Consider the following 67,895-nt stretch of genomic DNA (forward strand, 5'->3'; position numbering starts at 1 on the left):
ATGGTAAAGCCAGGATGCATTACATATTGTATTACATCTCACACAGTGCTGTATAGAATTGATACACCAGCATTACAGTAGGTATCGATTTCACTGCCTGGCGTCCAGCTATGTGCGGTTACGTAGCCTACTGATAAATTTGACTTTTTAATAAGATCTCAGAATTTCTGTATTCACCTTGACATTCTGTCTGCACTGTGTGCCTGATTTACTAAATGTTGAAGCTGAGCAACTAACCGGGTGCGGGGCAATTCATTTTGTATCATTCTATGTGGAAAGCGCAATATAGTTGGAAAAGTGGTGTGATTTATTCAACTTGAAACACCTGTTTTGCATCTTTAAATACTGCCTCTAAAAGGCCACGTGTGAACAGGCGCAACTGTGCATGATGATGACTGCGCTTATTGTGGCGAGGAGAGGTGACAAGGGAAAAATTGTAAATTTGAAATTCCAAAAATAAAATATGCATGTTGTATATTCACTAACGGAATTTAAGAGCTTCTTGGCTGACAGTCACAAGAAGGAGTCATGTAACATAACTTCCCTCATTGAAGGATTTTCAGGTGTGCCGTCCTAACTTTGAAATGTAAAGTTACTAGCAATTTTAAAGATGCCAAAAATATATTTTTTGCTAGGAAAAGTGGTTGGAACAAAATTTGAATTTATGCTAGCCATGTGTAAACCAAGTGAAGCAGTATTCTATTTCTTAACACCTCAACTATGGAATAAACTTCCAGAACACCTGACATCTGCTCCTACTCAAACTGTTGGTACATTTAAATCTGACCAAAAATAATCTTTATTGTTCACTGCGGCTTTGTCATAAAGTCAAACATCCATCACATTTCTCACCATATTGATTTTTATTTGATAATCTATGTTATCATTTTAGTGTTCTTTTTTTTCTTTTGTTTTACTTTTATGTTGGAAATTCATCTTTGTTTTTATCTGATACTTCAACCTTGTTTTAATCATTATTTCTTTGCCTCAGTAAAGCGCTATGGGTTTGCTTTGTATATGAATAGTGCTACAAAAATGAACTTGGTGAAAAACAAGCCGTGGCTATGAAAATCTATCATTCGCCAGACAGACAAATTGCCTTCAGATCAACTTCAGAGGATCACTTGGAGCGGATGACAACAATTTTACGCAGAATAATATAACTGGGACCTTCAATGTAAAGTTATATTTTTCTCTGACAGCATTATGGTCACCACTCAACCATATCTGCTGTTCATCCAAAGTACTTGATGACAAGCAAGATTTGTTTTCACTTATTTGAAACCAAGTTATAACTTTCAAAGCTGCTGCTACTTTGCAGGCATTTCCCTCCCTGCTACGAGGACGTCATCCAAGCTAGGAACGACCGCCACTGGCTATCATATTCAATATTGATCATATCAATATTATAGGCTCAGTTCTATTTGATATTATCCTACTTGAGGCTACTAAATGAGACAAATCATTCAGTCACTTGTTTCAAAAAGTTTTACGTTTTTTCCTCCAGGTAAATGAGTGACCTTCAGCCTCAATTATCCGACTGCAGGACGACGACTGCCGCTTTTTAGTTACAGATTTCATTTCGTTGGACTCCCAGCATCTTCCCTGCTTTCATGTTCTTCATTTGGAAAAAGGAAGCTGACCATTTGGACCAGCTGGCAAGTGTTTGCAATTCACAGGCGGTTCACTCACCAACACCAACACAGGTGCAAACTGGATCCAACTTTTGTGTTTTCTCAGAAAAATGTTCTAGTTACAAAAATAAAGTATAAAACAGAAACTGACTGTACACTCCTTGGCGCACACTTCAACTATGCCTATCTTACCTTGAGCTGTCAGTTTAATGTGTCAAGTATTCTTTAACTACAGCTTCTTTTTAAATTCCACAAGCCTTTTATGCGGAACTGTGTCAACATGCCTGTTTTATCAGGCTCTCCAGCTTTGAATGCTCTCTGACTGAACCATGGTCATGATCCGTGGCCCTGCCGCTCTCAGCGTAACCTATTGAAATGGAAGGGAAGATAGAGATAATAATAAAAATCCATCAATCCATTTTCTGTACCGCTGATTCTCAGAAGTGTCACGAGTGAGCTGGAGTCTGTCTCAGCTGACTTTTGTGCGAGAGGCAATCACAGCCAGCGCAGGGCAATGATCACACAAGCTAGCCCACTTGTTTCCAATGTGAAGCATGGTGCTGTTTAAACTGTTTTTGAATACAGTACATGTCTGTTTGTTTTTACTTTAAGTATGGTACATTGTTTTAAATATATTCAGAATTTGTATCTAATTTATGTGCAATTCATATATATTTTTTCAGTATTTAGGTACACTTTTTCTTGGCATGTGTTAGTATTTTGCATTATCACATATAGTATACAGTAGTCAAAACTGAAGACCAGTAGCCAGTAATTGATACACACTGTGATGTCCTCAATGCTCCCACTCTCACGGAGAACATAACAGTCGCAGGACACACAGACACAGATGCACAGTTCCAACAGCAAATCAATAAAGCCGTCCTGTGATGATCAACAGCACCTACAAAGTACATTTTTCTGCCTGATTGGCTATTTTTGTTGTCGCTATGTTCACACTGACCTCAAGTCCTTTCAACATGTCACGCATTGTTAGGATGACAGATGTAGGAGTATTATGTTGAGGACCTCATCTCAGGAGACGTATAAGCTGTCCGATGTATTGAATTGGGGGATTTGTTTCTGTCTTCTGGTTAGAAGTGATACATTTGAATGGGCTTCAATTCGGTTTGTATTTTTAGATTTGCAATGAAGAGGTGAAGAAGGTAACACTTCCATTTTCTGAGCAGTCTAATGGTTGGTGGCTGTGCAATTCACAGCAAAGGAACAGGATAATGTTTCTTTGCTAATCTCCCATTATTATGATGCCACAACACTGAACATAAGATGAAGCAATAGCGCACGTTTCTTTCCTTCACTTCGGTTTAGTGACTAAATCTTAGAGTTTATCTTGGCTTCTCATTTCATGGAATCTGATGGTTTATGCCAAGTCTGGTACAAATTAAAATTAGCTTTAAGGCTGAGAAGTCGTTTTTAATAAACGGTACATCTTCAACTGCACAAAATCACAGTCGTCCTGTCTAGGAAATATGTACAAAGGTTTTCTTAAGTGATGCTGGTAAAGAAGGAATGTGGTCGCTCTGATCAAGATAGCCAAAGGAAATAAAAAGGCTGATGTTGATCATATACCTATACTGCCAAGCGCACCTTTCACAAGCTCAAAATCTGTGAACAAAAAACAATAATTCATGCATCACATTTGAGCTAAAAGCTGCCTCTTCGGTGAACATATTTCAAAATAATTTAAAAACATGTTAGGGAGTCTTCACTGTGAAAAGTGCTATGAAGTGGATCTTCGCTACTGGCATGGGTTAGGGACGAAAAGAGAAAAAATCTGTGTATAATTGACATGCTACCCCCCAAAAAATGTTCAATAAAAACTCAAAATATTTGGGGGGGGGCAGTTCTGACTTAGAATTTCTTATGAGAAACGCGTCTTGCTAGCCACGTAGCAATGTTATAACGTTTTCTGACAACAATTTTAAAAACACAAGAAATTCAACAAACAAGACATGAAGAGAAAAAAATGTTATTGGTGTTTTTTGTTTTTTTTGACATTGTGACAGTAAATTTAAAATGACTTGGGTAATCATGCTATTAGAATTTGCAAACTTGGAAATGACATAGCACGTGATACTCAATATATCCTTAATAGTCCAGTAAACATAAACTCCAGTAGCTTCAAAGATTAGCAGACTAATTTGCGACTCGTTTACAACGTCCGTGATTCCTTTGCGGATGGGAAATAGCACGGAAGCTATCCAAACAATTATCTATGACAGTGAGAGTTGTTTCAATTCCTTCTCAGGTGAAACGCTTGGCCAACAGGGACTCACACATTCTTTCAGAAATCCACTAAATGCTAAGAAAAAGCACTCTGCAGTTCCCACCAGAAGCCTGAAAGCCATTAAATGTTCTGAATTTACGACACTTGGGGCTTTGAGCGATTCCCCTCCCATCCTATTGTAGGCGATAATGTACGTTATCATACTTTTTATATTTAATGAGTGATATTGTTTTCAACATGTGAGAAAACTGTATATTCGAAGAACAGAATATAATCTGTAGTCATGAGTGAGAAGGTTAATGAACATTTTACTCCAAATCACTCTAATTATGCTCTGGTGTTTATTTATCAAAATATTTGAGATTTTCCTTCACCAAATTCACTTAACACCAAACAATAGTTTCTGAAAGATTTTATTGATATTGTTTATATTAATTAATATGTACATGTAAACTCCCATTCGAAGTTTACTGTCAAACTAAACACGTGTAAACACACACACACACATAACTTTACCTTTAAAGTCCGTCAACATAATGCTAATACATAGTAACGGAAAAACTAATGAATAGCATCTACGTGGCGGTGCCACAACAATTTAAGGAACGCTCATTTCGTTTTAACACAAATGGGGAACTAACGCATGTAGACAGACAACATATCAAAACTCACGTGCATATACTCTTTATCCTCTGTGTGAAAAGACTAATATTACTGTAGATTACTGACTCAGTGAGTGAAACTTTTTTGTTTGTCGACATGGCCACATTCTACTGCCACTCGGTGGCCAGATTGCGTGCATCAGATGGTGCAGCAATTAATTACATTTTATGTACCTACGTTATTACTATACTGTATTTTTTTATATATATAATACAATATTGGAAAGTGCTATTTCCCTTATCAAAAGATTTGACCTGGAATCAAATTTCAGGCACCACTATATGTTTTGGTTGCACACTTCCCCTTTGTGGGATGAATACAGGTTATCTTCTCTTAATTTGGATAAAATTGCTACCTAACTTATTTGGATTTATTGATACTTGTGCTCTTTTATCACTTTTTGTATGTACTTTTGCTTGACAGTGATGACAAATGTGAAGCATTGCTTGTTGAAAGAAGTCAAGGCACCTTCATGACAGACATGGCTTTTGGATAGCATAGAACACGAGCAAGACCCATAAGGAATGTGTGTGGGTGTGCACGCGTGTGTGTATGTGAATTCATCTGCAGACAGAAAGACAAAGAGGGGGAGTTTAATGGGGTATCCTAGGGCAAGTCTCAGTTGTTCCCCCTCATCAAACACGCTGGTAGTGCTTTAGCCCCATAATGGCTACCGTGTTGGCCTGAGCCACCGCACGCTTCACAGCTTCCTCTCCCTCATTGCTCATTCTTACAGGCCTGATCCAGCCACATTCTATAATGGTGATAAGAGGCAGGGAAGATGCACAACCGGAAGAGACAAGAGGCTGATGGGGGGCCCTGATTTGGAATTTTTAAAAAGATGCAAGGACCAGGAGAAAGAGAGAGAGGAGGAAGAGGAGGCGGAGGAGCAGAGGTGACTGGCAAGGGCGGGAGGGGTTTATGAGGTGATTATGGTAGGAGGCACAATCTAATCACAGAAACAAATGGCCCTCTAAGGGCAATGCTAACTTACCAAAATACAAGTGTCCAGACAAGATCTATCATAACTAACCCACTCTGGTGTACAAAAGTTCAAACCTTCCTTTATTCATCATTGGCAGAAACCATTATTTAAACACAGCATTAATGGCTTTAATGCATATTCAAAAGACATAAACCCAGTGAGTTCATACACGCACATAAAAGTAAGCTAAAGTGATTAAATCTGTTGCTTTTTCAAGTGTCTGTTGAAAGAAACGTTGTTCTAAAATGGCACGCTGACGATACCGTATTGTATTTCCTATTCTCTACTGCCTCCTAATGTTAGGAAGATACAATGCACTGTTCCCTTAACTGTTTCTCTACCTTTATTGACCCAATCAGCCAAAGCATGTATTTTATTTAATTAATTAATAAATACAATCACATAGTACACGATCAATTCACAGATTAATTATGTCACTCAATCAAAACATTTTTTAACAAGAAAATAAAACCGCTTTGAGAACAAGGTCTCCTTTTCAAGAGTGATCTGGCCAAGAGTCGGTGAAGCATAATTCACATTATAACAATAACAATACAATATATACATAAAAGAACACAATGTACACAAAGGCAAACATAATAATATACATTTTTAAAAAATACTGTTGATAGATATGCACCCGGAATGGAGAGCAGTAAATACTGACCTAACAAAACAACAGCAGTCTAGCATAACACAACACCATGAGGTAGATTTACAAGGTCAATGTACAAATAAAAGTGCTACATGTCACAGCAGGAGCAACTTTTTATCAACAAATTCAGCAACTTCTAGATGAAAAAAGAGACTTGAATCTGCTTTGACTCTGAAGGTCATTTCAAGACCAATAGTCAAACTATAATGGGCTTCTCTTTCTGGCCTCAGTTGACATGAATTTTAAAACATACCTAGTCTGGTGTTAGATCAAAGATTTGTGGAGTTTGGAATCATCATGAACTTGGAGCAGATATATAACGTAAGCTTATAAAGAAAACCCTTTTATATAAATGTGTACTAGTGCTAGAGCCAGCTAAGGGGTGAAGAGTACACTGATGTGTCCTACATGTTGAGTTTGTCATAGATATGAAATTGGCTAATGTTCGCATGGCAGACAAATGTTGGTAATCACTGCGCTAGGAAGATCTTCAGACTTTACAGTTTACAGTGGCTATAAAAAGTCAACATAGCCCTGTTCAAATGCCAGGATTTTGGGATGGAAAAAAAAGGTTAAACCTTTCCACCATTAATGTAAGCCTATTATAACATCCGAAGTTCATTTGGGGTTCATCAGTAGCATTTTAAATGATAGTACCTCCCATTTAACATATTTGATTAATTATGACTCATAATTTATGAGCACAGCCACATCAAGGCTATGAGAGTGTGCACACTTATGCAACCACATTATGTCGTTTTTTTTTTTACTTGCAGTCCCAAAAATATTTTTTGATTTGTACATGTAATGGTGGAAAAATGTTTAAATAATTTGTCTTGGGACTCTTGAAAAAAGGGTGTGTATACTTTTGATATCCATTGGAAATAAAGTCAGAAGGGTTAGAGTTACCGTTAAAATTTGGGTTGTGAAAAATAGTAGGAAGTTTACACACTATGCAAAAAGTAAGTATCACGATGATAAATGCAGTTCTGCCTTCTTCTTTTTTTGACCCAGTATTTAAAGTAAAAGGCCCAGAAACAAAGCCTTCTTATATCGTTCACTGTTAGAGGTAATGATCTGACCAAGCTTGTCGTTTTCAGGTTCTCAGTGCCACTAATGATGGGCTGTCATAAAAATAGGTGTAAGGGATTTTACACCCACTGTGGCTTTCACTATACATGGTGGTAAAGTTTAATGTCGTTACCTTTGAATTCCTTACTCCTAAATCTCTTCGCCTCTCAAAGAACAATGACTCTTCTTTTTTTAACAGGTTGGAAATACTCTCCTTTAATTCTCCAATTCATTGACCTGTTCCCTTTATTTGGAACGGCCATCTTTGCTGGCTTCATTGTCTCCTCTGCTCTGATAAGAAGTCAATTATGAGCTTCCTTTAACATTTACAAGAGCTGCTGTATGAGCACCATTAAAGTCAAGGTCTTTTACAGTGTTATGGCTCGACAGAGTCACTCTTTCCCACCTGAATGCTCATACAATCTCAAAAGGTGATGAGTCTGAGAGTGATCATTCCATTGCTTCTCTGATTGGGAACATGTTATCTGATTGTTCAGATTAATGATCAGCCAAAGCACAAAAACACACATAAGCATTTGAAAGCATCCGCTTAAAAAAAAATATATATATATATATGTAGGCCTATGTATACTTTTATTTTCTTTGTTTCAGATCTAATTTGCCTTGGTTGTAGTTTGAAATATTATGACTGATTTCTTCCATGGTCCCATTAAATCTGTGTGTTTGGATAGTGTAAAGTTTACATTTTTAATCTTAATTGTAAAATAATCTTACTGTTCATCAACACCTATACTGTATGTTATGTACTGTACTGTATGTGCATGTTGGTGTGGAGATGCCGCTGTGTGCTAAATGAACATGATTTTAATTGCAATTATATTCATTAAATGACATTATAGTACATCATCTGTAGACTACTGCAGTAGGAAAGCCATTTGACATGTTGCAAGTCAGTAGTGACCTCTTCTGGATAATATGTGATATCACACTAAATTTCATCTGCATTATGCAGCTTATGAAGACATTTTTACTTGTGATTTTTAGAGCAAATTAATTTATGAAACTAATGATTTTTGTCATTTGTAACTGAAGCAGAAGGTTTGAGTATTAAATTTTTTATTGAATAATGAGCATATTTGTGACAGACACAATCATTAAGCTTTGTTCCCCCAGGAAAAGTAATAATAGTGATGTAAAATGAAATATAACAATACCATGACATCATATGTATTTTCTATTGCAATTGATGCAGTGGTAATAATGAAAAGAAATGCAATCATAAGTTGCAATCCTAAACAAAAGCTTTTTCAACTTGAAAAAAAAAAAGCTGACTCTTTCAAAGAGGTTTGAAAATGCTCCTTTCTAAAGACCATATTTCAATGTGCCATTATCACTGCAGTCAAAATTGTAGTGTAATCTATAGTGTTCTATTACAAAATAGATGTGTGATGTTACCTGTAGAATACATCTGATATCCAACCATCTGTACAGCATTTTGATAATCATACTCATTATTGTCAGCTAATGAGTAATTAATTTCATGTTATGATGACCTTATGTTGTCATTATGTAGATAATTGAATTTGACACACATTGTATGGAGGGTCTCACTGATGGTGTAGTGGTACCCTTGCTTGGCTTCAGTGCTGACGAGAGTGATGGTGTGAATATGATTGTGAATGGTTGTCCGTCTCCATACAGTATCCTGAGATTGACTGGCGACCAGTCCAGGATGTAATCGGCCTTTTGCCCTAAATCAGATATGCCCCATCTCATCCACAATCCAAAATTAGAGCATGGAAAAATGGATATACAGTATTGTATTCGAAATGGCTGGACTATTTGAAAGTATATGTATAGGAATCAAACTAAATTGAGTTAGTAAATGTTGAAGGAAAACCTCAAACGTGAGTTGCTTTCATCACAGAAGTTAACCATTAATATAACACAATGAAGGAAAAACTATAAACTGCTTTATTTTTGGTATTTTAGATTCACGCATGATTTACAAATCCAACAAGCCAGGGCGTGTGGCCAAAAAGCAAAACTGTTTTCTCATCCACAAACATACAGCTGTAGACACAAAGTCGTATCACAGCGAACAACAGTGGCAGTGAAACATCACAGTAAATGTGAGAGATTTAGCAGTGAGCCTAAGAGCTGTGAAAGGCTAAAAATAAAAATAAAGTGTGTGTGTGGGGGGGGGGGGGGGGGGGGCTGGTACAGGTGTGTAATATAGGAGGTGAAAACGACTAAATGTTGTTGTTTTTTTTGACAATTTAGGCATTTTCACTGCAGGGTTTACTCACATGTGTTGCTAAAAGTTTAGATATCATTTGTGGTGTGTTGAGTTGTTTTGAGGTGACCGTACATTTACATATTTATTAAAAATGTAAAGAAAATACTCACTTTGCTCACTGTATCTATGTTATTCATCTACTTTACATTTATAGTACATATGATTACATATCATAGTTCTAGTCGAATAAGAGTGGGCTCTCTTTTTCACATCAGACTCATCCAACCACAACTACTCCAAGATGAAAAGAGAGAGCATAGAGGGAGGAAGAAAAATTCATGATGGTGTCAAAGAGAGAGACAACAGTCTGATGATAGCCGTCATCAATCTTCTGTATCCCTGCAGGCACAGAGGTCTTTAAGAGATTGTGCACCATTGCAATGTGTGCAAGACAGATTCAGGAGCGCCAGGAGAGTGAGCGTGAACAAAATGAGATTTAAGGTGCAAGGTTATGTAAAAAAAGAAAGAAAAAAAAGCCAAAGTCAAATATGAAAGATGGTATTACCCAGGTCACATGTTTACAGTAAGAACAAGCAAAATAACTGAAAAGCACAAATAAATCAGTGTTGATTATGAATTTCTGAAGTTAAGCATGGGAATGGTAAATTAGGTTGGTCTATGATGTCACTTTCCCAATCCTTTGGCAAAAATGTATTCCCCAGTTTGGGTCACAAGTGAATCATTAAAAAAAAAATTACTGCATCAGCATATCACTCTTTGACATTTAAAGTTCAGTCTTCCTTTTACAGGCCAAATAAGACGGTCATTTACTTTTAAGAAAACCCTCTTTTATCTTTTAAGAACTGTATAATGACCATGTGTCATGACTACATATAACAAACAATAGCTGAAGGTGTCTGATCAAGTAAGACGGCAGTTCTAGCTTAAAAATATCAATATGTTTATGGAAAAAACTGTTTCAGTTAGAACACAATCAGCTTCGTGAGGGGAGAACAAAGATGAAGACTGCGACACAGATTGTGGGTCAAGCACAAGACCGGAGGCGTGCGAGTCACATCTGTTCATGAATCAGGTGAATGGTTCAACACTTGCCTCCTCTCCAATCTTCCTCCATTATTCTCACTTCACTTTATTATCTCTCACAAGTGGGTGGATGCTCGTTAACATACACTGTGTTGTTTTGGTTTCATTCTTATTTAGCACTTTAACCATTTTATTGTGTAACGCATTAGACCTTTTTGTGCTTTATTTATTGATGCCTATAAAAAAAAAAAAGGTTTCCTGCTACTTTACAGTAAGTCATCCTTTCTCACCCTCTCAACATAGAGAGATTTTAAAGAAGTACCACTGGCCTAATGTGTTTATTTTATTGTATTTATTTATTTCAGTTTTATACTTTTTGGGGGGTGAGGGGTCTTTTAGTGCTAAATATTAATTGTTTATTCTCCAACTTCCCCTAAATCTGATAAAAGATGTACAGTCACATTCACATTGGAACAATGAGGGTTAATTTAAGCATCCACTTATTTATTTATTCAACTACACGTCCAAGTTCCATTACGCCTTTACCATTACGCGTAGAATGTCGTGCACCTCAGGGTAACACTTGTGCAGCCTCCAGCTAGCAGCCATCCATGAAATGAGAAAATCTATAATGCATTTAATTTTGTTCTCTTTAGATGGCAAAGGCTTGTCTAGCAAACATCAGCCACCCTCCAACAATGTATAGACATATACTTGCTATTTGTTATTCACAGCGTCTACCAGCTGTGCTTCACTCTGTAACACAAACTAACAAAATGTGTTTTACATTCTTTAATCACAGGTCAGCTATGATGTCGCAACTTGAAATAATCCTTGCTTCATTCGAAATGATGAACAGAATAGCTTTGGCATGAAGAAAATTAGAGCCTGCTCAGCAAATATGACACCTTGGCTGATGAAATGTGTAAGGCTGTTACATAAAAATTCACTATATGGTATTACTTCACATTTTAAGCGTGTTGTTGACAAAGGGTTTGATAGCATAACATGAAAACGTTTCCCTTCCTCACCAGCACTTATAACAAGTATTTTTCTTCCAATACACAAAATCGCTGTATTGTGATATTTTTGGTATGCAGATAGGCAAACGATAAAATATCCCACACAGTTACTGACACTGTTCATGTCATGTATTCTCTAGGCCACTGCCTCGTTACCATTTTCCAGCCTGCCGTCCTGTGTGTCATGTTTGCTAGCAGGCAGGCAGGCTCCTGATGATGATGTCACAGTTGATAACTAATTACGCCACTGCTTTGACGGCTGTCTTTTTACATACAGTACATCGGTGTGAATACTTTCATTACTGACAAGATTATGTGGTAAGACATTAGAGGAATACAGGAAGAAAACAGTAACATGTGACTTGCTTCATGAAATCTCGTCAGTGTGAGACGAGTAATCATAGATAATAGAGCGATAACAGACAATAGGCATTGAACTTTAGCCAGGTCGGTCTCACTCATTTGTTGAGATCAAACTTCACAACAAAAAGGTGGATCGTGCATCTCATCCAAAGTCAGTAGGAATTGACTCCATGACACCTGCAACTCAAACAAATCAAACTTTTGGTGACAATTACATAAGCAATTCATTTTTTAATATAATATAATATAATATAATATAATAGAATAGAATAGAATAGAATAGAATAGAAAGCCTTTATTTTCTTATAAGGGCAGATGTGATGAAATTGAGGCACAGCTCCAATTTCTAAGATACAATAAACAATAAAATGGCAGACAGACACATACAGTAGGAGTTGAGTAAAGGATGTTGAATGTACAACGTAAACAATACCAAATTATTTATGAATGGCAATGGCAGTAAGGCAGAGTGAGATGTACATAGTAAAGCTTTGCTACTGAAGTGAGTACAGTGAAGCGAGGGAGAGGACTGAATGGGAAAATACGATTTTAACCATTCCTACTGTAGCCTATGTGTGTTACTTACCAAAGGACGAACTAACGGATGTAATTAAAGGCAATACAAGTAGATTTATTCTTTCAAAAATGGACATTAAACTGGTATCTGTTTGCATTGTACAGCAAGTAGCTATCAGTTTCAAAAAGGTTGGTGACACCGGATGAAGATTGTACAGGCACAACTCCAGGATTTTTTTCCTCTCCCAGGAAGTGGGCTAAAGCGCGGATGATTGATACATTGGGGGCTCAGAAAATAATTTTGAAATATCTTTTAGAATATCAAATAAAATGCTGAGAAGCATATGTATTAATTCATTTATTTCATTATCTTTTTTTTTATGTAGCTTCTAATTGAATTATTTGATCATATGTACAGCACTTTTCGTTGTTTTGTTTTACAATTTAGTTGCCAAAAATAAAACATTTGTGCTTGATAAAGAACAAATTAAATTAATAATTTGGTCGTGAGCACTATAGCACTGATAAAAAATATATATTTTTTGTCCTTGTAAAGATTACCATGAGTTCATATTTATATTTACTTAAAACATTAGGTATACTTCAAAGTGCTACTTGGTTTTTACTTGCTACTAATGTTTTTTACAGCATATGTTGAAGTAAATTTTAAATGAAATTATTGCGTAAGATTTCTCAGTTAATATGTTTAATTTTATTACTGTTTAACTTTACTAGGAAATTTACAGGATTACAGTATATTTCATGCATTAACTTTTTTTTAAACTATATATATAAATTAATAAGTTCTATTTTTCTTGCTCGATGCCATCCAGGAAACCATCACCACCATTATAATTTATTACGGTCATTATCATCATAGTAATGTACAGTCATGGTCTAGGAAGTGATCGGGACAGCCCTCATTCATGAATAAGTAAATAAATTAATTAATTTAAAAACATTCATAAAGGCAAATGTCTTATATTGTTCAAATGATTCCGTTATATAACTCCGTTGAAAAAACGTGAATATTAATGAAGTAGTTGTCAGAGTCTTTGTGATCTAGGTGCTGTGGTTCTATGAGCAGCCAGCCCAGTCGTGCCTAGGCAACGGCGTGAACGCGCATGTCAGCCTGGCTCGCTGCAGAGCCTCAGCTGCCTCTCTTGCCTCGGCTTTGACGATTAATCGTGAGGATGGTGTTGACAGCGAGAGGCAACGGATGGCCGCTTTTACTCGCGTAAATGGATGACACGGTCATGTGAAATTACATTTTTACGGCTGGAAAACAAATCCCCCCCCCCTCCAAGCACGACGTCTGTGGAGCAAGAAGACGCTGGGCCGTGGACAATTCGAACGTTAACTGATGGAATCCCCAGTTGCTGCTAGATGGAGAAATCGACAGGGTGGACTAGTTATAAATAATTAAAAACGGCATCTGCTGCTGCTAAAAAAAGGGGGGGAAAGAAACATGCATCTACATCAAGTGCTGACGGGAGCGGTGAACCCGGGGGATTGCTGCTATTCGGTGGGGAGCGTGAATGACGTTCCGTTCACGGTGAGTTTCTATCTGCATATTATTTGACTTCAGGTGATGCTAACTAGTGACGAGCTAAGTGAGTGGTTAGCTAGCTAGCTAGCCTCATACCAGATGGACGGGGGCGAACTAGCTCGCTAAAGCTATCAGCTAACCGGGTAGGAAGCTAGCAAACTGTCGCACTGTAAGAATCCCAAACACTCGACACTTCTCCTGCCACCCTCGTGGATTATTTACAATTACAGTCCTTTCCACGTCAATATCGGCACCTGTCAATTACCGCTGTTATTTATGCACCGGGTTTAACGCCAGCCACTCAATGACCTTTAGCAGCATCTTGTCACGTTACAATTACTGTAAGGGAATCCCTTTGCGCATCCATTATCGTATCTGGCAAATGCTGTGCTGTATGGTGATCTAAATGTTACCGTGCTCATATCGAGGAAGGGGGCTGTGTTTTGAGAGGTGAGAGGCATTCTAGTATTTGGTTGTAGTAGTGGCTTAGCTCGCAACCATTTGGTGTTAAATCCTCCTCACGGATCATTAGCTCGCTGTCATCCCAGCATCAGCCATGACGTAGACAGCCTTATATGGACACACGTGCTGGAGGCCTCTGTGACTCTTGGGAAAAAATGCCAAATTCATGCGATGCTTATGAAACAGCATACATGCTCGCTTTGCCACGTAAAGGCAGGGGCCCCAGGCGAGGACCACATTGCAGCTCCTACCAAAAAGCAAGTCTACTTGTAGAGTCCCGTAAAAGGGAGATTCTGAATCTTTGGTCATTGCGGTGTCTACAGGGGTTTTCAGTTGTGTCGTTGCTATGCAGTAATATCAGCCACATCTCTGGTGACGGCCCCATACTAACCACCATCAACAGCTAGTAAGGGGTCCTTGATAGATTTTTGACTTTAACAGCTTCCCAACATTTTTCTCTGCCTCTGCAGACGAGTCCAAGACAACCGGTCAATATTGCATTTTGTCGAGCAAGACACAAATAGAATAGTATTACAGTGGCTATTGTGATGGCAAATAATGTGGAATAGTCCACTTGAATTACTTTTCACATTTACTTCAAATGGACCATTTGGAATGAACCAATAAGAGACTATTGGTAAGCAAAATGTTTTTTGTTCAGCACATTTGTAAAGTAAATGATAATGGTGATGACAATATTGACTTATTTTATTTTTTATGATACGAGACAGTATTTAATTATGTTCCATGAGACATTGCCCTCTAAATGTCAGGTTTTTCTTGGCAGCCCTTTGTGGAACTGTGTCGATCTATACCTGATTTATAGGCTTTGTTCATTCTGTGGGACAAGTGGCATTGCAAAGATTTTAGTAAACATTTTAGGAGTTCTTTGTATAATGACTGTTTGCTTCAAAAGTGTTTCTGTCTTAATAAAATTTAAGGCCAGTGCAATGGCTGCCAAATTCATGCTTTGTCTGTTTGTATGCGTTTTCTTCCCGACATTGGCTACTTCCTGAAGTGTATTAGAGTATTTTGGTGGAGCCTGACTCATTTCTTTTTGAACTGCAATATATAGAGGACTTGTCCTCTTCTACCCTTATGTTAACCTCAGATGGAGAATGGGAATACATGCAAGCTTTGCTCTGAGGCTAAAATTTGCAGAGTAGCTAGCTCTGAAGCAAAAATTGTGTGCGCTACCTTGAGGCCTAAGTTTCTGTACTTGGTGCTTGCCCCCTCTGTCCAAGAGGACATTTGAAGAACACTGGACAATCTGTCCAGTACATTTTCACTCACACTGACACCATGGGCTCTTTCGTACTAAAAAAGATAAATGTTATTTCACAAACCTACAATCATGACCAAAATAACTTGAACTGATAAGACTGTAATTTGCTGAAATGCATATTGACAAGCCACAATTCTTTAGGACTGTATTTGAAATCATCCCATATGAGGGGCAGCAGGCACTGTGGGCAGATGGATGCCATCTCTAAATTCAAAAAGAGCCCTGAGCATCCGACAGTTCCTGGCCGACAAGAACATAACTGCTGGAGCAACCTCACTACTAGCCCGAACTGAACCCATCCGTGTGAGCTTCAAAGAGACCAGTTTTGAAGCTGTGGACAACAGCTAGATGGCCATGGCGACAGAGCTGTGGAGGATCTCGAAGAACCCGTCTAGGGCATGGCAGGAAATGCATTAGACTCCAGGGGGATTGCAGTTTGTAGTCTGGATTTCAAATGTAGCTTATATGAGACCTGTCGTAGAACATTCCTGACAAACGTCAACTGTGTGTTTTTGGTTAGCGAGCACAGAGGTTAGTTTCATTGCTCGGGCGATGTGCTTTCCATGGGAAGGATGAGATATTGTCAAGGAAGGCGTGCATTTGCTGATGTTGCACTTTGAATACTATTTCATTCCCAGAGTTAGTTAATTATAAACTACAGAAGTCGACTTTGCTGGCAAAGGTTACATTATAAACTTTTGAACAAAATTGGTATAGGTTAGAAAACAGTCTGCCAAAGTGGTGTCATTTGGTTCTGAAAATGCACGGTAGTCTGTCATGACGCTCACAGAAGCCATACTACAAAACATAAGAAGGCTTATATGGCTTGAGCCGTGAGTCTAGGTTGGAGGGGGTCAAAGTACATTTCTGGGATGTTGGCTGTTTAAATATTAAAGAGCTCTCTCGTAACTTCTTCTTTTTCTTTTCCCTTGAACGTGTTTAATTTGGGATTCAAAATATTGTCAGCTCAGGCTTTTGACTGCGGCGGCCAAGCTCTCGTGCAGGCAAGTGTCGGGAGCAGCTGCAGCAGCAGAACATGTCTGCATGATTGAGTTAGGCTCTGGGAATAAGAGGCAATGGATGGAAGAAAGACAGAAGTGACCTCTCATTCTCATCCTCTTTTCTACTTTCATTGCCACAGTCAGTGCATGACAACGTTCACACTTTTCTATAAAAAAAAACACTTTGGTCTAAAAAGAAGAAGAAAGACAGAAACCGCTGCATTCGTCTCCTTAGAGGTTTGAGTTTATTCAAAATTGCCATTAAAAGATGCTCCTTGCAAACAAAGATGTCTGCACTGCTCATCAGTTTAATAAAAAAAAAAAATTCAATGACAAAGCTGTCCTCCAAGAAATGAGAATTAACTCTTGTGTAAAGTCACAATTGATTCTCCCAAAATTTACCAAGGCCAAATATTTTAACTGGAAACCATTAGAAATCTCTCATATTGAGACATTTTCTGTTTTGTGATTTCTCATAATTGCAATATTCTGTCTGCAGTAGTGTGCTACAATAAGGTAATATTTATCCAGGCTCGGCGACATTTTAATTAGTGTAAAGACTGACAAGGTGGAATATTGCATTGAGCTGTTTAGCAAATCTAAAACTACAACTCTATGTGCCATTTTCGATGAGGTCAGCCTAATGAACATTTCAAGCGATTTACAGTAAGCAAGCTCCCTTTGCAACACATTTGGTATTTGGTATAATCCCATTAGTAGTTGTGCAGTCCAAGTCCAGAAGAATGCAAACAGAAATCATAACCTTCCAAAAGTGCATCTAACGTGTAAAAGTCGTAAACCACCATTATTCATTACAGTGCACAGCCTTTTATTGTATAAGGGGAGTCATATTTGTCTATGTCTATCTGTTCATTAGTTTGCAGGCGGCTTCCTGCTTTATGAAAGATGAAGACGGTTGATGGATGGTATTGTGATTCTGCAGGGTGAACAGTTCAATTGATTATAATAATGTTGTAGATGACATATATTGCATCTTGCAATGCAGATGCTCACTAAAATGTAATATGTTAATCCTTGGCCCATGCACAGCCCCCAGAAAACTCATTTGCTCCCAATAACGTATAAAAATGTTCTATTTCAAATATTGTCATGGTCCCAAAAACGTATTTATATGTGTTTATGCTACAGCATACAGAAGGCTTTGATACAGCCTCTGACCTGAAAAGGTTGCTTAAAGCAATGGTAGTTATTACAAAAAAATGACCAGAAGGTGGCACCAGAAGTTGACAGCAGAGTAGAAGAGACTTGCTACGTGCTGAAAAACGGAAACACTTACAAATATACTTTTTTTCCCGAATGAACGAAGAGACTCTTATCTTTCTTTTGGCAGGTTCCATGTTTTTATAGCAATGGAACACAGTATTTTGCGTGCCTTGCAAAATCAGTCAAAATCCAATAAAACAGCCGGGAGCGAGGGGAGTTGCTTCAGTGAAAATGGCTGCATGTAAATGAGTTAATATCCGTTTTGTACATTTTGTTTGCGCAAGCCGTCTGATTTATTGGTCCCATTTCCTGTTGTTTAAATTATAGTGCCAATGTTGAAATGGCTGCTGTGAAAAAGTTATTCAAACCAACTCGGTGACAGTGTGCATGTGAGTGTAAACGGCTGATGGTGCCCTGTACGGTATGCGCCCTGTGAACTAACTGGTGACCAGTTCAGGGTGTAATCCGCCTTTTGTCCGAAGTTAGCTGGGGTGGGTTCCATCACCCCACGGCCCTGAACAAGAGCAGTGTTGAAAATAGACGGATGCAGTGATGCTGATCGTCTCAGCATACAGTCAGCATTAGATTTGATACCAGAGATGAGAGCTAAGTGGTCTATTTTTACACTGCTGGTGCTGATGTGCTAAATGTTACAAAACCACAAAATTGTATTTGTCAATGAGATTTATAATAAAATTGTATTTTAATTTTGGCTTATTTTTTGGGGGGGGGGGGGTGTTGAACCTTTCATTGACAGGGCAGCTGAAGAGTTGTTAACCATACTACCTCATATCAGTATTATGCTCTTAAAACTAACAAACAGTCCCTGTTTGTACACCTTTTCCTCAGCACCTTGTTTGCTATGCGGGGGAGACTGTAGCGCATGTAGATGATGAAAGAGAAACAGGACACACAAACCGAACGAACAAAGAGGTGATCAGAGACTCCAGTTCGTGACGGGTGTACTCGTGTTTACTTGTCTGGCTCAGGGCCCCACTAGGTGGAAATTACTTGCACTCATAGTGCGTTAAAGGGAATCTCCATCGCATACACAGCAGCCTCAGACAGTGCGTGACGGTGACCGCGTTTTAATTCCAAGTCGTAATGTTCTGCAGCAGATGCAGCAGGGGACTAGTAATGCACAGACTGCAGATTTCTTTTTACTTGCCTCTCGCATACAGCGTGCAAAGAGTCATTTTGCTTCAACCACCAGGGCCATAACCGCTAGTTTGTTTTTGAGTGGTGACTGTAAAGCGTCCCTTTTGTGTGACTCAGTGGTTCCCAGCCTCTCCTCCTGTTCTCCTGAATAATGAAAGACACAGGCTGATATTCAGGCACTGCTGTTGCTGTGAGGCTAATTTACCTTGCTGTTCCTAATTTCAATTTGAACATAGATCTGATTACTAAGCATTAAAAAGAGCAGGTTTCTCCCATGATATAGATTAGTTTAAGCTAGCATTATGCTCCCCCCCTGATATATTATCATCATTGTATTTTAGTATATTGAATAATAATAGGTGTGGTTGGATGATGGATCCTGTTTTTTTGGCGATCATTGAATGTCCTTTGTGCACAAAGTTAAAAGGGAAAATGAAAGTATGTCACTTATTCTCTCCCAAAGTTGCTACTCATAGGCTGTGTAGTCAACATCACACTCACAATTTCCCTGTATTCTCCCCAAAAAATGTCTGTGTGTATATGCCAAATAGTGAGTTTACGATTTAATACCGTTTGTGTTCCCATGTGGGATGTCACGTTAGTTTGCTCTAACATGTTATTTAGGCTAGTATGCTAACTAAAACAATTGAAAAGCATCATGTGAAGGTGGTGAATAATGCAACTCCTGACTAAAGTCAATTATGTAACTTTGGTTCATGAATATGTACATTCTAGAAGCATTGTGTTGATGCTTTATTATCTTCTCCATTTTAAGAGCTTTACTTTTGTGTTATATATTTGATGTAGAGACCAAAGAATTGTCTGCACCTCAAGTTATTTACTACTTGTTGGTGCATGTTTTTTTTTTTTAATGCATTCATTAAAAGCTCATTTTGATCATAGACCTTTTTATTTTCAGGCCTATGGCTCAGGTTGTGATGTCGTGATCTTGGCTAGTGACTTCGAGTGTGTGCAGATAATCCCAGGAGCTCAGAATGGAAACATTCAGGTGTGCTGTGTGGAATGCTCCCATCAACTTGGCAGGGTAAGTTGTTGGCCTCACACTCAATGTATTCCCTCCTGCAATATGTTTGGGTTTTTGTTGTTGTTGACTTTTTTTCCGATTTTTTGACTTTGTCTGCAGTCTTTGAGTTGTGAAACCACAACACCCTTGTGAAATGTTAACGTAGTTAGTTTTGTGCATGTTTAACTCTGTTGGCCACAGCTCCTAAAGTGTGGCCAGCTCTTAAAAGGCAGCAGAAGGAAGAGGACAGAGAACAAGAAAAAGGACTGAACGTTACTGTAGCTGTTCTCTTTTGTTATGATGATGATGATGATTAGGGGTGTTAAAAAAATCGATTTGGCAATATATCGCCATATTACAGCGCACAATTTTCTAATCGATTCGATATGCGGCCAATCGATGTTTAAACATAATTTTTTTATGGAAATATTCAACAAAACATCTTACTTAGGGTTAGGGTTCACATGTTAAGCATTTAAGATTGTTATGGAACATTAAGCCTTAATATTTTATTTCAATGCTGTTCAAGTGTTCAAACATGAAACAGATAGCAACAGATTGTTAAATACAGTGGCTCAGTTATAAGCCTGAAGTTTCAGATAAAAACATTTTCATACAAATATTACAGTGTGCATGTACAAGTTTACTGCTTAGTATTTTCTAAATTTGAGTTTAAAAAATCGCATTAATCAATTTATGGATTCGTATCGGGATTAATCGGTATAGAATTGAATCGTGATATATGAATCGTGATACGGATAGAATCGCCAGGTACGAGGCAATTCACACCCCTAATGACGATGATGTGGATTATCAGCATTATTAACATCTTTTTAAACTTAGTAACATAATGTCAAGCATAGTATTTATTGCAATTATTTTACTTATTTTCAATAATTCTTCCAGTCTATTTAATGAGGTGTTTTTTTTCTTCAAATGTGACTTTTTGAAAATTGATTGATTGTATTTCCTAATGGTTTTGAATGATGCTTAGATTGCTGCCTCTTACGGGAACACAGTCTGCATCTTTGAACCTCTTGTTACCAACCCAAACAAACGCCACAAGGTAGCGTATAGACAATTGTTTAATAAAAATGGTTGTTTACAGAAAAATGTCATATGATGAAGTGGGCGGGAGAGCCAATAACATTGCATGGTGTTTGTGTTTGTGTGTGTGTGTGTGTCGCTCTCCTGTCACTAACAGCAGCTTAACTATCAGTGGCAAAAGACAGGGCAGTTCTTCCTTGATGCCATCACCTACAACCTGGCGTGGGACCCACAGGGTATGCATATGCTTTCTGTGTGATTAAACCAAACCCAGAAAGAAAAATAGACTAAATGAGTCCTCTCCATACACTGCTTGTATTCTCTTACCTTCTTTGTTGCCCTGAAGAACATGTGCAATTGTGTATTATGTATCCCCCATAACACACATGATGCCCAGTGTTCTTTAGTAACCAACTTGTCTGCGAGATGTGTCACCGAGTGCCACTTTGTCCTCAGGGAATCGTATCCTAGCAGCAACCGAGCGGCTCCAGCTGTGGGCTCCACCGCTGGCAGATGCCCTAATCGAGGAGGAGGATGGCCAGGCATCGGAGGACAAGCTCCATCCCATTCTTAATGACTGGAACTGTGTCTGGCAGTGCAAGTGCGTCTTGTTTATGCATATCAAGTGTAACCGACAAGGGAAACGGTGTCCTTTTTTCGTCACGATTTGCAGGGAGCCTTAAATCTACTTAGTCTTTTTAAAAAGGAAAAAATACTGAAAAGGTCTTGTTTTCTGATGACACATTTATAAATAAAAACATGGTTAAATGCTTCAAATTGACCATGTGCTGCTGAGTCATGTGATTTAACTTAAGTTTGTATCCATGTTGTCTGGCATCTTATGACAAACATGCACGATCAGTAAAACCACCAAAACAGGGAAGTGAAAGCTATTCAAGCACAAAAAAACCCCACCATTGCAAATTGGCAGTTTATGTGCTTGCCATGAGTGAGCTGTCTTTCCGTTGCATAAAGCCAATGTGACTGTGCGTCCCACAGGACTGCTGCATCTGTGCACGTTGCCAAGTGGTCCCCTGATGGAGAGTACTTTGCAACAATTGGGAAGGTGTGCCAATAATGTGACTTTGCAATATAAAAGGACACAGTATTAAATAGCCAAAAATGATGTTTGTATCCGTATGTACATTTTAATGTCTGTGTATGCAGGATGACTGTTTACTCAAAGTGTGGTATCCCACCACGGGCTGGCGTTCTGCAGTGGTGGTCCAGGACCCCTCAGATAAGAAACCGCCCGCTGTTCACTTCTCTTTTGTTTACCTGGCCCACCCCCGCTCCATCACTGGTATGTCCTGGAGGAAGACTAGCAAGTACATGCCAAAGTAAGAAGTCACATTAACAAAATGAAGTACTGTAATTCCTCATTGTGTAGGTCAAGTGCATCTTTCATGTGTCTTTTAGGGGTTCAGTGTGCAATGTTTTGCTGACATCTTGTGAGGATGGCGTGTGCAGGCTGTGGTCTGAGACCCTGCTTCCAGAAGACAGCTTGCTTGGGGGTCAAATATCTGAAAACACGCATTCTTTTACCTCCAGCCTGCCAGGCTTGGCAGGCAATAAGGACAAGATTCAGCACGCTTTGGAGGTATCTATAAGACTGAGCAGAAATAATTTATAGCCAAAATGTCGTTGTTTTTTTCTTTCGTTGAAATCTTTGCCATTTGTTAATGTTTTGCTTTATTTGAACAGTCTATTCATCACCTGAAGCATCTGCGTCGGGGAAGGCGACGATCATCTGCTTTGGTAGCTCACAGTGAGCTGCTCCCCTCTCAGCTTGGCACACAGGATGCACACACTCACCGCCACATTGCGCATCATGCCAACGCATTGTGTCACTTCCACATCTCAGCCAGTATTAATCCCAGCACAGGTAGGCGTTTCCTCCAAAGCAGCCTGTCTTTACCTTAAATCAATTTGAAGTCCTATCAGTTACCAGCATATGCCGTTCTTATTTGTATTGATTTACTGTGTTTCAATGATCGACCTATCTCTGCTTCCTCTTAATTCCTTGTTTTCACTCTCAGACATCCCATCGATGCTGGCAGACTCTGCACTCTTCAACACAGATGATGGCAGCGGGACAGGAGGATTTGTGGTTCATTGGCTCAACAATAAAGACCTAAGCTTCACCTGCTCGATGGATCTTTTTATGCTGCAGCTGCGCAAGTTCTCTGAACAGCAGCTAGACCATGCAACAGAAGACCCCCTGGACCCCGAAGGATCCCCTTTGAAGTTTGACTTTGGTATGACTACAGTCCAGTGGGCATCCCTTCATGACACAAATTTGATGAATATGTAGCGCAAGCACATGATTATTAAGCACATTTTCTTTGGGCTTGTAGACCTGGATGAGATGTCTGACAAAGCCTCATCTGAGCTTGGAGAGGAGGGTGAGCCAGGGGAGCAGGGAAGCACAAAAGCATCCTCCCCAGGATCCAGCTCCAGCTTGCCTTTGCCCTCAATGCTGCTGGAGAGGAGGATGGAGATTCTAACCACAGAGTGGAATAAGAGTCCTGACATGCTGTTCACCATCCACCCAACTGACGGCTCGTTTCTTGTTTGGCATGTCAAGTACTTGGATGAATTTAACCAAGGCATCTTCAGGCAGGTTCAGGTAAGCACAGCTTTGATGATAGGAAAACATTGCAGTGTCCTGCTTGCAATGTCGCACAAGTGTAATTGTGAAGTATTTTCCCTAAATATTAGCTTGGCTGCTTTTAATCAGTGATTACTGTGCCACATGCTTATTTAGGCATATACTCACTAGTGATTATAGTGTAGGAGCATTTGCCTCTCTCGTGTAGCCAAATAAGGCAACCAACTGTTGCTGTAATTTCTCAGTATCATGTAGTACAGCTCTTTGTAAAGGCAGACCATTTGATACAGCTCGTACCTTGACTCTCATTAACGATTAGCAAATATATTCAGTATAATGTTAAAGTGGAAGTCAACCTTAAACATTACTTGACAATAATATGTTATATGTAACCCCACTAATCTAAACATGACATTATGATTAATGTTGCATTTTTTGGAATATGAGTCATGAAGCAAAATCTAGCCGTTTCTATCCATCTCAGGGGTCGGCCATTTTGCCACTTGCTGTCGACTGAAGATGACATCACAGTCGCTCAGGGCTCAAGCAACGACCAATCACAGCTCACCTGTTTTCTGAAGCTGAGCTGTGATTGGTTGGTACCTGAGACCTGAGCAACATTGATGTCATCTTCAGTTGACAGCAAAATGGCCGCCTCCTGTGATAGATAAAAACGGCTGGATTTTGCTGCTTAACTCATATTCTATTAACGCAATATTAACCAGAATACCATATTTAGACTAGTGGGGCTGCATAGAACATATTATTGTCAAAAAACAAATCGGGGTAAGCAATTATTCTAAATCTTCGAAATCTGCCTACAGGTGTCCTTTTCCTCCCGTATCCCAGTGGCATTTCCTACAGGCGATGCCAATTCGCTGAGTAAAAACATCCTGATGTATGCCTGTACTTTGACTGAGAGGGAGAGTTTCAGGGCAGGGGAGCAGGGAATGATGGTTCAACATGTCGCTCACTCCGCCTCAGCCTCGACTGGCCTCGGTGCACCTGCTTTAGCCTCTTCTTCTATTCCCAATCCTGGCACCAGTCCTGCTGTCATGATGGTCTCCAAGCATGTTGATGGATCTCTTAACCAGGTGTGTGTGTGTTTGGGCAGGGAGCCAGTATTTTGTATGATTGCAGAATCATTAAAAAAAAAATGTTGTTTGCAGTGGGCTGTGACATTTGCCGAGCGCTCTGCATTCTCCAATGTATTGACCGTATCCCACAAATTTCGCTATTGTGGCCACCGTTTCCATCTGAATGACCAAGCCTGCCATACAGTGCTGCCACTGCTGCTCACATCCTCACACCATAATGCACTGCTTACACCTCCCTCGGCTCCCGGTAGCATGGATGGCGAACAACCTCCCACCTTTCCACTTCCAAAGGGACTTCCAAGGTAAGGAGCAAAGAAAAAGGCATCATGCCAGGAGAGGTAGTAACAATAAAAATCACAAGTACCTGTCTTTGTTTGTTTATTAGGAAGCAGCTTCGCAATGCAGCAACAAGAACCTTCCACGACCCCAATGCCATCTACAGTGAACTCATCTTGTGGAGAGTGGATCACATTGGACCCCTCTCATGCACTGGAGGAGTCTCTGAACTGGCTCGGATCAACTCTCTGCACACCTCTGCTTTCAGCAATGTTGCTTGGCTACCTTCACTTGTCCCCAGCTCTGTGCTTGGTAAACATGTTTGCAATATTTCATGGTAACGTCCGTGTTTAAAAAAAGAAAGGACAGTGTAGCAACATTTCATTTAGTTCTGAGAAGCTGTCTTGCATTTGGTATTTACAAGTGCATTATATCTAGCATTCAGATCATCAAAGTACCTTCAATGCCATGAACTACTCGGCTACAATTTGCAAAGGAAATCAACATCCTGTCCCCATATATTCTACAGCCTTATAAATCCATTTTAATTTGCCCTCCAACTCTTTTTTTTATTTTTATTTTTATTTATTTATTTTTTGTTCTCTTAAGGAACATACTGTAATAGTGCCAGTGCCTGCTTTGTGGCATCAGATGGTAAGAACCTTCGTCTGTATCAAGCTGTCGTCGATGCCAGAAAGCTACTAGACGAACTGTCAGATCCGGAAACATCTGTGAGTGCACTAACAGACACACACACACACAGTCACACACACAAATGACACTTGTGATGTTATAATCATATGTCCCCTTCCTGTGTTGAACTGGGAAAAAAATGGTGAACTAACTTGGAGGGAGTGGTGTGTCGAGTTTGAAGCAGAACTAACCAAAACATAATACTGTACATATAATTCACACACATTGTGTCATGGCTCAGAAACTAGTTGGTGAAGTTTTCAACATCGTCAGTCAGCAGTCCACCGCCAGACCTGGCTGTATCATAGAGCTCGATGTCATTACAAACCAGGTGAGATATTACTCTTGCTCTACATTTCACATCGGCCTTCTAAGAAAAAAAGTCCAAAGCTTGAAATGCTAAAATTGCATACAAAGACCATATGATTGTGTTTTCTATTTCCATGTATAATTCAGTGTGGTGCCAACACCCAGCTGCTGCATGTCTTCCAAGAGGACTTCATTTTAGGTTATAAACCTCAAAAAGAACCAGACGCACACACTGCTGCTTTTCCATCTGGTGAAGGTGCGCTACACTATATGATTAATACTGCATATCATAATAATTTCTGCAAATTTGCCAATCTGATTCGAAGATTGTATTAATCAAACATTTCTGAACCCAGAGTACCACCCTCCCCCTTTTTCGGAGAAGTTTTTCCTGGTGGTGATAGAAAAGGATCTCAACAGGAACTCAGTGCTGCAAATGTGGCACCTGCACCTCCAGTCTGTCCAGGCCTGTGTCGGTAAGAGGGGGGCATCATATACAGTAATTATTTGAATAAAAGCATGATGATGTTTTTTATTTATTTCATTTTGTAGTCTTTATATAAATCATTATTTATTATTACTGCACCTAACAGTCCTATCTAAAGTAGAGATTGATGGCTGCTTTAGTTTTAATTTCTCTGTGTCCAGATGATCTGAACCAAGATTCTAGCTTCCAGAGCCAGCTGATGGTTCCCAATCAAGTGGTGAACCCTGACTCATCTCCAGAGACCTCCCCTATCAGGCCTCTTCCCCGCTCAGCCTCCACGGTCAACTTGCAGTCGGCCAGCAAACTCATCCTTAGTTCCAAATTGGTGTATAGCAAGCGAATGGACTTGCCCCATGGGGTCGAGGTTACCCGAGCCACGCCGTCTGCTGGTCAGTCCTCACTTTTGTTATTCTCAGAGTTGGACTACAAATCTGAATGTGACTAGTAGGGATTGATTAATATGAATATCTAGCACCACATGTACCAGATTATTTCCATTTTTCTCATCTTTGTTCTTCTTTCAGGCCATCTCAGTTCCTCTTCCATCTACCCTGTGTGCCTGGCTCCTTATCTGATCGTGACTACCTGCTCTGACTCTCGGGTGCGGTTCTGGCGTTGTGCCGTAGAGGGTGATCATGTAGATAGTGACGATGACCAGGACAAGCGGATGTACCGCTGGGAGCCGTGGGCTCTAATGAACGAGGAGGAAGACAACAACAGCGCTGTGTTTGTGTCGGGGCGGCCTGTTGCCGTGTCATGCTCCTACATTGGGAGACTGGCCGTGGCCTTTAAACAGCCACGTCAAGGACAGGTAAGGTTTGAAGGATCTACTGCTCCTATATTACATTATACACTTTTAAATTATTGTTGCCCGTAGATGCAATTCCATAAAAAAATTAATTGAATGCAGCAAGGCTTTGTAGATTAAATCAAATAGACGATGATTTCATTTATCCAGGTATAAATACTTTTTTTTCTAATGTCAAATAGTCAACAAACCATATGTGCAAAATACAAATCGCAACTGTCAGGTAGGATATGTACATCTCCAAAATCTTTTCTTTTTTTTTTACCATATTTGGACTTATGAGGTTACAGCCCAACAGCGACGAGAACTTTTGTAGCACTGTAGAAATACATCTTTGCATTACAAAAGACTGAAGAACATTACTTTTGATAATTTCACTGACATTTTATATCGTACATTTTTTATTTATTTTTTGCCCCCTCTAGATTTCTGGAAAAGAGTTCTCCATGCACGTGTCTATTTATGAGTGTGAATCAACTGGTGGTTCCGAGTGGGTTTTGGAGCAAACTCTCCATTTGGAAGAATTTAACAGACCATCATCAACCTTGGACCCAAGAGTCAGCGTGGACTCCAACCTCTTTGTTTACAGCAGGTCAGGAGGGTACTGCCTATTTCACTAAGCTGCTGTACCACTCCTAGCTGTCTCAAATCTAAAAGGAAATTTCTCTCTGTACTAGATCGGACCTTTACATGAGCCGAGACCACAACTCACCCAACATCAAGCATTACGTCCATCTGGATTGGTTGTCAAAAGAAGATGGCTCTCACATCCTCACTGTGGGGGTTGGATCCAACATTCTCATGTACGGCCGAATCTCTGGCATGGTCAATGAGCAAACAAGCAGCAAAGAGGGTGTGGCTGTCATCACCCTTCCTCTAGGGGGCAGTATCAAACAGGGGATCCGCTCTCGATGGATCCTACTAAGGACCGTGGACCTGCTGTCCTCTGTGGATGGCACTCCTTCTCTGCCAGTCTCACTCTCTTGGGTGAGGGATGGCATTTTGGTGGTGGGCATGGATTGTGAGATGCATGTATATGCCCAATGGCACCAGGACAAGAAGCCCGGTGAGGGAGAAGAGGGCAACCTGTCATCTGCGGACATTGCTGGAGGTCAAACCACAGCTTCTTCCTCAGTCTTTGAAGGGAGAGCCAGGTCAAAGAGTGTGTTTGAAGGGAGCGCCGCAGTAGATGAGGCCCTACGTATCCCGGCTGGACTTCAAGAGGGTGGACTTTTTGAGGCAGCTCACTCCTTGTCCCCAACCCTACCCCAGTATCATCCCACCCAGCTGCTTGAGCTCATGGATTTGGGAAAGGTTCGCCGTGCCAAGGTAAGTCATCCTCATCCCTTTCTAATACAGTGGTTCGGAAAATTTTACACCAACTACAAGGGCTGTGCAGTTACGGTAATTTTTGGACTATATATAAGCCGCTGTTTTTTTCACTTGCGTTCGACCCTGCGGCTAATACAAATGTGCGACTTATCCATCAGATCACAAGGTGGCACACTATAAAGGAAGTGCAAAATCTTCAGGCAGAGCAAAACAAACCAAGTGAGCCCAAATACAGTAGGAGAAACAGAACGAGAGCAAGACAATTAACGCCTTCATTATGGAAAATAAAGTAGCGGGAACCCTTATATACTAGTGCGGTAACACCTGCGGCTGACAGTCGGGTGCGGCTTATATGTGTAACAAACTCGAGTATTCACCAAATTTAGCTAGCGCGGCTTATAGTCAGGTGCGCCTTATAGTCCAGAAATTACTGTGATCGAACTCCAATTACAGTACAATTTCAATTATTACACTTCACATTCACAATTACAAAATAAGCATGATCGTAAAAAAAAGATTTTTAATACTAGTTTTTGAGTTGTTTACATTTATTAAATTTTAAAATAACGAATTTAATCAATTTAGTTTCATCCAAAAGAAATTTGCATAATTATAGTGTTTCAATTTTTTTTATTTGTCTTAATATTTTTTGTGTTTTTTACGTTTAAACATTTTTCTTAAAAAATAAATGATTGTCTTACTGTACAGTGCACAAGCTGCACTCCAACTTAAAGTTTTTGCCAACACAAATAAATAAATATTATTATGAATATATATTATTATAAATTTGTTTTGTTTTGTTTTTATTTGTTCATTTTTTCTTTCGGACAATCATTGTGACAATTTACAACATTAAATTTTCACATACAATTACACCCGAAAAGAAAAAAGGCTGACAGATGAAGCCGAAGCTTATCAATTCCCATCCCCAGAATACATTAGGACGCAGATCATCAAGATGCTAATTCGTCAAACATCTAGTTGAGTAATTATCAAGTTGTTGATTGATTCAAAAGTTAATCTTCCCAGTAGTATTTGCTGATCAAACGTTGATTAGATCCCTTGTTATTTAGTTCGGTCCAGTAGCAGCCCACGTCCAGCCACACCCGTCAGTCGGTTTCTTCCTCATCTCCATTCCTGTTCACCGCTGCGTTGCGACGTGCAATCCTCTACAGATCGCTCAGCCTTGTAGCCAAGTCCATTCCCATTCTGGTCGTGGCGATGTTGGATACAGCTCGGTCATTCTTCACCCCGTGACATGTCGTCACAGGCCTTGGACAAGCCGGCTTGCACTCCAGTATTAGTGCTCACAGCCACAGTGGCCATTTCCACTGCCTTTGTTTGCCCATCCTGCATTTTCCTGAGCATCCGATGATGCCAGAGGGCTCCAATCCCGAGCAGAAGCATCCAGGCCACTAGCGTGACGCTGTTTGGTTCAAAGGGAACGTACATAATCATACTGTTTAAATTTTTTAAATTGGTCTTAATATTTTAAAATGCTTAAACATTTTCTTGTTTTGTACCAAAAAATAAATAATCGTTGGAATAATCGTGATTTCAATTATTGCCAAAATAATTGTGGTTATTTTTTTTTCCATAATTGAGCAGCCCTACCAAGTACTGTCTGAAAAATACTTTCTACATTAACACTACGGTTAAAATATTGAAAAATATTTTTTTAAAAACTACTTAAATAATGATTCAATTAAAATAATGTATTGCACAAAAAAGTTAAATTTGAAAACAAATAGTTAAATGCAAGTGTATTCTACGTAAAGTCAAATACAACTCAACAAACATATTGTACTGGATTTAAAAAAAAGAGAGATTAAAGGGGAATTAAATGCTAAATGTTCTCTGCAATAATTTTGTATGTGCCCCCACGAGTCTAAACGCGGTATTTTGATTAATGTTGCGTACATGGAATAAGAATCAAGTCGTTTAATCCACATGAGAAAATATAAACGGCAACATTCAATATGCAAAGTTTAAACATGTAATTCAGTGATTGTTTAGCATACCACTAGAAGAGAGTGCTACCACACTTTGAGAGCCACTGCCCCAGTAGTATTTAACTCTCACTCTCTTTCTGTCAGGCCATTCTTGCTCATTTGGTGAAGTGTATTGCTGGGGAGGTGGCTGTTGTGCGAGATGTGGAGGCAGGTGAGGGCGGAGCCAGGAGACATCTGTCCCGAACCATCAGTGTGACTGGCAGCACTGCAAAAGACACCATTGTGGCCGGTCGTGACGGAGGACGGGATTACACCGAAATCAACTCCATCCCTCCGCTGCCTCTTTACGCGCTCATGATAGCTGACGAAGATACTTCCTTCAAGGGGGTAGAAGAAACGGTCAAAGGACCCAAAGTGACCAACGGTGAGGCAGGGCACATGTCTGCCGAGGACCAGTACGCTGACCTCTTCCAGGTTCGTATACGATGTAATAAAATGTATTTTATCATTGAAGATTGACATGATTGATTATGCTCTTCACTGTGTTAACAGGTGCCAACAGTCACCACGGATGACTTTGTGAACTTTGCCACTGACAAACCAGAGAAGAAGTCTCGCGTTATCAACCTCTCGCAATATGGTCCTGCCTACTTTGGACCGGAGCATGCACAGGTATTAGGAAGCTGGAAGCTCATTATGCAGGTTCTTTATGACCTACTTTTTTATTAAGTGTAGAAATTGAAGAGAAGAAAAAAAAATGAACTTGTCAGATCTTAAGGATTAGAAATACAATAGTGTAATAACACGGTGACAACAACAAGCACCGTCATCCTTCACCCACATATACCTTGTGCCTGTCTAGGTGTTGTCCAGTCACCTCATGCACTCCAGCCTTCCTGGACTAACCCGACTTGAGCAAATGTTCTTGGTGGCCCTGGCTGACACGGTGGCAACCACAAGTGCTGAGGTCACCAGCTCAACTGACCAACAATACACAGGTCAGGAATGGTGTCAGTAAGCTGCCATTTATGTAAGATACAACATCATTTGTGTTGTGTAATGTTTAGCTGGGGCAAGGGTTTATTTTTTAGATACAGGCTGTGTAGACCACAGTTAATTCAAGCACTTTGCTGCAGCATCATCCAAATGTCCTTGGATATTAAGATCACTAAAACTTAATAAGCATTATGTTGTGATTGTCACCGTTCACTTTGCGTTAAGAGAAAAACAATGTCCACGTGCTTACTGATAAATCTTTTGAAATTGTAATCAGTTTTTCCAACACATATTGGTGCATTTTACAATTTGTAAGATTGGTTTAATAAAATTATTATAATAGTTAATATTGAATACATTTTCCTTGATATTCCCTGAAATTGATTAATTTCCCTAATCGATTTATGGTTTTTATACATCAATATTTTAATATCTCTTTTTCCCATAAATTCATAAGAAACTAGAATTTTAAAGGCCTTTGTATCTTTGTGTTGTCTTGAAATTTACTGTTCACATGAATTTAAAAGTATTTTCTAACATTTATGAAAGACCTGACTTTTAAGACAATTCTGAATATTTGTCATGTATATTTAGTTATCGAATTAGAATTAGTGTTGTTCCGATACCGTTTTTTGGCCCCCGATTCCGATACCCAGTTTTGCAGTATCAACCGGTTCCGATATTTTCAACATGAAAAAGCTGCCCTGCCATTGGTTCAGAGCATTCAAGGGCCAATAGGATATCCTAGCTTGGCATGCAGTGAACACGTCACACATCAGTGAATGTTGTGCACAAGTAAAACACAAGATGCTGCATCCAAAGTACTATATTAGCTTCGGAAATAATTGTATCGGCATGTTACTTGTTAGTACTCGGTATAGGAACAACATTAATTAGAATTCAGAAAATATTTTCATCTCATCCTTACTGATGTCAATATTTGTGTAACACTTAAGTGATTATAACACGTGCTACTTTCATTAAACAGAATAATTTAACCAGTTACTGCCTCCGCAAAATTGTATTCGGAATTTAATGTTTGTGAAGTTTTTATCATACCCCGATATTTAGAATAATTGATGTTCCATAATTAATCAATATAAGATTGAATTGAAGTGAATTGAATCAGGAAAAAATAGAAACTGAATCGAACTGAACTCTTGTGGATCGAAAATCAAATCGATTGAAAAAATTTAAATCGATACCCAGTCCTAGTAATTTGTCAGAAACAATACTCTTGGTAAGAGATCACACAGTCGGTTTAAGGTTATCAATATCATACTAAGCATGATTTTTTTTTGATTGTGTGTTCCTGAACATAGTTAATCTTCAACCATTAAATCATTGTGATAATAGCATTCTGCTGCTGAAAGTGTATAAACAAACAGCGCTTTTCCTTATCTTTTTGTCTTTATACTGTAATTCGTCATCCTGTTTATTTAGTCTTTTGACGAGAAGGCATTAGCAAGTTGTTCCAGCACAGAGACAGTAATAAGAAGGTTCAGGGACAAGAGAAACAGAGTAACAATGCATGAACTGTAGTGATACTAAGGGATATTTTTTTTAAGGGTTTAATGGCGAGATCTCCTAATCCAAGGAATAACAGTGGCACTAGTTGACAGCTACCTGGTGTGTTTGTAGGAGGTGAAGCTCTGGATGAATGTGGACTGAGATACCTGCTGGCCATGCGTCTTCATACTTGCCTGCTCACCTCTCTGCCCCCACTTTACCGCATGCAGCTTCTTCACCAAGGTAAAACACTTTGTTTTTGACACTGCTCTTTTATTTAATACGGTAAACTCTGCAGATCATTTAATCCTAATTCATGCCATCGTGACTCATCTTCTTGTTAGGTCTGTCAACATGCCATTTTGCCTGGGCCTTTCACTCTGAGGCAGAGGAGGAGTTGCTGAATATGATTCCTGCCATGCAGAGAGGTGACCCCCAGTGGTCTGAGCTGCGAGCTGTTGGTGTTGGTTGGTGGATACGCAACATCAACACCTTGAGGAAAATGGTGGAGAAGGTACCTAGAGATCTGAATTCTAAGAACAGGGTGCGAAGGAGAACAATTATTACATGCTTTCAATTAGCACCTACAGTTTATTTTACTGATTCACACAACAGTTTTGGTCACTGAAATAATTCTCCTATTTATTTTTTTTGTTACCTTTAATTCCCTGTTTTTTAGCCTTCATGTGAAATTTAACGAAAAGGATGCAAAACAACACATTTTGATGTCAAATGTGGTTGGACTTGAAGGCTGTGTCACAAAATAATCTTTCTAAATATATTGTACAATTAAATGATAAAGATAAATAAATTGCATTTGGGACTGGCAATATGGTGAGTATCAGTTCCTTGTAAAATGTGAACTTGTTTTTAGTAATGAATATCTTCCTGTATTCTCAGTTAGGCAAAACTGCATTCCAGAGGCACAATGACCCCTTAGACGCTGCTCTCTTCTACCTGGCCATGAAGAAAAAGGCTGTCCTGTGGGGGCTCTTCAGGTGGGACTTTTTTTTTTCTTGCATACATATTTGTTAATTATTTTTGTTGTCGTTGAAAATGATCCCGTTTAATTTAAAGGAGAACTTTTGGGGATATCAAGTTAAATAGATTGTTTCTCTCAGATCCCAACATGACGAGAAGATGACGCGGTTCTTCAAGAATAATTTCAGTGAAGACCGTTGGCGAAAGGCAGCTCTCAAAAATGCTTTCTCTCTACTTGGAAAGCAACGCTTTGAACAGTCGGCCGCCTTCTTCTTGCTGGCTGGATCACTCAAAGACGCGATCGAGGTGTGAACAACTCTCACATATTTACATTCACTTCCGTGCAGTATATTTCACACATTTATATGGATTACTAAAAACAAAGCTTCTTGTTGTTTCTGAGATAGCTGATTATTCTGCAGCTCTAAGTCAAATTATATTGATAAGATTCAGTAAATGTCCACATATCTTTATTTGACCAAGGTTTAACATGCCATATAGTCAAAACATAGATAGCAAAAAAGAAAACTTGCATTTAAGACGTATTTTTAATCTGCTTCTCATATCATATATATCGTTTTGTGGTGTGTAGGTGTTGATGGAGAAGATGGAGGATCTCCAGTTAGCTATGATAGTCGCTCGGCTGTACGAAGCGGACTTTGAGAATTCATCCACCTGCCAAGGCCTCCTTTATGAGAAGGTCCTTGGATGTAACAGGGACGGAAGTCATTACCACTGTTCTAGACTTCACCCTGACCCCTTCCTGCGCAGCATAGCATACTGGATAATGAAGGATTACACCCTAGCCCTGGACACACTCTTAGAGCGCATCCCCAAAGATGATGATGATGATAACCCTGGTGAGTTGGTTTGAGACCTTCAGTAAATCACTTGCCTAAGTCTCACTAACATTAATCAAGGCCTAGTTTGTTCGATTTACATATTTATTTGTCTCTCCCTTACTTTTTTGCATTGTGTCTTAGATGTGATGGTCAAATCTTGCAACCCCGTGGTGTTCAGTTTCTACAACTATTTAAGAACCCACCCGCTCATCATCCGGCGGCACTTTGCGAGTTCAGAGGGTACGGCGACCACAGTGGGTCTCACTGCAGAAAAGAGTAGTGCTGTTGAGATCAACCTCATAGAGCGCAAATTGTTCTTCACCACTGCAAATGCACATTTCAAGGTGGGCTCCCTTACGAGCACTTGCACAATTCCACTTCCTCTGTTATTGTCAGAAAATTCAACTTTGGTTGACTGTTTTAAATTGTAAATCTGACGCTAATTAGAAAGAATTAGATGGAGGCTAACTGACAATTATTCACACTTATTATTTCAATTCAATCTGATACCCTGCAGGTGGGCTGCCCAGTTTTGGCCCTGGAGGTACTCTCCAAAATTCCCAAAGTAACCAAGAAATCAGGCTCCTCTCCCCTCAGCAAGGCTTCATCCAAGGCCAATGTAAACTCAAGCCAGCCACTGGAACAGAGCACAGGTATAGACTGGGCATCACCTGCTCCCCCCGCATGGGGAGGAAATGAAGATGCAGGTGGGATGGACTGGAGCCAGCCCATAGACAAGTTGAAGGACGATGAGTTTAAGCTTGACTGGGGGGATGACAAGGACGATGATGAAGACGACGATGAGGATTGTCTGACTATGAAGAAACTTGAAACGGAAATAAAAGTGGAGGGAAATTCTGATTCAAAGCTGCAAAGAGATGAACCGCAGGTTGGAGTACTTTCAAACTGTTTATAATGCTACTGTAACAGTGAAACTCATTTAAATGTACCATCCAAATATACTCAATATGTAATGAGTTGAAGTTTAGATATTAACTCCATTATAGTGGAGCAAACTGGGACATTTTCAAACTCGCGCACAGATTTAATGACTGAAGTTGTAGTTAAATGTCATCCCTTCTTACAAAACTGGTACGGTTCACAATTGTGCAAATAGGGAAAACACTTTTCAGATTTAGATGATTGAATAAAATAAAGCTATAATTTTAATCTATAGGTATATGCAAAAAAAAAAAAAACATTTTAGGAACAAGTAGAGCTTGATGTAACGCTTCATAGCGAGCAAGAAAGTGATAATCGCTCTTTGTATGTTTTAGGGTGAGTCTGAGGTGGATGTGATAGCTGAGCAGCTGAAGTTCCGTGCCTGCCTAAAAATCCTAATGACAGAGCTGCGCACACTAGCCACGGGCTTCGAGGTAGATGGAGGCAAACTTCGTTTTCAGCTCTACAGTTGGCTCGAGAAGGAGATTGCAGCCATGCATAACATCTGCAACTACAAGGTAAATGATTTCACATTTTTCATGTAGTTTCTGAAACCAGTGATATTTTAAATGTGTGTTTTTTTCCGAATATACAGGTAGAAGGCAAAGATCAAGAGTCAGAGGCAGAGCACTGGGCGGAACGAGCAGCGTCAGTGGACATCTCTGATGACATGTTGGAGAGAACAGACGCTGGTGCCTATGAGCGTCACCAAATGGAGCGGCGGCGCTTACAAGCTAAGCAGCAGCATTCGGAGAGGCGCAAGGCTTGGCTGAGGAAGAACCAGGCCCTGCTCAGGGTCTTCCTCTCTTACTGCAGCCTCCATGGAGCCAAGGGAGGAGGAGTCACCTCTGTACGCATGGAGCTCTTGTTCCTACTGCAAGAGAGCCAGCAGGTAGCCACATATGCCTTTTAATGTGTATGGATTCGGTGTCTCATGTATTTCTAACTTGATTGATGCCTAAATGACTAATCAGCATATCTTCCTTTACAGGAGATCACAGTGAAGCAGCTGCAATCTCCCCTCCCTCTCCCAACCACCTTGCCTCTGCTCTCAGCCTGCATTGCCCCCACCAAAACGGTCATAGCCAATCCTGTGCTTCATCTCAGCAACCACATTCACGATATCCTGCACACCATTACCCTCATGGAGGTTCCGCCGCATCCAGATGTCATAGATGACCGGGTCAGAAATCTAATCACAGTCTTTCAGTGTCATTTGCATGAGTTGATTGAAATGTAGAAAAATGAATTGTGTTCCTCTGCTTCAGGTAAGTGCCCTGCATACACTGGCAGCGTCTCTGTCTGCTTGCATCTATCAGGCGCTGTGTGACAGCCATAGTTACAGGTACTCTATCACTCTACCTCTTTTTTTTATTTTATTTTTTTACATGCATCTTCAGTGCCTTTCTGATGTATTTATTTTTTTAAACAATTGTATTGGGACTTGACTGTGGTTAGATAAACAATAATGCCAACTCAGAGTAGATCCAATTCCAAGGGATTTATTGTAATGGTCCTTTTCACTCTAGGCGAAAACTCATACCATTTTATTGACTTTGCAGCAGCCAGACAGAGGCCAACCAGTTTACTGGAATGGTGTACCAGGGCTTGTTGCTCAGTGAGCGGAAACGACTCCGCACAGAAAGCATAGAGGAGCATATCACTCCAAACTCGGCTCCTGCTCTGTGGCCAGGTAAAAAGTTCTGCATTTGTACTCCATTCTTTGTTCTTGAATGGCTGTCTGTGTTTGACATGTTTGTCATAATTAGTTTAGAATGCAATTCAGTTGTAACCATAGAAGTAAAAGTCTGAGTGTCAATAAACCGGCCAATGAGAGAGCATCAACGACGTGATATCAAGAGAATATGACAGGCAGAGGAAGCAGTGCAAAGCAGGAAATCTGTGTTTATGCGAATCGGCAGATGGTGTTCTATAATAGGAGCTTCATGGCCTCTGGGAAGGAAACAGAAAGACAGACCCTGCTCATTATGTTAATGCTTTGTGAATTGCCTTTATATCATGCCGAGGCTGCATTTTTGTTCTTTGATATGATGATATTTGGTAATGTTATGTATGTGTGTTCGGTTCCTCCAGGTGTGTCGTCCCTGATTTCTCTGTTGACGTCTGCCCGGGAGGAGGACCAGCCGAGACTTAACGTGCTGCTGTGCGAGGCAGTCATGGCTGTTTATCTAGCCTTGCTCATCCATGGCTTGGGCACTCACAACAGCAATGAACTCTTCCGCCTTGCCGCACATCCTCTCAACAACCGCATGTGGGCCGCAGTCTTTGGAGGAGGAGCCAAAGTCATAATAAGGCCAAAGAGGCCCGAGGCCCCACCAGGTATACTTATAAATATGTCGTTTATTACTTTATGTCTATTCATTTAGTCTGAGTTTCTTTACCTGTCTCTACTTTTACATGCCCTAGCCTCATTTTGTTGTCGTCTCCTTCATCGTAATGCTTTTCTGATATGATATCAGTGCAAAAAAAAAAAACATTCACTCAGCCCGATGTCCTCCCAAAGATGCTGTTGTAGTTGTGTAGTGTCTTGTGTGAGTGTGCACTCTGCCCTGTGTCCCAGTGCCAGCTGATTTTGAGGCAGCCAGGCCAGAGGAGTCTCAGGCGTCACCAAGACCTGAGCAGGGCAGCCTCACTCAAACCCCCAAACCCATTCCCTATGAAACCCAGTGTCCCAAACAGTACCCTCCTCTTGTTTCAAGAGAAGGTGGGCCGCCAGCAACTAAGACCAGCTGTGAGTAACAAGCTGGTGGTTTGCAGGATTGAAGTGCATGGTAGATGTACAGGTTTGCACTGTTGCTGATGACGCCCCCCTTCTCTTTGTTGTGTGGTTAACATTGAATGTCTATTACAAACAGCTGTGTGTGATTTGAAGTGGGTTTATTGATAAGCGAACGGCATATGTTTGTGTGTGTGTGTGTGTGTGTGTGTGTACTGCATGTGCGTGCAATGTCCTCTGTGCTCAACTCATGCTGTCATCCATTGTTGTGCTGCTGAAACAACAGTTGGGGCAAGCAAGGACGGTGCAGAAGCCCAAGCTGATTTCCCACAGACTAATTTTGACGCTAACCCTAAACCAGGTACATCCTGTGGGTTTGTTAGAGTAATGAAGCACTGGACCCAAAACTCTTGAAATAGCCTTTTTATTAATGAGTGTTCATCATTTGATGTTAACAACGTATGATAGTTAGTTAGTGTGTGCCAGTAGTTTGAACGTTATTAGAACTAATGATTTCATTGTAGACTTGTAGACTGAATAACTGAATAGCAGTGGTTTAAACCAGTTGCCTGAAACACACACTCCTCAGTGTTCTGATTTTGTTTTGTGGAGGAGGAAGATACAGACTGGCATTTAGACTCTAAAAGTAAGAGATAGTGGCAAGTGGAGATGAGCGTTTGAAGAACAGAAACAAAGTAAAGGCCTTCTTAAAATCCAACCAGGATGCATTTTAATAAATGATCAAATTCTGACCTTTATAGCACCATTTCAGAAACACATAGCCACACACATTTCACATGGTTATCAACCGTTCTCTTAAAAAAGTGATGCAGACATCATTTTCATCATCATTTGAGTTCCTCCACAAAGTCACCACCATTGATGTCGCTGTCTATATTTTTGATACACTGCATCAGTTTCACTAATACAATAGTGTGTGTAGTAACTGCTCTGTCAACTCTGCTTTGTGTTGTGTCTTGTTTTGTCTGGTGCAATGCCAGTGATAGTCCTGCAGGATAATAGCGCAGGTTTGTGCAAATGTATGCTGAATGTCTGTACAGTGCATTTTTGCACATATTACATTTTGCCAGTTGGATGTGTACTCTGCTGTGTTCTGGGTGCTGATGCAATCCACTTCATGATGTGTTTCTGGATATTTTGCCATTGCAGTGATGCAAAGTCTCTGATCCTCCTTATCCAGCATTTTGCCGACTGGAGCAAACTGTTGAGGTTAAAATCTGAAATATGTCGTGTCTTTGTCTTGTCCGTCAGTGGTGCCCCCTCAGCCCCCAGCTGAGGATGGGGACCGATACAGGCGCAGATTTAATATGAGGATGCTTGTACCTGGTCGCCCTGTGAAGGAGACACCAGCCGCCCCACCACCGCTGCCCGCAGAAAGACCCACTTACAGGGAGAAATTTATTCCCCCAGAGTTGAGCATGTGGGACTATTTTGTGGCTAAAGTAAGGCATTCGCTGCTTTTTTTTCATGTTAAGAATCAATCAAGAAAATGTGGTTGTTGTCATGAGTTGAAATGTTTGCTTCATGCACCCCAACTAATGAAATGCGATGTTAATAACCTGCATTCTTTTTCCCCTATTAGCCCTTCCTTCCGTTGTCAGACAGCAATGCTTTGTGTGACTCGGATGAAAGTGGAGCAGAGGATGATGAAGATGATGATGACGCTTTCCTTTCGGACACACAGATGACTGAGCACTCTGACCCCAACTCCTACAGGTGAGCTGTGCTTCTTTTCTAGCCCATCATTTTTGAGGTTGCGCTTCTGATTTTAACAATCCTGCACGCTGTCTATTTGGCACCTTAGCTGGGCTCTGATCCGCTTGGTCATGGTGAAACTGTTTCATCACAGTATTAAGAACTTCCTCCCTATCACTGGTCTTGACTTTGCAGGTACAAACGTACACTATTAGGTTAATCTTCAGTTAGCTGTAGCATATTCACCTCATTTAAAATGAAATATTGTGTGTGCTTTTTTTGCTGCAGATTTGCCAGTCACTTCACCTTTCACAAACGCTGTGTTGAAGACCCTTGAGAACTGGGAACATATTTTATTGGAGACCATGAATAAATTTGACGGTCCGCCCCCCAACTACATTAACACTTACCCTACTGACCTCAGCGCCGGGGGCGGTCCTGCCATACTGCGTCACAAGGCCATGCTGGAACCAGACAACACTCCTTTCAAGTAAGACTTACTGTACAGTAAATCAATCCCACTGATTCACACATTGACCTAGGAGCAGACCATAAACAGAAACATCATGCAGGTAATGCCTGCACTTTTACTTGAACATCAATACATGATTTAGACACTCATCTTTACTGCATAGGGGAATATCTGATATTTTATGCGATTTCTCTGGAGGAAATACTTCTTGGCGTAATGTTTGAAATTATGAGCGCTCTCATGCATCCAAATATCATATCATCATGCAGTATGAAGGATAACATTGAGAGAATCTGAGAATTCATACATTCTGACATGTTTAAATGTCTTTCAGGACAAAAAATCATCAGTCCTTTCCAGCTCGCCGCTTGTGGCATTTCCTGGTCAAACAGGAAGTTCTTCAGGAGTCCTTAATTCGTTACATCTTCACCAAGAAAAGGAAGCAGAGCGAGGTCAACTGCTTACATTCTTATTTTATTTTAATATTATGTGACCCTGTAAGGGGCATTAAGCACCAGACAACTTTGCTCCAAGGATCAGTGGGGCACACAAACCCCTCCATCTGGCTCAGTGAGGACACCTTTTTTTTTTAATGTGCTAATTCAGCAACTTTGTTAGTTTCAAATATTCAGTTCCCATCAAGGTTATTTTGTTTAATGAGCACAAACAAATAGCTAAAAGTATAGTTGGGAAACTAAACTAAACTAAACTAAACTAAATATTTAGCTCAGGTTTGATCAATTAAATTGCATGTGTTAAATTAATGTATTTCCATATACACTTGACAGATTCCACAAAATAAACTACGCTACAATTTTGCCTTTTTGATAGACACAATCCGGGGCACGCCAGTACATCAATTTCCACATCATTTAGCATGAGCAATCAAACTGCACGTGCAAACCTTTAGTAATTCAGACCCTGAGCATTCATCTGTTGATATTGACACTATCCTTGCTTTGACTTCTGAGACATGTTCAAGTACGTGACAGTGAAGCAACCTTTGTGTTGTCTAGAACTGCTCATTACTGTGTGCTTACACAACTAGATATAAACTATCAGATAAGTATTCCACAGTGCACACTCTTTGCATGTTGACGAGGTGGCCTCATCATACAATACTGTATATTCAAGCATATTTTATGCATCTAAAATCCTGTCAGCCTTTTTTGATTTTAATTTTTCATTCCATGTTTTATTTGTGTGTGTGCATGGGTGTTGTGTTGTGTTGTGCTGTGTTGTGTCGTGTCGGTGTGTTCTATGCCTATATGTGTGTGGTGTAGTCTGTAGACAACCATATGGACCATGTAAGGCCAAACTGCGTAGCTGGAGCTAGCGGTCTCAACAAGGTAGTATGACCTAGTATTGCCAGGCTGGCTCTGTCTGTCCCTTTGACTGTTTGGGGTAATCACGACATGGCAAAGCTTGAAGGAGCGACATTTAAAAAAAATTATATATATATATATATATATATATATATATATATATATATATATATATATATATATATATTTAACTACTGGTTGTGGTTAATGTCTCCTCTCCAGCTTGGCCTGATAATGACTGCGCTCTCTTATTCAAGCATACAATCTAGTCAAGGCTAATCTTTCCCCCCACAGGTTTGTCTGTGCTTTCCACTGTCGTAACCTCACATCCAATCCCTACCATTAACAGATGGATGTCCTTTTGTTTCTCACTCTTTTGGAGGCAACTGAATTAAAGCTTTCTTCTTAAGCACATAGCACACAAAATGTATTTACTAACTTGCATGCTCACTGTCATTTCTCACTGTATTTGTCCACTTTGGGTACCTCTGTCAGATCTTTCTCGACCTCCTCGTTTCTTGTGAACTCGACTCTTCTAATGCTGCTTTCACATGTCTGGTGGTTAGAAAATATTCCAATGGCTGAAACTGAGTTGGTTTCTCCATCCTGCTTCTTGATTAACTAACAGTTTGTGTTAAATGTTCACTCTTTGACCTTCTTTTCCTGATGTGTCCAGGTGGAGGCCGATCTGGGATATCCAGGAGGCAAAGCAAAAATCATTCACAAGGAGTCTGACATCATCATGGCATTTGCAATCAACAAGGTAAAATGTGTGATCCTGGGTGAAATGTATTTATTGTTTATGTTAGGGAAATATAAAAGCTCCACTGATCCTAGCTTCATTAAGCTTATTTGTTTGGATATCATTGTAAATTATTAGGGTTCTTGACAATAAAGATAAGTGGTAACCGGTAAGTAATATGCTAAATAGGTCTCTGGCGACCTTGGATCACAGTCACAAATTTTGAATGGCAGAATGTTGAAGAGAAGCATAGACATTGAACAGTACCTGGCAATAGTCAGATATCGCAAATAAATTATTAGACATACAATTTATCAAGACAAAAGGATAACATCTCAAAATGTGACATCTTGAGAAAACTGTGAAGTTGCTGTGAAGTGTGATGAGAGCTCGAAAGAAATCTCCATAGACACCATTGATGCTCTTGAATAAAGTGGCTCAAGTAGAGTACTTATATTAATTGGAGCTACTGCTTTTCCCAAATGTTCTTGAAAATGTATCTCACCAACCTGCTCACACTCTTTGCTAGGCTAACTCAAATGAAGTAGTGCTGGCCTCCACCCATGACGTCCAGGAAGTTGACGTGTCCACGCTGGTGGCTGTTCAACCCTACGCTTGGATCGGAGAGGACTTTGATAAGGAGTCACGCAGGTCTGATTGATCCTGACGCTTCCTTAAAACTATTTTATTAATGTTATGAAAAAAAACTACTTAGTAATTTGTTATAATTGTAAAAGTATGTTGTTGTATGTTTCTACAGCTCTGATGACAACGACTACAAATCATCTCACACCAACATTGCCCAGGCCAGTTCTGGTCCCTTTGCACCACCACAGATCCCCGTGTCTGCATCCATGCCGTGGCTGGGAAGCGGTCAGACCAGTATGGGAGCAAGCGTGGTACGGGCTCATGCACATATTCACTGCTCACATTCACATCTATGGAGTAACAGTCTTCATGAACCTCTCGCACATACTTTCGGACTATGGACGAAGGCCGAAGTACACGTAGAAACCCCACAGAGGACGGTGTCAACCTGACAGCTCCTCACAGGGAAGCAGATTAAAACCCAGATTGTATGTAGTTCTCAATCATTGCCACCAGGGGAAAACTAATCTTAAATCTGAGGCAAAAGACAACACAGACCTTTGAGTTTTCCATCAGTAACCTCACAGCATGAATTTGTACCAAACATTATATTGTATGGAAATATTTGCATTTATTTGATATACTTGATATCCATCTTAAGGTCCATGTATGTGCTACTATGCTCTTTTTTTCCTCACTACTTGTTGCTAGTAAAAAAAAAATATTTCCATTGCTGTATTACATTTATTTCGCCCAAGTAAGACAACTACGTTATGAGTGAGGCTAGACTGTGCACTAGTTGACATCAATTAGTAGATTTTTATAATGTCTATTAGTACTAGTAGAACACAGTTGTCAATTAGTGTGCAGTTTTCCCTAACTGGCAACATGTCATTGCCCTATTTACTAATATGCCAAAGTCCTACTTGTGAGGACAAAGAGCATTCTAGTGAATTAATCTTAAAGGAACAATGTGTAGGATTTAATCCCATCTAGTGGTTAACTAATAATTCATTCATTTAAAAGTACTATTAATTTCAACAATGTGCAAAAAAAAAAGTTCTATCACATCAACATACATTTTTTACATAATCGTAGGTCTAGTAATCACTAATTGTATTATGTAAGTGGCGCCACGCCTAACACAAGGCTGACATGTTTTGCCTCCATCTTTCTGCTACAAATGCCCGAAGGAAAATAATTTCACGAATATAGTTAGCCTCTGGTGGTGCTTGCAGCTAGTATTGGACCCAATGGGTCAATCGCCGCTTACTTTCCACCGCTGGGGCCTGCTGTCGGTCGCCGCTGAGTCTCGTGATTCGCTTGTCTCCCTCTGCTTTGCTCTCGCTAGCTTTTGCTAACTTCTAACGAGTTCTTTCTAGCCATTCTTGTTCACTGCTTACCGGGCTACTCGCTCTCTCCCTCACACCAAATAATAAATGATAGTAATTGTTGGTAGGGTTGCCAAGTGTGGTCTCTCTGAGGCACCGTATTATGCATGCTATTAGTTCACCACTAGATGGCACTAAATCCTACACACTGTCACTTTAAGTAACTGCTTTGCCCATGCACAAGTATGCTCCTTGGCATACTAATAGAACAACTACGTGTTGCTTACTGGTAAGAAAGAATTGAGCACAATATATCAAATAATAATAGAATAAATAAATATGGAATGTCGTTTGAGCATTTATTTGATATCCATCTTAAGGTCCATTGTTCTAGCCACTGTTTCTTACAAGTAATATTTGTCCACTAGTGTATGCTGTGTACACACTCGTAGGAAAACTTGGGCGGGCATACGAGTAGGACACTACATACTACTAGTGAGCATTTTGGTGCTACTAGTTGGTCCAGGAGGTTACTAGTGCATGACTCATACCTGTTGTGCTTAGTAGGATTACTAGTGCAGCACAGTAGTTTACTATTAAGGTTTAATTGCACACTAGTAGGCCAAAGGTGACAGCAGTAGTGGAAGAAATGTTTTGAGTGAATTATAAGATTGTACTTATGGACCTTAATACTGATATGAAGGATATTGAATAAATGCTAGCAACGTTCCATAGATGGCAGCACTTTCATAGAACGTTTTAGTCCCGCTAAATATCTTCACTCATCTGTGGCCAGTCCACATTTCCTGAGAAGTTTGTGTTTTCAATTCTTATCAATGTGGATGAAAAGTAAGATGTTCCGCCTAAACAGCTGGCCTGCTGAGTCTATGGAGGCTGATACAGGCAGCGAATGTGTTCGCATGGCTGAGATGGACACAGAAACACAGATAGCGGCCGCTCTCACAGCCGTGCAGCCAAGGTGCAGCTTTGCGTCACACGTACATGCGGACTGGGTTCTCCTTGTTCCAGCCATGTTGATAAATGTGTGCTGTATGATGCAGATTGCAAGACGGGAAAAAAAAGGTTTGTTTGAAGAGAGTTTCACCCTAATCGTCATTATGCATTAATGTGTCATTCCAGATCATGAAGAGGAATCTCAATAATGTCAAGAGAATGACGTCCCATCCCATTTATCAGTATTGTAAGTATCTTTTCACTGTGCTCTCACAGGAATTTGGTAGGATGGATGTGCACACTATTCAGGCATTCCAAAAGTACTTGATAATCATTCAGCTTGTGTGTGTGTGTTTGTGCCAGACATGACAGGAGCCCAGGATGGCAGTGTGAGGATGTTTGAATGGAACAGACCTCAGCAGCTCATCTGCTTCAGACAAGCAGGCAACGCTCGAGTTACTCGACTCTATTTCAACTCCCAGGGCAACAAGGTACGCGTAACAGCGCATGTACACTCACACGTGACTTTTGTTTTGTCTGTCTGACAAGCTTGTACTGATTGCTCCAGTGTGGAGTCGCTGACGGAGAGGGATTCCTCAGTCTGTGGCAAGTTAACCAGACGTCATCCAACCCCAAACCCTACCTGGTGAGTCCAACTGGCATTGTTGGATGTACTGAAACCCACCAGTTTCCTATGCGCATTCACCGAACCCTTTTTGGCATTGCAAACAATACAGTCAGGACGCTCACTTCCATCACTCAACTCAACTCTATCTTTACTGAGTGCACTTTAAAATAACCATCTCTGTTTTCTTAAAATGGAATGGGCAGCAGATACTGTACAATGAAAACAGCAGAGGCCCCAGAATTGAAGCCTGTGGAACGCCATTTTGACATATGAAGGCATATTGCACCAAAAAAAAATAATAATATTGATTGCCTCATAAAATTGGGGGAAAATGGGTTTCATTGGAGACTTAACACCAGATTACAATGTTTATCAATTTTTGGATAAGGGAGCAATATCTTGTAATATTGTTTGCTTATGAAACAGGCAATTAAGGTTCACTGCGCTCCAATGGAGCAAATGGACAATTTCTATTAAAATATATATATATAGAGATATATATATATATATACACACACACAAAAATTAGACTCAAAAAATAAATATAATAATAAATATGGAAATAAATATATACATAGATTCAAATATCAATCAATAAATAAAGACTGTGCTCTCATATTTATTTATTTCATGCTGCAGACATTGTTAGCATGAAATGCGTCATGAAATGTTATTCAAATGAGGGGGTGGTCCTAAGTGTGTCTTGGGTTGGACTCTGCCGTTGCAAACTCTCTTTCGATGGTAGAGTGAGCAGGTCGGTGAATAAGGAAGTCTTACCCTAACCACTGTTGATCATAAAGAATTATGTTTTAATTCTAGAAGCAGAGGCTTTTCAGTGCTGGCTATATAAAAAAGGTGGTACTGAGAATATACAAAATGTCAGTTTTGTTGTAGCATATTGTGCAACATGGTTATTAGTAAACAGTCTCTCTCCAACCAAAATAAGTTAGCTTCCACTTCTTAAATGAAAATGACCCCAAAAAATTGAACAAGGCCTGATACACTCTTGATCAACGTCTACTTTGTCTGATCACACCGGCAGAGTTGGCAGTGCCACACAAAGACTTGTGGCGATTTTGCTTTCATCACATCCTCCAGCCTCATCGCCACAGCCGGGCAGTCCAACGACAACAGGTCAGCATCGAGTTGCACCACTCTTTCCCTTTTGGGTGCACGTTGACACAACTCATCTTGCATTTCCACAGAAATGTCTGCCTGTGGGACACTCTGATTTCACCCAGCAATACCATGGTCCACGGTAAGAAAGCCGAGCAGCCCAACACAATTTTCTTAACACATATGTTAAATGTTCCCCCTCATGTCGTCTATATTTGGTCCTTTCTGTCCCTTCAGCCTTCCCATGTCATGAGAACGGGGCCACTGTGCTGCAGTATGCTCCGAAGCAGCAGCTGCTGATCACTGGAGGCCGGAAAGGCTTCGTGTGCGTGTTTGACATCCGCCAGAGACAGCTGCTCCACACTTTCCAAGCCCATGACTCCGCCATCAAGGCACTGGCCCTGGACACCTTCGAGGACTTCTTCGTCACCGGCTCTGCAGAGGGCAACATGAAGGTGACGCACTAATGCTCCTCTTAAAAAACAAAGCTATCCCACACATATGCAATGCATAATGAGCACATACAGTAAATTCTGTAGAGTTAATTTTACTCTAAACTGAGTCTATTTGGTCGCACTCTAAATAGAGCAAAATTTACACTTGGAAGAGAGTAATATTTTTTTAAGTCCCTCAAGGGTTGGGGAACAAATCCACAACTTCAGGTTGGTAGACAGCCAATCTACTGCCGAATGAATAATTATCTCATATGACATACAAAAATACATAAGAATTAGATGCTGATTACTAACTGATTCACTCCCAGACATTTTCACTGAAGCAACCCCCCTTCGCTCCCGGCTGTTTTACTGGATTTTGACAGAATATTGTCTTCTGTTGCTATAAAAACCTGGAACCTACCAAAAGAAAGATTAGAGTCTCTTCTTTCATCTGGAAATAATATATATTTGTATCTGTTTCCGTTTTGCAGCAATTGCCATTAGAATATAGCTATGTTTCATCGTTATTCACAAACCTGTTGAAAACACTGGGGAAATTAGATGTTGCAAAATGGCCCTGGTTGAACTCTTATACTCTGCTGACACCTGCTGATCCTTTTTTGTAATAACTGCCATTGCTTTACATTGCATTCCAAGCGACCTCTTCAGGTCAGGGGCTGCATCAAAGCATTCTGTATGCTCTAACATTAAAAAAAACAACAACATATAAATACATTTTGGGGTCCATAGCAATATTTGAAATAGAACGTTTTTATACGTTTTTGGGAGCAAATGAGTTAAAAGTAATGTGTGCTTCTTGCTCGTCAAATTTGGCTGTAACAGGTTTTGATGTAACTAACCAATCAGCTCACTGGCCATGGGAGGATGAATATGAAATCTCAAAAAACAGATCTGTTGTTTATATAGTTTAAATCAAAGATGGCAGCATTACTGAATCAGAAATATGCAAATAACGAAAATGTGTGAATGTCATCCTCCCAGAGAAAGGGAAGTGCTTCATAGAACAACAGCACCAACAACAAACACAAATAAACCACCTTGAAATAAGACTTAACATGTTTTTGAATGGCTGAATTGATGGTGCGGCCATCTTTGTCCAGGTGTGGAAGCTGGCTGGTCAGGGGCTCATGCACTCCTTCGGCAGCGAGCACACCAAGCAGTCCATCTTCCGCAACATCGGCGCCGGCGTCATGCAGGTGGAAACGCGTCCCGGTAACCGCATCTTCACCTGCGGGGCGGACGGCACCCTGAAGATGAGGGTCCTCCCCGACCGCTACAATATCCCCAGCAGCTTAATCGACATCCTGTAATTTTCTTCCACTTTTGAAGGTCCAAAGAGGAGCTAGGAAGAGAGAGAAAAAAACCGCCGACGCTTATGTAACACTGACGAGGCGTTAATGGAGTCATAGACGAGCTGGTGAAAAGATTGCCGTACTTTGGGCATCTTTGAGAGTGTTCATAAGTTCACCTCTGAGTGACAAACGGAGCTGCAAATTATGTGTTTTCCCAAAGGCTACAAGCAAAAGGTTTCAAGCATTGAGTAACATATTTGATTTTAAAGCTAGATTTCTTGTCATTTTATTGAAGAATCTCTACTCTTAGAGCGTGTCCATAGGGAAGCTATGCATGTCCTGTTCTCGTTACGCGGTGCAATCACAGGTCTATTGATAGTGCTCTGTAAAAGTACTCTGGCAAAACTTTTAAAAAGTGTGTAACTGTCGTCATTTTGTGCCCACAGCTCAACTCTCTTAGCATCTACTGTAACCAGCACTGTGGTTTGTTAGTAAGTCAGTGGTATCCAAAGTGTGAAGCAACTTGTTGGACATTTTCTTTTCTTCTTTTTTTTCCTCCCCACTCCTCCCTCTTTTATGCCTGGCTTTCCTCAGCCCTTATGGAAGAGTTGATGCTGCATTGCTCCTGTAGTGACCCCGCCCATTTTCACGGACCCTGACCTTTCCTGGTCTGGCTTTGTGCGTGCGTGCGTGCGTGCGTGCGTGCGTGCGTGCGTGCGTGTCCGCCCACCTGCCCTCAAATGCCTGTTTGTGCGGCAGCCTCACTGCTAGAAAATTCCTATCGGGAAGATGATGTTTTTACTCTCGTGACTGTGATTTCAATGTGTTCATCTGTCTGCTCCCCTCACATCGTCAATCACCCACAGCGGAAACACAAAGATTCACTTCTGGTATTTTTTGCACAAGATGATGTTGATTTTTTTTTTTAAATAATTGAATTTTATTATTTATTGATGTGTTTGTTTGGTTGACGATTTCTGTGTTGAAAACTTTAACTTAATGCCTTTTATTTTAGGAATGTAAGGGGTTTTACTGTACCTGACTTGACTGGGAGACGTGCAACACAGTCCATTGTATGTAAATGTGCGTTACCTCGCTAGTTGTTTTTGCTGTTCAACCATAATCAATAGATATTTGCACTCAAATTATGCAGACACTAAAAGGATTTATTTCAAATGGGAGATTGAAGAAGAAACTATTAAATACAAATGAATGTCTGGCTTTATTTGGCCTAGTAGTCAAATGTTTGAAATAGTTTTAATATATAAATGATATAAATATATATGAAATATCCCAGCAGCTTGTACAAACATGAAAGCATTTCTTTATTTTTGGTTTGTATCATAATGGCTGAATTAGTTGTAACTTTTGTTAGGTGTACGTAAGGTATTTATTGAAACAGATTTAGTGTTTCTTTCCCCAATTTCCGCCCATTACGTGTATTGTATGTGTTCTGCCAGTGACCCTACTGGTGTCTGTGTGTGTATATGTGTGTGTGTGTGTGTGTGTGTGTGTGCATGCACGGCAACACAAACTAGTATCACGGGCAGGTGCAAAAGCACCGACGCCAGAAAGAAAGAACAGGTCATGATGTGAGATTTACCTTTGTAAAGTGAATAAATTATTTTTATTTCATCCGGTGATATGGCGCTGTTGTCATGATTTCCTTGTTTGCTATGTCTCGAAATAATGTTCCAGTTTTGCTCCTTCACAAATCTATTTCATAAACTATGTACAGGATATAGAGAAAGATCAAATACATCTAGATAAAATGCAAATATGGCAACACGTATAGCTTTAAAATAATTGGTATAAATGATTTTTTTTTTAATATAAATTGTGGGACAAAAAACTGCTAGTAACTCCAATATGTCACATTAATAAACATTGAGAATGGGATAAAAATACAGCACTACTTTTTACACAAATTATGATACTTGTTCTATAATGCACGCACCCTGAACATAATATATCAAGAAGTCAACCCAAAAATTTTCTTTACAATATGTTCTGTGCGCCTCCTCTAGTCTAAACACGATATTCTAATTAATATAGCATCTGTGGAATATGAGTTAAACAGCAAAGTCCACCAATTTTTAGCCATCTCAGGTGGCGGCCATTTTGCCACTTGCTGTTGACTGACGATGACATCACAGTTGCTCAGGTAACGACTAATCACGGTTCATCTGTTTTCTGAAGCTGAACATTAATTAGTCGTTACCTGAGCCATGAGCAAGTGTGATGTAATTTTCAGTCAACAGCAAATGACAAAATGCCCCGCTTATATGATTAATAATGGGTGGATTTTGCTACTAAATCGTCATCAAATAATCAGGTGGCGCCTAAAAAGTATAAAACGGCACATTGTACACAGTTTGAACTTCAACACTACTCTTAAACACAGAGGAAAAACGTTACTCAAATAATGGTTCCATTAGATGTATTTTTGCATAGTTAAAAATTGTACCTAATGCACATGTAGCTACTACAGAGATAATGTACAAAATAAATTTAGAATATTTTGAAAATTGCGCTATAATATTTTAGTAGGTATGGGGGGGTGCATGTGTGGTGTGGACTGAGACAAGCACGCTCCTTTGAGTGTGTGCACGTTGGTGGGAATAGTTAGCCAGCTAATGAGCATTAAATATGCTATACGATGCAGCTGTTCCGCGGCACCGACCCAGATTTAACCACAATGCGGCGTGGGATCATGGTTTAAAGTAAAAAAAATAAAAAATAATTAGAAGCGCAGCCACCATATGCCGATCGGCTGTACTAAAATATACGTTTTCAAATACCGGTAAGTGAATGTCAGTGAAGCTCTGGGCACCGTATCGTGTAAATAAAACACTATATACAGTAGGTGCACTCCATTCACTATTTTTGATCAAATTAGATTTTTCATTTCATTTGTTGGACTGTGACATGTTTTTGTTTTTTTAAGTACGATGAGTCAGATTGGAACCCTTTCACTGCCGTCAACATGAATAATAAAGTGGGATTTTACCATGCACAAGGTGTAATCCTCTTTGTTCAACGTTTAGTATACAGCGTTTGCATCTTTTTTTTTTCTGTAATCTAAGCAAAATATCGGAAGAACAACGGAAAAGTCAGGTCACTCGTATCTCAAGGCACCACTGTAATTTCATATTTGATCCACTGTATACTGTTTGAGCCACTGTCTCATTAAGCACAGTTTGAACATTTAATTCAGTGATCTTTATGAGTGCACTTTGAGAATCCGTGGTTTAATAGTAGATTTCAGACATCATTTCCAAGAACGAACTACAATATACTGTATATTTCGATTACAAAGTTGTTGTTGTTGTTTTAAATTGAGTTTCATTATCAACTGTGTTGCATGTTGTCACTCATCAGAAATGAAGTGGACCACATAGAGTTTGACGTAGTTGTTGTCCCAAACATACAAATGTCTGTCCTTGGGGCTGTAGGAGAGCATAGCCAGCACTCCACCCGGATGCCTCAGGTCAAAGGTTACATTAACCGGTTTGCCCTTCAGCAGGTCATACGCAAAGGTGACCCTGGCGTCCTTGGTGTCGGTGACATACAGAACCCCGCAGGCGATGAAGGCGTTGCCAGCCTTAGTGCGGGGATAGGTGGTGTTTATATAGGAAGTGATGGAGAAAGTCTTCTGGTCCAGTTGGGCCACCACGATGCTCTCGTCCACATCGGAAGCGAAGATCAGCCACAGGCCGTTCTCATCCACCGCCAGTTTGAAGTAGGTCTTGGAGTTATGCAGCAGATAGGCCAGGTTGTGATAGAGAGCGTTATCTACTGTGAGTGTGTGAAGCTTCTTGGTAGCCAAATCAAACCTGTTACCAAAACGCCACACGTCAGTTCTGCATTAAGCATCGAAATCATGAAGCGCTTCTCAAATGGCTTTCCACCACTTTGCTGACCTGGCAATGCTGGACGAGCCTGCGATCTGGTAGTAGAAGGAGCCATTGTGCACCGTGTGACCGCAGCCCTGGTAGAACTTTCGGACATTCACCACGTCACTGCTGTTGTGTCGCAACGCCGCCACGCTCGGATACTCCCTCAGCACACGACCTGAGAGCAAAGAGAAGTCATTCCTCACTTCGAAAGCATATCTGCTCTCCTGCGTGACGCCATCCGAGTCCAACCAACCGGAAAAGTGCTCCGCCACCCATACGCGTTCGTCATTGAGCACGGCGGTGTCCTTCATCCATGTGCCGAATGTGCTCTCCATCTTTGTCACATTTCTGGGGTTGATCAGAGACTTTATTAGGCACTCTGAGGGGAAGACAAAATGGACGTTATAGCGATTCTAATATATGACAGACTAAAATTCTGTTAACCAATTAATTTAAAAAAATACATCATAAATTGAATAACTTCTTCTTCTTTTGTTGTTGTTGCCTAACGCTTACAAAAAACATGGTTTACACTATTTTGCATTACTTTGTTATTTAGCATTTGTTTAACTTTACAACAAAGAGAAAAATGGGACATTTTTAGCGGAGAATGATAGAATGTTATTATCTCTGTCTTATGCTGTCAAAAATCACCTGATTTTTGCTGATTTCAAAAGAGCTAATATCGGCCAAGACATGTTCTGACCCCCCCCCCCACCCCCACCCCGCCCCCGCATGGTGCTTATTTTGCATGTTGCCTTTGTACCAAGGTTATTCAAGTTCATAAAAACGAACAAAATAGCTAAAGCTAAAAGTGATTGAGCATTTTCGTAATCTAAATAAAAACAAGTGTTAAAAAAATGGTAACTAGCTGAAACTACAATTTACATTTATTAAAGTAATTAGAATTATACCCAAACTGTCCTTCATTAGCATCTTATCAATTCATTTCATGCAAGAGCTTTTGAGGTTGATTTTAAATGTTTAGGTTTTGCTGTTTCTGTTCGGTTGTGCGGAAGAAGGAAGGTCAAACAGTCGTTTGGGCATTGTAGTTCACCTTATGACACAATACTTATTGGGACCTTTTTTTAAATATCGCAATTGGCAAATACTCCATACAGTATTTGTTTAAATATTAAAACTAATATTAATAAAATCAAAATTACAACAAAGCATTTTTGAAAAATTAAAAACAAACCCGCTTTCAAAACAAATTAAAACTAAGTGAATTTCAAAAATGAAAATAAAAAACTAGCTCTTTAGAAAAATCCAAACGAGCATAACCCTGCTCAGAACACACCGTTCCCCTTAGGCGCCTTCTCGTGGAGTTTCCCAGTCGTCTTCACAAACGAGGTCTCATCATTTGGAATTGAATAGAATGGCTCTGGAAAAGGCATTAAAGGGAATCCATTATTTAAAATACCAACTAGCACATAACCCTAAAATGCTTTCTTTCCTTGTCCCACACTCGCAGTAACTAATCTGTATCAAATATAAAAGATCAAATACGTGTAAAATCCATATTGCCCCTCACCCATGGTCTGAGCCGCTTGCAGGTGGGCTCTGTGGTGCCTCGTTCTTGTGGGCCCTTGAGGACCTGGAGGTCCAGGGGGGCCCACGGGTCCAGGGGGACCAGGAGGACCTGCACAAAAAAAAGTTAGAAGTCCTCAGGGTTCATAATGATCGGAATGACAACAACCCGCCGCAAATCACCCTCGATGATAACGTCGTTGGATGGTTGCCCGTCCTCTCCGGGGGTGCCGGGCTCTCCTTGGTCTCCTTTTTCCCCCGGTTCGCCTTTTTCACCTTGAAGTCCTGTGGACGACAACCAAGACTGTGTTCATGCAATCAACAATGCTTTTAAAAACATCTCATGAACTGGAGAGATTGTGCAGAGGTGCAGGATGGGCCAACAATACCATTTACCTCTCACACAAACCAAAAAACCTCTCACCCACATCCCCCAAAAAATCTCACTCATTTTATTAAAAAACTCTCACACAAACCAAAAGACCTCTCACTATCACCAGAAAGCCTCATACACCAAAATTATTATTGTCTTTCCCTCTCGCAAAACAACTCTCACACTCACCATTAAAAAAAAAAAAACATCTCAAACATGGCAAAATAAAACAAACACAAACACAATTCACTTACCTGAAAAATAACCACACAAAATTAACTTTCACATGCACAAAAAGCACTCACTTAAGATGTACGCTCACCAAAAAAAAACTCACATTCACAAACCTCCCAATCACAGAACTCTTACACTAAATCATCTCAGTCATACAAAAAAATTCTAATATTCACCGAACTCTCTTGCCTCACCCAAAACTCTCACTCACATTCGCAGTCATGAAACAATTCTGTCACCCAAAAATACACACAAATGTTCACAAACAAAAAGTTACAATCACCAAAATAACTCTCAGCCAGACAAAAAAAAACTGTCACTCACACAAAAACCTCTCACACACATCAACTATCACATTCTCACAAGTCACATACTCACAAAAAAGTACTCCTACTATAATAAAACTCAACCCCCAAACCTCTCAAACTCGCCAAAACATCACTCATACAAAAACTCTCACATGCACAAACCTCCTAATCACAGAACTCTTACAAGAAATCCTCTCACTCGTACAAAAAACTCTCATTATCACCAAAATTATCTTACCCTCACCCAAAACTCTAAAATAGAACAACGATACCGCTCTCATACACCAAAGGAACCTCTCACCCAAACAAAAAACCTCTCAAACTTGCCAAAAGTCTGTCACTCGTGCCAAGAGAACCTCTCGCATTGTACACCAAAAGAACATCTTACTCACACCCAAAAATTCTCAAATGCACCAAAAAATTATTAAACACACCATAGTGCAACACACATTCTGACATCACGCATAAATCTCTCACTTAAAAACAGTCAAAGTCACGAAACAACTCTCAGCCACTAAAAAAAACCTCTCACACAAATGTTCACAAACAAAAAACTCACAACCATCAAAAAAACTCTCAGCCAGCGAGAAAACTGTCACTCACACTAAAAGCCTCTCACACACATCAACAACTCTCAAATTCTCACAAATCACATTCTCACCAAAAAAAATACTCACACTAAAATAAAACTCTCACATTCAGCCCCCAAACCTCTCAAACTCACCAAAACATCACTTATACAAAAACTCTCACACAGGCACAAAAAACACATTCACGCACACACAAAAACTTGATCACACTAAAAAAAATCATGCTTATGAAAAACTCTCACTCATAACAAAAAACTCACCAAAAGCTGTGTATTTTATCTTTTCTTTTTTTTTTAATGGGTTTGCAGGAATATATCTACGGTTGTGATGCACGGCTTAATTAAGAAATGAGCTACAGTAATGTGTCTTATGACCTAATTATTTCATAATTTTTTCTGTCCTGATCATAGTTAGATACAGAACTCACTACACTCAGATGGTTAGCAGATACTCAGATTAAAACTAGTTTGTAAAAAGTACTAAACAAATCGTCCTCACCTCTTTTTCCGCGTTTACCATCAGCTCCAGGAAGGCCATTCAGCCCCGGAACGCCATCTGTCCCGTTAATGCCAGGCATGCCGTCTGCACCGGGCAAACCTAGAGAAAGGGGAAAAAAAAGAAAAAAAAAGGTTGGGCTTTGAACCAGAACGAGGATGCGTGACCTACACAACATGATGTTAAGAAGTGAATGGCGCATACCAGGAGGTCCCGGGGGCCCTGAAACAGACAGTTGAGGAACGTTAGACAATATGGGGGCGAATACAAAACGTGCACGGAGTCAGACTGTACCGGCTAGGCAGACTCCTTTGGTGCTGTTACAAATGTCCATCAACAATTTAATCTGGAACAAAAGAAGAACATTTAATTTGAATAGGAATAAAGTGTTAGACTTATTTACAATTTAAAGGGTAGATTTTCTGGACATGAAGTAAAAAAATGTGAAACTGATAAATGTAAGCATTTTTTTTTAAAGTTGTCTTTTTTTACATAGAAAAAAAACACGTAATTTTTTGTCCAAATTATGCTAACCAGTTATTTAGATAAAATAAAATAATTTCGATGGTGAACCACTAAGCATTCACTTGTTTGTAGATTTTTTTATTTTATAAATTACAATTATTTTCTGCATCAATTCAATGGGCATTGTGCTGCTCTTTCTGTTGTTCACACCTTGGCCACTCTGTGGCAGTATAATGCAAACAGAGACACAGGAAGAAAAGTCAGCTTCAGTACTAATGGCCACTTTTTGCATTTTTTTGCAGAGGATAAAGAATATATGCCTGTGTGATCCTATTTTGCATATTGGTGGCAACACTGCAGCACCGATTGTATTTGTTAGCATGTCTATGGTGCTTTGCATTATTTGTTAGCTATATGCTAAATGGCGTTTCTATCTATCTATCTATCTATCTATCTATCTATCTATCTATCTATCTATCTATCTATCTATCTATCTATCTATCTATCTATCTATCTATCTATCTATCTATCTATCTATCTATCTATCTATCTATCTATCTATCTATCTATCTATCTATCTATCTATCTGTGATCTTACCGGCACCATGGAGTAAGTGAGCATGGTCATCATGTCATCGTGCACGCCCTCCTTGTGGTAACGATGATTATGACGGTGTTTGTACTTCCGATTATTCTTGGCTTTCATCTCAGTTTCCTCTCCGACTTCTTGGCTGACCTCCTGCTGGTTGGTCTCCACATCTTCCCCGCGGTGAAGCTCCTTCTCCAGCTCTTGCTCTTCTTCCCGCTCCTCATCCATCCGCATTTCCTTCTCTTGCGTCACCTCTAACGCCTTCTCCTGCTCCTCATCCAGCTCGAGCGCATCACTCCTCTTGTTTCTGGAGTATTGATAGCGCGGTTTCCCGACATTCTTCTGATCTCTGGGCACCTCCTGGAGAAACTCCACCACGGAGCTCTGCTCCACCTGGGTCAGCCTGGCTTCCGCCTGCTCCAGAAGGACGTGCTGTTGATTCTGCTGGAACAGAAGCACCAGGAGGCCCACGGAGTTTAATAAGGCCACCGCGCACGTTCCGTACAGCACCAGTCGCTGAAGGCGAGTCATGCTGGGGGTCGGGATCCACATGGTTACCACGTCACCTGCTCTTCTCTTGGAGTCACCCATGCACTTCAGCATCAGCGGGATCTAAATCCACTTTGAAAATATTTACAGCCACCACTGTGAAGTCCACAAAAAAAGTCGTCCTTCCTTCCACAAATGAGATGAGACTCTAAAGAGACCAGTCAAGTGAGTCTGTGGACTACGTGAAGGCTGGCTGGTCAATACAGTGCTTGTTGTGCTGCTGGCCAAGTGGGTTGCGTACATGCGTGTGCGTGTACATGAAAAGCAGTTATGTAGGAGTGGGCATGTCACAATCTTCTGGACTCGTCCGGGAAGAAACCCCCGCCTGTTCAGTCACCTGATTTATATTCAGCGCAGTCCATTCTAGAGCATCGCCGTGGGCAGACACACACCAGCACACACACACATAAAAGCACTCACATATCTGTACAAATTCAGCTGTAGTGCAAATATAATTTATATGTACTATGATTTATAGTTTGTTTAAGACCATGGACTGATTTTTCTTTTCTTTTTTTATCATAGGCCTACTTCTCTCCTTTTCTAACCACTTTTCTATTTCCTGCTCTGCCTTTCGTTGGTTTTATCAGAAGAGTTATAAAAATATTTCATTAAGGTTGAAAAGTTCCTTAGTGCTACTTTAAAGTCAAACTATTGCTTTTAATTCAATTGGAAGGGAGTAAAGTTTGCTTTCAGTCAGTGAGGCGCCATTTTCATTTGAAATGAATGCGTTTTTAATGAATTCCCATCGTTCCACTTTTTCAGTGTGCTCCTGATGAGGATGATGAACGATGATGATAACGAGAAATTCATTCCATCATTGGTAATCAAAGAAATACTCTTCCCGTCAACGTGTTATAGTTGCAGACTTTCCCCCAAGACAGTTCATGACCTCTCTTCCGGCAAGCCCCCCCCTTCCACCCCCTCTCCACACACACACACATACACACTACATTTTCTCCCCGCAGCCCTCGTTCTTGTCACATCCTCGCAGCTTCCATCTACTAACTGTGACAATGACCTGTTTCCATTGCTTCGATTTGGGCCGTAAAAGTGACATTTCTGCGGGAAAATGACAGGTCCTGCAAAGTTGCTGGAGGCCTAGGATGCTCTTGACAGTGAAAGAGTGGCTACTTCCTGTTGCATGCATTGCAGCGCATACATGACAGTTAAATAAACTATGTGAATGCATGATCAGGAAATCTCATACAACTTGAACCTTAACGACACTGTGTGAAGCCTCACCCTTCCATATCTTTCAAAATATAATCATAGCCTGTCTGACATGATCATAACTGTTTCAAGCTCCCTCTTGAACGTTACCACGGTCTCACTCAAATTAAATATTACAATGACAACATAAAAAAAAAACTGTGGGTATCTATTTGAGATTAGCAGGATTATTTTAGCATAGTTTATCATGAGCAATGTTTCCATCATCTATGTTGCTAGATTTTATAACATGCTTCCATTCTGGGCGGCACAAATCTCTACCCATTGACTAGATAGATAGATGGATAGATGGATGGATGGATGATGGATGGAGGGATGATGGATGGATGGATGGATGGATGGGGGGATGATGGATGGATGGATGGATGGATGGATGGATGGATAGATAGATAGATAGATAGATAGATAGATAGATAGATAGATAGATAGATAGATAGATAGATAGATAGATGGAGGGATGATGGATGGATGATGGATGATGGATGGATGGATAGATGGTTAGATATATAGATAGATAGATAGATAGATAGATAGATAGATAGATAGATAGATAGATAGATAGATAGATAGATAGATAGATAGATAGATAGATAGATGGAGGGATGATGGATGGAGGGATGATGGATGATGGATGGATGATGGATGATGGATGGATGGATAGATGGTTAGATATATAGATAGATAGATAGATAGATAGATAGATAGATAGATAGATAGATAGATAGATAGATAGATAGATAGATAGATAGATAGATAGATAGATAGATAGATAGATAGATAGATAGATAGATAGATAGATAGATAGATAGATAGATAGATAGATAGATGGATGATGGATGGATGATGGATGGAGGGATGATGGATGGATGGATGGATAGATGGATAGATAGGTAGATAGATAGATAGATAGATAGATAGATAGATAGATAGATAGATAGATAGATAGATAGATAGATAGATAGATAGATAGATAGATGGATGGATGGATGGATGGATGGATGGATGGATGGATGGATGGGGGATGATGGATGGATGGATGGATGGATAGATAGATAGATAGATAGATAGATAGATAGATAGATAGATAGATAGATAGATAGATAGATAGATAGATAGATAGATAGATAGATAGATAGTGATGAGTTATTAACATTGTTTTTTAGTTTTAAATTATATTTTAGCCGTATATAATTATGTTAACTCAGTATGGCTGTATGAATAGACCTATATTTTTATCTGTGTTATTTTCATGAGAAAGAGCAACGGGTCTGTCTATTCATTCCGTAATCTAAAGGGAGGTTCCGGGGATTTTGCTGTGTCACCAAGGGAGTCAGGCTTATTATTATTGTATTCTTTTAATCTGATTTATATCCATGGGAACGGATTCTCTTGTATTCAGTTGTAACCAGGTGTGTTGTGGGCTGACCTTTTTCTGAACCCTTTTTGTGAATAAATAACGATGTGAGCCAAGAGGAAGGAGCCACATTTGAACGAAGCACTGCTTGGGTGACTTTAAATGTGCGACCAGAAGCTTCTGGTAATTAAAACCTTTGCAAAGGAACTCCTTCAACAGAATCTCACCATTCAGTTAATTGAACACGCAAAGAGTACAATACTAAATATTGTCTACTCTAACAAATGGTGACCGCCGACGCTGAATTATAACGAATGGTCTCCTCCGTTGAACCAAACGGATGGTGTTTCTGACATGGAACAAGCTGCGGCGTTCAAGGACGGGCGGAACTTCTAGGCCTAAATAAATAAAGTACGGTAAGTGGAGATCTTTATCCACGTAGAAGAAGTTTTGTCTGTCTGGTCCGCTGCAGCTGGTTTTTTCGTCTTCCAAATTATCTAAATTTTAAAAGAGATCTGTGTGAACGAGTTGTAGTTTTGATGTCGTTCTATTGTGAGTTGTGATAATTCCGACGATATTGAACTAAACACGTCGTGGAGTGGTGCATTTGAAGGTGACGTAATGCAGACTCGAAGTGATGAAGCTTTTTTTGTACAGGAAGAAATAGCGGTTAATTTTTTGACTTGTTTTGTTTTTCGTCAACGCTATGAAGAATCTTTAGACCATAATATATATTGAATAAAAGGGTTTGCCGGATGACGTAACAAGTCCTTCTTGGTTACTAAGGATCGCGAAGATTATGGTACGCGCTTCTGTTTTTTAAGCAGTTTTGGCCGGATTTGAGGACAAGTAACATAATTGTTCATGGCTCTTGGTGTGAAAGTTCTCTACACGTAATATGTCTTTTATTTGAAAAAGCGCCTGTTTGAAATTGAACAGAAAGGGGTCCAGGTTGATTACAGCGATGATTGGATTTTTGTATCACTGTATTTGCAATCGAGAGATTACGTGAAAGATTTTATTTCAGTTTTGGCGTTCCTACTTTTGTAGTTTTGGGGTCAGGATTTCCGTATGAATACCTTTTGTTCTACGGTTAAATTCGATGGTACGTGACATTTTATTTTGAAAATGAGCGCCTTGCAGAAATTTTGCAATGTATGGAGAACAGTTTAGCTCAGCGGGATTGGGTAACCGCTGTGTATAAACGAGAGGTCACGTAATTCTTATGTCTGTCTGTGTGTGGCCATATGTGTTAACATATTGAACTATTAATACTAAAAGTGAGACGTCACTGTATTAAAACCGAATGTATACATCAAAAACTATAAACAAAATGGAGGCGATTTCGACCCGGATACAGAATGGTTTGTCCTGAATGCGCTTCCGGTTCAGCGAAAAATAAAAGCGTCGATGAACAATGAAAAAACGAACTATGGATCGATGTATACAAAGCTTTTGCTGGACAAAATGGTATGTCAGACTTTTGTATTTTCTTTGTTGGTAATGGAAAAAGGCTGAATTTGATGCTAAAATGACTCCAGCATTTGTGGAGCAGTTTACGGATGGGTTGTTTAAAGTTACCCGTTTACTGAAATTACCGTACGAAGCTGCGGTTTAAATGCTATAAGATTTGTAGACAACGAATTGAAGGAATAACACCGTTTATTTTATTTTTTTTATAATGACTGAAGAGTGTGCGTATGCATTTGAGTGTGTGACCTAGCTTCTAAAAAAGGTGGGGGTTTGTAAGTGAGAAGTGTGCATATGGGGATTTTGTTTGTTTTTCTTTAATATTTTAACTAAGTTTGGTGTTGTTTTGTGTGAGATGATATTGTTGTGATAGTGGCGTTTGTTTTATTAATGGGAATATGATAAAATAGGTTTTGCGATTTATAATGTTAAGATTCCTCCCCCCGCCCCTCCCCCCGTTTCTAGGTTAGAAAAAAAGGTGGGGGCTGAGCTGTGCGCTGTGAGCATAATGTGTCCTCGTAATGGGACTCTTTTTTTGTCAAAATGGTAAGAGAGGAATGATAAACAATATAAAATAAGTAATAGTATTTGACTGAGCTAATAAATCTTTACACTTTAATGATTGATGACGATGGTTAATTTGTTAACTTTCCCTTTTCGGGACAAATGAATAAAGAGTAATGATAAAATAATGGCATTTTGTTTGAGAGTTGATATAATTATGCCTACATCTTTATAGCTGTGGCTGGAAGTAAGATAGTTGAATAAGGAGTTATGAATGTTTTTGAAATTGACATGTTGATAATGATTTTTAATATTTGTTTTTTTTCTCTGAGTGTGTCATTTCAGAAACTGATGTTTGAGTTCCAAGGCAGATGAGGGTTTGATGGCCTTCACTGATTACAAACTGCGAACGGGATGCGCCCCAGCTGCTGATACGTTGTATGGCTAGTAGCTATTTGAAGGGGTATTGAAAAAAAAAAGAGAGAAATGAATAAAGAGGCTGTGTTTTTTACGAAACATTTTTGAGAAAGCAGGGAGTGAACTGTCTTGCTATGATCCCATATCCTCAGTCTGGCATTTTTAAAGCATTGTATCAACGAATGTGCATTTTTTGATCAGGTGAGCTCTCAGAAAGACTGTGTGTCATCGGATCCACATTGCAGACAGCGTCTGAATGGATGTGGCAGAGATCAAAGATCTAAAGCCGCAGAGCAACAGTCTTCTCGTCCTGTGCCTAAGAAAAACATGATGTTCAAATTCCTCAATGCCCAGTGACTGTGTATACGCCTCATTCTAGTGACTTCTCCCCTATGGCTGTTTTGCATCCAGAGGAAATCTAAATGCCTGCTCTGAACATTGCTGCCACAACAGCCGCCATGCTGGCCAGGACTGAACATTGACAACAGCTGCCGTCCTGCCTTTTGCTGGGGGTCTGGACTGAGAAAGTTGGTGGTCGGAATGAGATGTGATCCATTCAGTAAAATGCTACATAGTGATATGCAAGGCATTTTTAATGTGTTGAGTGGGGAACTGTGATCTATAGCAATATATTTCAGGAAATTGAAAACGACATATGTAAATTTGAAATGAGGGATTGAGAAAATTTATTTCAATCTATAGCCTACTAAATTTTTGCCTATATTTTTGGGAGAATCAGTTTCTGAATTGGTACAATGGGAATTTTATTAATATGTTATGATATGATATATTTTTATTTTCCCCGTGAGGAACTTTTTTGGACTTCGTCCAGCTGCAGCTATAGTATAAAATAAATAATAGAATAGAATAAGTAGTAACGAGTAAAAGACTAACTAAGAGTTTGATGGCTAAATTAGATTTTTTTTTTAACAGCACTGTGATTTATAAATCCCAGATATTTGTAAATTTTGTGTGATTTTATCCTCAGCCCCACTAATCTATAAAAGAGGTGAGGTTGATTGGCAGTTTAAATAATTTTCGGGACTCTAGGAGAATTAGAGTAATATGGTTATCTCTATTTTTTATGGCCCCAAAGTCATCATATATTAGTGTCTTAAGTTGTATCTGCTTATGTTTAGTTTTATAGTGTTTTGTAGCTCTTTTGTTTATCTCATAGCCTGATTTAGAGGGTTGAGTTATTTATGACGTCTTTTGAGTCATGAGGTCTCTATTTTGTCCTCCCTTTATCTTGACGTGTTTGAAAAAATCAGTGGATCTTTGTCAAATGAGGGAGTTTATGTTTAAGAATTTAACCAATGTAGACGAGTTAGAAAATTAAAATCAAACTTAAAAACGAAATTAAAAAGGTTGTGGGGTATCGGCCTACACTCCAATTGACAGGATGAGTTTGAAAATGATCATTCACAGTTTGAATATGAAGAAATCTATCAGAGGAAATCGATCGCAAAGTAAGTCTGAAGCAAGCAAGGACAATAATGCATATTCGCCGAATGAAGGTAATTATATTATATTATATCTTTTATCTCAGAATCACATTTGAAAAATGTAATGTTTGGAGCCCAGTGTTTGCAAAAGAGTATAGATAATATGAATATATGTGAACAAATTAAGTCATGGTAAAAAAATTACCTATTATTGAACAAAACCTATTTGAAAGATAAATATTTACAAGCTCTGTCTTATATTAATGAATGAGCGAATGTCATTCAACTCAATCAAGGGCTGGGCTCTATTTTAATGTCACAAAAATAGATATTTTCCTGTTCCAACAGCACAGGACCTACGGATCTTAATCAAATAACATTTACTAATCCCAACTAACAAAAACTATCAGGGTTTTTTCCTCCAAATAAAATTTATGTGAGTTTATGAGAAACTAAAAATGAAAAGTTTCTGCACTCAGGAGAACGGCCCCAGGGGGTTGATGAGGAGAAATTCCACAACTGGAAAGGAGACGTGCCAGGCTCGGCCATCTCATCAACTGATGCTCTCAGGTTGAAAGGAGAGACGAAATTCCACAACTGGAGCATCAATCTTATCACCTCCGACCTGGAGCCACGTCAGCTGAATCCGTGCCCGGTTCCGGAGCTGCCGTTTGAGGACATCAGTCAACGGATCAAGAGCAAGTGCCTTTTCTTGGGCAATCATTCCTTTGATCAGTCACATTTTGGGCAGAATAATCCCAGGTGACAAATCGAAGAATTTGGGTAGTCTACCCCAAATTCTTAAAGAAGAGACGAACTATTGCGACACTCTTTTCATTAAAAAAAAAAAAAAAAAAAGACCTTCAAAGAACTTCATCACAAGATGGCTTCAAAGAACACATATTCGTCTGCCGATACATTGCGACACTTTTTAATGAGCAACATTTTATGTTAAGCCTCACATATGATATGCTTATTTCACTAAAAATTTTTTAAATGTATCAAATTGTTTTTTAATGTCATATGATTGCTAAACTACCTCCTCTTCTGCTAAAGGGATGTTTTAAGGATAATTATTTTTACCACACAACCATTGAAAAAAAAATGTTTTAATGTGTTGAGCTCTCAAGAGCTCAAATGAGGGAATGATGAGTTATTAACATTGTTTTTTAGTTTTAAATTATATTTTAGCCGTATATAATTATGTTAACTCAGTATGGCTGTATGAATAGACCTATATTTTTATCTGTGTTATTTTCATGAGAAAGAGCAACGGGTCTGTCTATTCATTCCGTAATCTAAAGGGAGGTTCCGGGGATTTTGCTGTGTCACCAAGGGAGTCAGGCTTATTATTATTGTATTCTTTTAATCTGATTTATATCCATGGGAACGGATTCTCTTGTATTCAGTTGTAACCAGGTGTGTTGTGGGCTGACCTTTTTCTGAACCCTTTTTGTGAATAAATAACGATGTGAGCCAAGAGGAAGGAGCCACATTTGAACGAAGCACTGCTTGGGTGACTTTAAATGTGCGACCAGAAGCTTCTGGTAATTAAAACCTTTGCAAAGGAACTCCTTCAACAGAATCTCACCATTCAGTTAATTGAACACGCAAAGAGTACAATACTAAATATTGTCTACTCTAACAATAGATAGATAGATAGATAGATAGATAGATAGATAGATAGATAGATAGATAGATAGATAGATAGATAGATAGATAGATAGATAGATAGATAGATAGATAGATAGATAGATAGATAGATAGATAGATAGATAGATAGATAGATAGATAGATAGATAGATAGATGGAGGGATGATGGATGGATGATGGATGATGGATGATGGATGGATGGATAGATGGTTAGATAGATAGATAGATAGATAGATAGATAGATAGATAGATAGATAGATAGATAGATAGATAGATAGATAGATAGATAGATAGATAGATAGATAGATAGATAGATGGATGGATGGATGGATGGATGGATGGATGGAGGGATGATGGATGATGGATGGATGATGGATGGATGGATGGATAGATAGATAGATAGATAGATAGATAGATAGATAGATAGATAGATAGATAGATAGATAGATAGATAGATAGATAGATAGATAGATAGATAGATAGATAGATAGATAGATAGATAGATAGATAGATAGATGGATGGATGATGGATGGAGGGATGATGGATGGATGGATGATGGATGGAGGGATGATGGATTGAGGGATGATGGATGATGGATGGATGATGGATGGATAGATAGATAGATAGATAGATAGATAGATAGATAGATAGATAGATAGATAGATAGATAGATAGATAGATAGATAGATAGATAGATAGATAGATAGATAGATAGATAGATAGATAGATAGATAGATAGATAGATAGATAGATACCCTGTTTAGCATATAGCTAACAAATAATGCAAAGCACCATAGACATGCTAACAAATACAATCGGATGGATGGATGGACAGACAGACAAACAGAGAGAGAGACGAGCGAGGGAGAGTGATGAGGGAGGGAAGGAGGGAGGATGGGAGAAAAAAGAAAGAAAGAAAGGAACAAAAGAAGGAAAGAAAGAAAAAAAGGAATGAAGAAAGAAAAAAAGGAATGAAGAAAGAAAGAAAGGAAGGAAGGAAAGAAAAAAAGGAACGAAGAAAGAAAGAAAGGAACAAAGGAAGGACGGAAGGAAAGAAAGAAAAAAGGAACAAAGAAAGAAAAAAACAAAGGAAGGAAGAAAAGAAAGAAAGGATGGAACAAAGGAATGAAGGAAGTGATGAAAGAAAGGAAAAAAAGAAAGAAGGAAGGAAGGGACGAAAGAAAGAAAGAAAGAAAGAAAGAAAGAAAGAAAGAAAGAAAGAAAGAAAGAAAGAAAGAAAGAAAGAAAGAAAGAAAGAAAGAAAGAAAGAAAGAAAGATACCCTAAATGCAATATGTAATATGACCATCTTGTCAACTCAACTAAAAGTACTCGTGCACACATCCACGCACGCACATAAGAGACGGCTGGAAGCGTAAGATTACAGTTGGTTGCAGGTCCTGGACTCCATGAAGCAGAGTTGGTGTTCTGGCCTGAAGCTG

The 67,895-nt window shown here is 39.6% G+C and overlaps 2 protein-coding genes across 5 annotated transcripts; one reads left to right on the top strand and one right to left on the bottom strand.

The window, feature by feature from the left end:
- Positions 1–13,490: 13,490 nt before the first annotated feature.
- On the top strand, positions 13,491–50,988 carry dmxl2 (Dmx-like 2). 4 transcript variants are annotated; one of them, XM_086070632.1, is made up of 57 exons: positions 13,491–13,956; positions 20,000–20,125; positions 21,099–21,170; positions 21,309–21,387; positions 21,608–21,752; positions 22,151–22,217; positions 22,319–22,491; positions 22,571–22,751; positions 22,856–23,036; positions 23,191–23,409; positions 23,509–23,780; positions 24,587–24,856; positions 24,932–25,161; positions 25,245–25,447; positions 25,745–25,866; positions 26,070–26,159; positions 26,285–26,393; positions 26,494–26,613; positions 26,786–27,013; positions 27,149–27,435; positions 27,858–28,024; positions 28,110–28,761; positions 30,861–31,190; positions 31,269–31,388; positions 31,579–31,714; positions 33,354–33,464; positions 33,566–33,735; positions 34,122–34,219; positions 34,343–34,508; positions 34,795–35,062; positions 35,186–35,388; positions 35,562–35,933; positions 36,322–36,504; positions 36,582–36,878; positions 36,978–37,169; positions 37,255–37,331; positions 37,549–37,679; positions 38,081–38,326; positions 38,568–38,738; positions 39,004–39,084; positions 39,725–39,751; positions 39,996–40,186; positions 40,327–40,460; positions 40,549–40,634; positions 40,728–40,929; positions 41,246–41,363; positions 42,195–42,260; positions 42,913–42,999; positions 43,508–43,629; positions 43,739–43,877; positions 46,038–46,098; positions 46,215–46,342; positions 46,420–46,497; positions 47,522–47,613; positions 47,685–47,737; positions 47,833–48,050; positions 49,154–50,988. In XM_086070632.1, the coding sequence occupies exons 1-57, from the start codon at positions 13,870–13,872 to the stop codon at positions 49,361–49,363; spliced, it is 9,444 nt and encodes a 3,147-aa protein (XP_085926758.1). In that variant the 5' UTR covers positions 13,491–13,869; the 3' UTR covers positions 49,364–50,988. The 4 variants fall into 4 exon arrangements, with proteins under 4 accessions (XP_085926758.1, XP_085926754.1, XP_085926756.1 ...); XM_086070628.1 differs by lacking the exons at positions 38,568–38,738; positions 39,004–39,084; positions 39,725–39,751; XM_086070630.1 differs by lacking the exons at positions 38,568–38,738; positions 39,004–39,084; positions 39,725–39,751 and having other exon boundaries at positions 21,312–21,387.
- Positions 50,945–58,619, bottom strand: gldn (gliomedin). Its single transcript, XM_086070633.1, has 10 exons — positions 57,838–58,619; positions 57,069–57,120; positions 56,979–56,996; positions 56,778–56,876; positions 54,958–55,059; positions 54,779–54,886; positions 54,545–54,628; positions 53,498–53,623; positions 53,269–53,419; positions 50,945–53,181 (listed from the first exon to the last, which is right to left on the bottom strand). The coding sequence occupies exons 1-10, from the start codon at positions 58,429–58,431 to the stop codon at positions 52,716–52,718; spliced, it is 1,800 nt and encodes a 599-aa protein (XP_085926759.1). The 5' UTR covers positions 58,432–58,619; the 3' UTR covers positions 50,945–52,715.
- Positions 58,620–67,895: the final 9,276 nt, after the last annotated feature.

This window comes from Leptonotus elevatus, chromosome 3 (assembly GCF_054856555.1).
Source record: "Leptonotus elevatus isolate MCC_2025b chromosome 3, RoL_Lele_1.0, whole genome shotgun sequence".
Taxonomy (NCBI): domain Eukaryota; kingdom Metazoa; phylum Chordata; class Actinopteri; order Syngnathiformes; family Syngnathidae; genus Leptonotus; species Leptonotus elevatus.

Bases quoted from the DNA above. Each gene is read 5' to 3' on its own strand.
- gldn (XM_086070633.1), bottom strand. From the start codon at position 58,431: ATGCTGAAGTGCATGGGTGACTCCAAGAGAAGAGCAGGTGACGTGGTA. The intron at 55,060-56,777 runs GTGAGGACGATT...TGTCGTCCACAG, and splicing joins TGGTAAACGCGGAAAAAGAG to GACTTCAAGGTGAAAAAGGC. The intron at 54,887-54,957 runs GTGATTTGCGGC...TTTTTTGTGCAG, and splicing joins CAACGACGTTATCATCGAGG to GTCCTCCTGGTCCCCCTGGA.
- dmxl2 (XM_086070632.1), top strand. From the start codon at position 13,870: ATGCATCTACATCAAGTGCTGACGGGAGCGGTGAACCCGGGGGATTGC. The intron at 26,614-26,785 runs GTAAGAGGGGGG...CTCTGTGTCCAG, and splicing joins GTCTGTCCAGGCCTGTGTCG to ATGATCTGAACCAAGATTCT. The intron at 40,635-40,727 runs GTACAAACGTAC...TTTTTGCTGCAG, and splicing joins CACTGGTCTTGACTTTGCAG to ATTTGCCAGTCACTTCACCT.